At 35.9% G+C, this 72,089-nt stretch overlaps 1 long non-coding RNA gene across 1 annotated transcript; it reads right to left on the bottom strand.

Annotated features, from left to right (window-relative positions):
- Window positions 1–49,974: 49,974 nt before the first annotated feature.
- Window positions 49,975–56,173, bottom strand: LOC114010851 (uncharacterized). Its single transcript, XR_003552525.2, has 4 exons — window positions 56,080–56,173; window positions 54,386–54,453; window positions 52,618–52,760; window positions 49,975–51,011 (listed from the first exon to the last, which is right to left on the bottom strand). It is a non-coding gene; the product is annotated as an uncharacterized LOC114010851 (long non-coding RNA).
- Between the last annotated feature and the right edge of the window lie 15,916 nt (window positions 56,174–72,089).

Raw genomic sequence — 72,089 nt, 5'->3', positions numbered from 1 at the left:
TTTACGGAATCGGAGTTTGCAATGCACAGATTAATTAAAGCACTGCAAAAAACTCAATAGTCTAGATTGACAGTAACCAGGGTGAATGTTAGCTCCTTACTGAATGAAACAGTGCAGTTAGGCTAGCAATTGCACAGATTGTATGACTAGAGTAAAATAAAGAGCATGCTGCAGAAGATATAGCCAGCCTTACTTTAATACAGTAGTAAGCATTCGAGATGTTGAGCAGTGTTGCCCTCAGGGCATATATATGCAGTACTGTGTCTTTTAGTAATAATTGGCAACATTGTGAAGAGCATTACAGACAGCATTCAGGGCTGTTATTCTTGGTTTTGCCTGTGTAAAATGGAATCCTAGTGAAATCTACTTAGTGACGTATATTTTTTAAAAAAATACATATGTTTTATATATATATATAAATATATATAGCAAATTAAGCTGGCCAGACAAACATAAAATTGTAGCAAAGGAGACGTAAAATTGCATCCTGAATATTTCTCTAAGCCAGTAAAGACATTGGTTGAAGAAATAGAAAAGCAGACAAATCCATGGGAGAAAATGTGAATAGATCAAAGACCTTACCAGGGTGTGTTCTATTTCATGACTGTGAGTCAAGTTTTCTAGGAAAGACCATGTGTCCACAATCAGTATGCTATGACACGTGAACACAACTTTTCCTAGCAACTGAGCTGTCATTGCTGTAGATAATGGTTTAAAATTCAGTATGTGTACATATTTTTTGAAGAAAATAAAAAACCCAAATATATTCTCCTCCTCCAACTCTTCAAAAGATAAATACAGAACTACTGTAAAACTTAAGATGCAAAGACACAAAATAAATCAGCTTATTATGTGGTTTTATTTGACATCAGATACTGCTTGCTGCTGGAAATATTCTTTGGCAAAGGACTGATCATAGAAGAAATTAAAGATGTATCTTGAAAGCTAGTGAGATATTTAAAAGTAATCATTCCTTTAATTAGGAAATAGAAGAGTGAAGATTATTTCAGTATCTGTGAAGTAGAGAAGTAAAAATACCTATAGTGTGAATAAAAAATATAGCTGTAACAGTCTCAATATGATCACTAGATGATTAGATTTCTGCTAGATTATTTCTATTAGATTTCTCTGAAGCATTCAGTGCTGGCAAACTCTGATCCTGTTGGTTTCAGGAATATAGTCAGGCCAATACTCTGTTCTTTAGAAATGTATGCCTACAGATTTTATCTATGCAATGTTGACTCATTGTTAGGGAAGCTCATACTTTATCTCAAGATCTCATGATAGTAGGAGAGTTCATGACTCTACCCAGTTTGTAAATACCTCGCAGCAAAATCACTGCTGCCACCAACAAAAAGCCTGCATGTGTGCTACTATGACTTGGTTTTTTTATTGCCATCAAAATCTGAAATAGTTGTCAAGAATGGAAATCAGTTACATAAACTGTATTTTAAGAGTTTTGTTAAAGTTCTGTGTTTAATTTTTGTAAAAAAAATTGAATTTACAGTAATCATTTGAAAATTTCTAAATATTATGGTTATGGTTTCAAAGTACTAGTAATAACATATTACCCTCTTGTATACAGCAAACATCTTAAGTGTCACAGCTTTAGACGGTAATTTTCAAAACCAATTGCTGTTTCCTATTATCATGTCACAACAAATAAGCGTGTGTATACAAAGTATGCCAGTTCATCCTTAAATACTAAAATGTTAATGTTCTGTCATGCTGCAGTATGCTTTCAGAGTTGTAGTAGATACAGTAGTAACAAGCTCTAATCCAGAGGTCCTCAAACTACGGCCCTCGGGCCGGATACGGCCCCCCAGGGTCCTCAATCTGCCCCCCGGTATTTACAGACACCCCCCCACCCCCACCGGGGGTTTGGGGGGGGAAACCAAGCAGCCGCAGATGACTGACTGCCACTTCATCTGCGTGCCGGCCCCCCTGTTTGAAAAGTTTGAGAACCCCTGCTAATCTATGAAAACTGTAGAATAAATATATTTTTACACTTTTAGTTTGACAACCATTTTTAGTCTTCAAGAAGCAGCAACAGGAAAAGCAAAATTTAAATATATATATATATAGTATTCTTAAAATTTAAGTCATAGTACTTGGGCCATTATAAAGAAAAATGGTTGCAGGCATGCATCATGCATCTATTACTAGGAGCAAACTAACAAGTTGAAAACTTGTTGAAACATTAACTTCTAAATTACAGTTCGCTTTGTGCTTCATTTTAAATACTGTTGTTAAACTTGTAGGATTATGTACCATAAGGTCCAAAAAAAAAAAAAAAAAGGGATCTAATAAATGAAGAAAGATAAATTCAAATAATATATCGAAGGATTTAGTTATAAGGTTAGTTAATGAATGGAACTAGCTATCAAGATATCAGTTCTCTTCATTTTTGGTAAGACAGGGTAATTTTCTGTGCATGTATGTCTGTGTCAGCCCAGCAGTGTTAGTGAAAAGGTCATAATGCTCTATGTTGAGGTAATGATATGTTCAGAGTTTCTGTGGGTGACTTCTGTATTACTTCCTGAAGTTGATTTGTGCATTATTGTATATGTACACATCTACAGTGTACTCTCACACTTACACAGATCTGTATTTGACAGCAGAGGCTTTAGAGAGGGAGCATTGCACCTGCTACATTTGTGGAATTGCAGACTGCAAGATTAGTTTTCAAGTTCCTGTGGCTTTTGAATAAGAGATTCCTGACATAGTCTATTAACTGCAGCAACTGAATGTCTTTGAGAATTGTAGGGTAGCTTCTCATATTTGAGCAGTCATGGCAGTCCAGTAAAGTTCCCACTGACTGGAAAATGGGAAACGTAATCCCCATTTTAAAAAAGGAAAAAAAGGAAGATCCAGGGAACTATAGGCCAATCAGTCTCACCTCTGTGCCCAGCAAGGTCATGGAGCAGATCCTCCTCGATACTGCTCAGGGATATGGAAAATAAGGAGGTGATTGGTGACAGCCAACATGGCTTCACTAAGGGCAAATCGTGCCTGCCAAATTTGGTGGCCTTCATCAATGGGGTTACAGCGTTGGTGGGTAAGGGAAGAGCAACTGACGTCACCTACCTGAACCTGGGCAAAGCACCTGACACTGTCAAGCACAACGTCCTTGTCTCTAAATTGGAGAGAGGTGGATTCGATGCATGGACCACTTGGAAGATAAGGAATTGGCTGGACGGTCACACTCAAAGAGCTGTGGTGGATGGCTCGATGCCCAAGTGGAGACCGGTGACGAATGGCATTCCCCAGGGGTTGCTGTTGGGACTGGTGCTGTTTAATGTCTTCGTCAGTGCCATGAATGGTGGGATTGATGCGCCCTCAGCAAGTCTGCTGGTGACAGCAGGGTGTGTGGTGCTGTTGAACATGCTGGAGGGAAGGGTTGCCATCCAGAGGGACCTTGATAGGCTTGACAGAAGGACCCCGTGAACCTCATGAAGTTCAACAACGGCAAGTGCAAGGGCCTGCATGTGGGCTGGGACAATCCCAAGAACAAATCCAGGCAGTGCAGAGAATGGATTGAGAGCGGCCCTGAGGAGAAGGACTTGGGGCTGCTGGTTGACAGGATCCTCAACATGACCTGGCAATGTGAGCTTGCAGCCCAGAAAGCCAGTGGCATTGTTTAATAAGTGTTTGGTTAGGATTAAATTATCATTACATACAAGATCAGCAGAAGAAAAGACTTTTTGAAATTATTCTGAATATTTTCTACCTCTAATGTAGGAAAAGTCACGCATTATTATGAAAAGCCATAGATGAGGCAATATGAGAAAAGCTGTGAGAACAGGAGATAGACTAGGCTAGTTATTATCATCCTGGCTACATCTTATTAATACACTTCATTCCATGCAGGACGTAAAATGAAGTCCTCATTCAGAATATTTGCATTCTATGCTAATAGGAAATGCATGCAAAACACCTGCCTAAATCTGTGCTCTTATATTCATCTTTAGAGACCTGAATAACAACCTTGTTGTTTAAAGTGCTGTGCTTTCAATTACAGCCAGTGATACCTAATGTGATCCAAAGCAAAAGTAATTTGTTGTTTTTTTTTTTTCTAGAAAGATAGCCATAAGCTTTAACTAAAAGAATGAGGGAAAAAAAAAAAAAGAGGCAGCTGTGATATTGCCTTGAAAGAACCTTAAGCACTGATTGGATTTGGAAAATATGAAACAAAAGAAACAGTAAATCTGTAAGTGTCTGAACTTTGGTCACAAGCGACAATGCTTACAGAACCCTTGATCTGACAAAGACACATAGTAAATGTCTGGCATAACATGCAAATGTATCTCCCTGAAGGTGGTAATGCTTCTTATGAAGTTAGTTTTGAAAGCTTTAGATGAGAAACTCAAAATTTCGTTCCTATAATAGGTGTAGAAGAGAACAGATTTGCTTCTTTTGTTCCCAAAATTTCTAGCAATGATGCCAGTCTAGCTAGTACTATCCTCACATGATTTGCATGTTCTTGGGTCGTCTCCATAGTGTCTTAGTTTTGTCCCCCCCCCCCCCGCCTGCCCATAGACAGCTTCAGTGGATGCCATAACGTTTTGATTTGTCAGTGTCAGCCTGATAATCAGGTAAGTCACTCTGGCTACTTGCACAATGTTTTAGGACTTGTAATCACCCTGAATAAAGTGGGAGGTTCTGTCCATCTGCTAATGTGAATAAAAGTGTGTCTTCAGCCGTGCTGTGTTTAAGTAACTAGGATTACCTTGGACGTGGTCTCAGCAACCATGTCTCCCATGAATGATGAGCTAAACTTCACATCACGTGAACATATCCTGCTCAACAAGGGAGAAAGTGCCACTTCACAGAGTATTATCTTCCCCCACAGACTATTCATATCTCTCTCTCTGTCTCTTAGTCCAGACAGAAACTATGTTCCCTAGGGCACCTTGTGAAAAAGTAGATGACATTTTTTAATACATAAGCGTCTATGGCAAAGATGGGCATTTTCTTTGCAGGCAACTTGTATTTCTATGGTGTGGCCAAAGTAGTAAATGAGAGAGGCCCCGGAGAGTTCTGAAGAACTTACAAGGAGATAGATATTGCTGACATCTGGATGTGGCATGAGAGCATCTTTGTATGGATCATAGAATGAGGTATGGTTAAATATCTGTTTCAGACCTGCTTCTATCTAGATGGCAGCAGTCTCCAAGACTTGTTATTCCCATTTCACATACAAATTCCTGAGGGAGCGTTCTGATGCTTGGCTGTGGAAAATGACTTCCAAGCAGGTCTTCCTCATGTGCTTCTGCAGCAAGACAACATGCACAACCCATGAATTTGACTTGTAGGCTATTATTTCAGGTACTCTGTTTAAGATTTTATAGACACAATAGTTAAGTTGAAAAGGCTCTTCAGGGTATAAAAGTAGAAGTTGCAAAGAATCACAGTGCCTTCATCTAGAGCTTGAGCTAAATATCACAGCCCTTTCAGTCAGGCAATTGAAGTACAGGGAAGAACTTTGACTCATCATGCAGGTAGAGAACTTTGAGTTACTTCACAAGAGAAAGATCAACCTGATTCTTCCTGACAGTTTAACAAATGAGTCATGCCATCTGTTTTTAATAGTAGCTCAGATCTCCCCAAACTTTCTGCAGATTAACTTCAGTAGAATTTTCCTAAGAAATTAAAAATTATTATTCCACATGCTTGTGTCTACTAATTCTTTAGTTAGTCTGCACAGAATAAATACTTGTATGCTCATTGTCTGTTCTTTAAACAATTACCTTTGTCATAGTCACTAGCTGGCACAGGACAACAAAGGAATTCCTTCTATAGCACTGATTTTGCAGACAGGGATCTGAAGGTATATTCACAAAGCTACAGCTTTTCTGTTTTGCATAAAGAAATTAAAGGTGTCATAATTAAGCATTTTCTAAGCACTACTGGTAGGAAAAAGGAGATGGCTGGTGCAAATGAAGTATGTTGTGTATAGATATTCTGATTTTCTCTCTAATGTAATAATTCCTGGTTTATTTAGTGACTGACAAAATAACTTGTGCAAGCCTACTGGTATATGCTGATAGCATGCTCTGAATGATTTCTCATTTGCTTTTTTAGATGGTTGCTCAAGAAATGTATGAAATGAACAATTATGGTAAACAGTTTGAATGGAGTGAGGCCACATAGATTAGTGCAGTAAAAGATGTCATGTACTAATCACTAAAATAGACCACTGAGTCGGCAACAAGAAAAAGAATCTGGGAATGCTTTTGAAAATTACTTAGTTTACAGGCAACAGTTGCAAAGGAAAGAGGGAAGAAAACAGAGAATTTTATTTGAATAACTTAGAAAATGCTCATGGATGATAGGGTATACTGGATAAGACTTGGATTCAAGCAAGACTTCTTAAAAGAAAATGCAGTAAACTTGCATATAAAAGCTCTCAAAAATCATTGTTACTAAGATCACTAGCTAAACCAGTTATCTTCTACTTCTCAGATCAGCAAATATGTTCAAAAAAATTAGCAAATAACCTCTGACAAATTTGCAGATATTTCTACTAAAAATGACAACAATAAAGAAGCAGTACAGATGAAAAACAACAACTATGAATATATGAAAACATTTATGATTCTAAGGCAGTTTCTTGAAAGCCAAAAATCTAAACTAAACTTTAACTGTCTTGAGAGCAGAGACCATCGATGGGTTCATGGTCCTGTACAGTGTTTGGTATTTCAAATAAAGGATGGTCACACTGTAGTAATTACCTGTCACACTAAGCATACTACTTTTCCTGTAGGATACATTCCTCTCCTTCATTATAGACAGTGTAGTCAGGAGAAAGCAAGTTTTACAAGAAGCTGTGCTGGGGGGAGACGTGGGAGGGCCTATAGCCACTGCTGCCCATCACATGGATGTCTTGGAGATGGGCAGCAGCTGCACTGTTCTGTCGTGTTCCATAGCCAGGTGCTGCAGTATATACTTTTATATAGTTTTAGAATATATATTATGGAAATACTTTTAGAACCTGATGTTGTTTAACGAAGCATTGGTGTTTATCCAGTTGTCTTTTCTGCCCTCCCTTCTCTAGGGGTGGGAAGATTATGTTTATGGGCAGCAGGGAGATCAGAAACAGAGAGTACTCTGCAGTTTGGGTCAGGTAAGGAGTTCAAGGATTAATGGCAGAAGTTAGTGCACAGGAAGCTAGGGAGTCACTGCACCAGCCACCCTGCCTTACACCTACAGCCACAGGCTTTTGATATAGAGATACAATACCGGAGCTGTGACTGTTCTCAGAAGTGATTCTGCTATTCAAAGGCAAAGAACATGTACCTCCTCAAGTGTAAATGAAAGCTATTCATCCCATCTAAACTGCTCTATAGCCAAGCACCGTAAAGGGTCTGTTACTGGGTGGATGCCCAGAGCTCCACAGCAGCATAAGCAGGTTACCCCGGTCTCCTCAGTCTGGCCTTTCCATACCCAGTGAAATGAAGTGTCTAGTAAATATGCTGCAGGTAGTAATCATTGTGGTAATGGGTATATGGGAAGATATTGCTTCAGCTGTCTCCATTCATTATTCATTTAATAGTGGTCTCATCAGAATGAGAGTTTCAGCTTGGAGACTGAATCTCATTGACTGTCTTTGGCCAGGAAATGCAACTGGACAGTAATTTACAGTGAAACACCATAACCTGCAGCTCCCCAGAAGTGACAGTACTGTGTCACATCTCATCATTATTCAAGTGTGAAACAGCTGCCCCTCTCCCTCTACCTCAGACTTTCAGCCAGAAGAATTTCTGAAATACTTCTTCCTGTAAGTATACAAGACTTTTAAAAACATGCATAAGGTTTGCACATGGAAAGTTGCTCAATGATTTTTGTAGGTGCCTTCACAGCCACTTTCAAGCTGCTCTGATGAGACATATCAAACGGCTTTTAGAAAGCAGCCAAGGCCTTTGCATAGCCTTAAAAAGCAGAGTTCGTTGCACCTCTTTTTTGGCGGTATGCTTGTTTTGTCACAGAACTCTCATGGCTTTTATTACTCTTAGCTGTATTTTGTTCTTAAAATAAGCTTAACAAACAAATACTTTACATTGACCTATATAGAAAAAACAGTTTAGCTGGAAGTTAAATTACTGGTCTAAGTTGTTTGAAAGCAGTGAAAAGGAGACAAAATTAATTTGGTTCAAAATAGATTGTAAAAATTTAATTGAAGTTTCTTAGTGGAGTAATTATTTGATAAAATGAGTTTGTTGGTGCTGAGAATCCAGAGTTCATGCTGTACCCTTTTAGAGGTGAGGTGGGTTGCTTCAGATGAGCTCTGTGCTGGTTTTGTAGACAGAACACCACTAGAAGCTGTTGTGCATCTTCTGGTTTAGTTTTACTTTGCATACTTTAACAGTGCTCTCCTATGGGAACCACATTGGTGACATGGGGACAGTTGAAAGGATTCTCTTCACAGAAAAGAAAAAAGCTTCCAGGTTGTATCTACATTAGTGCTTTAGTTTGATGTGTGTTTCTGGGCCTGAAGGAGGGGCACCAATAATCCAGTGTACTCTAATCATTGGATGAGTGCGAAGATGGTGCTAAGGCAGCTTTTCCATTGGCTGTGCTACTAACACACTTCAGGTTGCTATCTGAGGTCAGACCACCAAGAAAAATGGTGATCTAAATATTACAAATAATTTTCTTCAGGTATACTGGAACACCTGTTGTGGGGTAACTTTCTTAAAATCCCCCAGGTGTAATCCTTCATGTTGGAATTCCAAAGGTTGAGGCGAAATCCTAACTTTGAAAGTGTCTCTACTAGGAAACAGAACATCTTTTGTTTAACTTTGTAGGTACTGTTTTTGTGGTACAGAAATATACCCCTTCAACTGTGTATTTGGTTTTGTTTCCATGTTTGTTGCATCAATAAAATCTGCACCTGTTTGTTTTGGCACCAGGAACAGTTAGCTGTCTAGCCTGTATAAACATTTCCCACCTGCCTTGCTTATCTCTCCTCCAGTCATAAATACCCACCGCACTTGCTGTGGGTAATTAGCAGGCCAGTTAATCCAGGAGAGGCAAATACTTTCTTTTGGACATCTGCAAACGCGCTTTTTTTTTTTTTTTTTTTTTTTTTTCCTACAAGCATTTTTGTATCAGAAACTATGAGAGAGGATTTTTTGGTGTTTTTATATATATATATATACACAGGGAGAAACAGAAAGCATTTCTAGATAATGTGTTGTTATGATGAACAGGCATTAATAATTGACATTCGTGGTGAGAGAGAAGGCAGTACGCACTCTGAGGGATTGTGATAGTATCATGGTAACCATGAGAGCAAAGCCCGAGTGGTCTGTGATGACGGCAGATATGTGCATAGCTTTATACAAGCTGTTCCTCTGTTGGACAGGTTATATTTGATGGAAATCCGTTTATTAAATTCATACGTAAAATATCTACATGTGCTCCTGAAAGTTTGCTGGGGACAAGATTAGGTCAGCTCAGTTGCACAAATGTGGGGAGAACAAACAGCTACTAACTTTAGGCATCACCCCAGTGAAATGAGGCAGAATTTCCATCCTTATTTTACAAGGGGAGTATCTGTACTGTGAGGGAGCGACCTGCGGATGGGGGAGCCTGCTTCCCAGGAGCGATAGGTGAGATTTTCATCCTACGCGCCCAGGGCACAGCCTGGTTTATGAGGGATTCTAGTTAGCTCCTGTGAACTGCTGTAGTCGCAATTTCCTTTGGTAATATCTTCTGTAGCCCAAGCCCTCCAAATATAGTGCAAAAGGTGTGTCTCTGCTGTGATTGCAGGCATGCATCCTGTTGTCTTTGTGTAACTTTAAAACTACATGCTCATACAAACAGCTGCTTGGTTTTTTCACACCCTCACAATCCAGTGTACAGTAACTCCTTAAAAAAAGATAGTTTTCTCAGACCTTTTTTTTTTGCCTTGATAATTAATGCACTTACCAAGATCCAAATAGTTATTATTTCCAGTCTAATCATTTATCGACTTGGTGACAACCATTTCAAAATGCAGCTTTTTGAGTGCCAAAGCGTAATGTGGGAGGATGTGCTCTGGTCCCACTGTTTCAGACTGGCTACTGAGCTACGTCTGGTAGAGGATAGTGGGCCTCCAGCCTGCTTCTAGCTGAGGTCTTACTGCCTCAGTTTTCTGCTGTCTTTCCTTTTCCACGAGGGAAGGCTGCATTTTAGCAACAATACAGACCATGATACAGAGCTGCTGCTTATTTCGACATGCTTAACTAAGGCCTTTCTGTACATTATTAGTTTTTACTTGTGTTCAGCCGTTCTGTTTAGCTGCATGAGCTGGCAAAGCAACTGAGTTCTGACATTAGAGAGTCCCTTTGGTATGAGAATTTCTTTACTGGCAGGCAGCTCTCTGCCTTCACAAAACCGATGGTGACAAAAGACCAGCCATCATTAAGTACTGTTATGCTGTAGTTACTAATTATGTGTTTCTGGGAAAATAAACACGTAGCACGTAGTTGCGGAGCACTTGACATCTAACGTGTTCTTGGTCTCTGCCGTGGTATACAACTCTGCTGCGTAAACCTCTGATTTGGGTAGTACTTGTTTGGCAGTAGTATTGCTTCACACAAAGTATGAGCAGGTATATCTTGGTTGTCTTATCTTTTACATGAAAGCTGACAAAATCCTAAAAACTGTAAAATGTAAGGTTCATAGTCTCGTCCTCAACCTTCCACGATAGGAACTGGACCCTCATAAGCTGCTGTTAATTGAAAGTTTCTGTTTGTTTTCTTATCTCCTATTCTGCCTGAATACACTGGCTAGGGAAGGTTTCTTTTCCTTATCTTTACTTTATTTCTTGCCTTTTTCTTTACTGATGGCATAGTTTTATGGAAATACACTCATATAACCTCACATTGTATACAGTGATTGTAAGAAGTATTTGCTCTAAACTCAAATAAGCATGTGATAACACTGAGACAAAGAAATGATGGTTGGATAAAAAGAAAAAGTCTTCAGTGTTGGATTTTTAGTTACCATTGCAATGTAAGATACCTAGTAATGGCACAGCGGGGTAGTACCTTGTATTGATACATGATCAGTTTAGTATAGCTGGGGGCATCACTTTCCTTCAAATTGATTTTCAAGAATGTCTGTGAAATGCTGCCTTAAGAGAAGAACGGGTTCTTTGGAATTTAATTGTACCTTTATTGTCATGATTTCAGGTGGGAAGAGCAGAGCAAAATGAAGTGCCCCAGTCACAACTGAAGGATAAGGTAAATATTAAGCCTTTAAAAAATGTCCTAGGAATGTTTTTCCCTTTCTTACTTCTTATGTAGTATCATTCTTAAAAACATGGATTCTTAACAAATGTATTTCAAATTTAAGAAAATCTGAGACAGAATGAAAGCTGGATTAATAAATGTGCCCTTTATCAGTTCTCACTGTCCAGAGGTACGGGTAAGTTGAGTTCCTCTCTCTTCCCCATACAATTTCTATAACCTAGTTATCTGAATTCTCTCTTATACTTTTCCTATTTTCACCTATATTAGTATTATTTCCACATAACTTAAAATATATTAGAAGGAATTCTTTAGGAATGGATAAGGAAAAGAAATACAATGAAAATGTATCTTATTTGTTTTTCTCTACTTTCTCCTGATAACTAGAAAACAAGAGGAATACTCAAACATTCTGTGTAAAGCCGAAATACTTGAGCGTCCTGGGAGGAGAGGGAAGGAAGGTTCAGTGACAGTTAATTTTGCGCTCCACCTTGGTGAATTACAAACCTGTTTGAGGTAAGCACAAACTTTTCTGGTGTTTGTCTGGAGGACCTATGTTACTTATTGATTGTCTTTTTTCACTTGCGCCTACCCTTCAGACTGTCACTGCCACAAGGTAGGTTAGTTTCCACAGGTTCTGAGGATCAGCCATCAAGGATGAATAATTTTCATTGTATTTTCACCACGTTTTTTTCCCTCAGCACTGAAGAACTAATGAGTGTGTGGGTTAGTAATGAAAATGAACCTGTTTGTTGCCGTTAATATTCTGATTTAGCTCAGGAGAAAGTACTCATCCCTTTCAAATATCCGCTTTGTGTCAGGTCAGTTTATTACAGACCTGGAAGGGCAATGCAAAGGTTTCTCCATTGAAAAAAGTAGGAATCGTACAGTACTGGCACAAAACCAGTATTTCCTCTTTTAGAACAAGAAATGTAAGTATACACCGTGTTCATAGGCTGATAAATGAGATCTCTTCCAAGGAAGCTAAACTAAATGGCTTTTTTGTTTGCTTTGCATGGGAACTGTTCATTGAGGACTGAGCACTTATATTTGAGTAGCACATTAAACAATTATTTGCACATTTTGGCCACATTTTTTCATCTGTTTTAGTGAATGTGCCAAGTCAGTGTTCTTGCCACATTGTCAGCAGTTCAGTCCTGTGTAGTTACTTTCTGCAGGCTTGGTTTTAGGCTGGATGGGTTCCCTGATGCAGTTTACATGACTTCATAAGCAGTTGCACGAGAGCAACATGTGGGGAAACAAAGAGAGGAGAAAAGAAGGGTACATGGGTAAAGGTGGTACTGAACTAAGGAATATCTGTGGAATCATGACTTCAAAGCTGTCTTTGCCAGGATGATCTTGCTGCCTCCTGTCTGAATCTTACAGTGTGTCTAAGTAAAAAGCTTTACTTTAGAATTCAGTTCAAGTGTTTTGCTACATGTAGGCTTTATGTTCTCTGTTTGACAGTCTGTGTTCAATATTGATTTCTCCTGTCACCTGGTTTCCCAAGAGTTCTTAATATTTCCTTTTTAGCTTTTAGATGGCTGCACTGATTTGTTTTGTTTTATATAAAAAATTTTAGACTGCTCTTAAATCTACTTCTGTGTATTGATTTTGTTGTCTGATGTTTCAGGTGTGACAAGGAAGTTATTTTAGTTTCAAAAAGATTATCACTTGAGTATCTTTCCATTAGTTTCAATACTGCCTTGTGAGCTAATTGCATATTTTCCCAGGTCGTTTGAAATAATAAGTATATACTTTTACATAGAGATACTGTGGGTTTTCAAATAGATTTCACACTCCAAAACCAGATAAAAACACATTTTAAGTCTCTGTTTTACTTTGGAGATTAAGTTATTTTATTAATGTTTTAGAATTATTTATGGGTAGCAGATTTACATATTTAAAATTAATTTTTAAATGAGAATTATTAATTGAGGCTATGAATCTCTCTTTCTACCAAGAAAGTAATAGAACAGAATTCTTAATGGGAGATAGTTTCACAAATTATACAGTATTAGCAGAGGATGGACTAGAAATTTGACTTAGGTTCACTGAAGTTGATGGAAGTCTCTGCATTGGTACGTAGAGAGAATACGCACGGGCTAATTATAGCTTAGGCTGAATCTCCCTAACTTCTCGCTGTAGTCAGTGGATAGAGGTGAGCTTCTCCAAGGGACAGTTTAGAGCAGAAGCCTAGTATAGCTGTTCTGATTCATGCCCTGGAGGATCATGTGGTAGAGTCCTCTTCAGTTTCTAATTATCTATATAACCTGAGGTTTCTATAGCATCCAGTACCAGAGCAGCTAATCCTTTCAAATGTTCATTAGATCAGTATTATGGTATAAAATGACAATATTTATTCTAACTTTACATAGAGTAGAAAGTTGCCGTGTTAGTAGGTTTTATAAAAATGTCTGTTACAAAACTACATAAAGCACATCATTCTTGTCTATAAACATACATAAAGACAATAAAACTAGCAGTGGAATGGTTCAGCTTCCTTTTAGACAGTTTTCTTAAAGATTAATAAGGGCTTAATGAAAGAAAAACGTGTCCCATAATTTAGTGGTAAATAGATATCATTACTTGCTAACCTTGATTAGTAAAACTATGCTTCTTGGTTCAGGCATGCACACCACACTGACATACCATTTCGTGGACAAAAAGTCTGCAAGACTTATTGCATCTTGTCATTGAGCTTTAAAAGGAAAAGATTAAGAAATGTAATAACTCTGGGTCAAGGCATTTCATGTCATAAAACGCACGAGGTTTGATGCAGGTATCACAAGTTCCAGCATAAACAGGGGAAACAGTTCTAATGGTTTCAACCTAAGTCCCTGAAAATGTAAGCTTTTGGTTACGTTAGTCAAATCAGGTCACTGTACTCTTGTTAGGCCAATTTATTTATTTCCCTCCCACAAGGATTATATAGTTCACTTTCTTGGCTCAACTCACCTGTGTAAGAATCTACTTCTTGCATCCTGAGGCATTCTCAGCTTTGCTTTCAGTCCAGTTATCAGTTCCACATGTCATCAAAGGAATATGCAGGGTTTGGGTGACTGTTGAATATTCTGCTTTTAGTTTCTTTTTTTCAGTTTACTGAACAGCCGCACAGAAAAAAAAAACCCAACACAGTTGTGTTTAAACCATGCAGACATTTACATAGTTTGCCTGTTAAAACATTAACATCTAAACGATTAATTTAATTAAGGCCTATAAAGTCCAATGGCAGGTATCATAACATTGTAAAAATTACAAGTTCACTACTGTCCACAACCTGACAACCGTGTTGAAAGATGTACATTGAAGTGATCTGCTAAAAAAAAAAAAGAAGTCAGAGTAAGCTCTGGTGTCACTCTGATATCGACTAATGTTAAACCAACATTCAAGACAACTGAGGCTCTACATATTTTTTCAGCTGCAGTGCTGGTTTAATTAGTCTGCACCTCCAGCAGCTAATTCCTCTCCTTTCCTTTCCCAGTATGCTGGGCAGCTAGTTGTGCAGCTGTGAAGCTCAGCCAACTCAAAACCATTGTTTCCTCTGCTGTGAGATCAGTTCCCCGCTTTGGTTCACAGTAATGAGTAAAGGCTTATGCCAGGACAACAGAAGAGAGAACAAAATGACAGGGATGAGAAACCAGGATGCTTTAACTGCCTAAGGATGGTCAAAAGTTTTAGAGACAGGAAAGAAACCTTTCACACCTTCCAATGTTGGTAGAGTTCAAAGAATCCGTATCTTCCCTTATGTGTACATCAAGAACGCTTTATTTTATACTTCTATTTTAAAAGATTGGGAAGGAGTTGACTAATCAAACCAGACATAGCAAATAACAAATCAACCTTTCTGAAGAGCTGAGTTAATTTTGTCAGTGTAACTTCAGTTCATGCATTGCTTTGTCCATCACACGTATATATCTAGAGTTTTTTTCTTTCCATAGTGCATTGTTTTCTTCTATAAATGTGACTTTGCAGATGTCCATGCAAAGAAAAGGGAAGCGGGAAAAAAATTATCTCTGTTCTCTGAGTGAATGTTCAAGGCAAGTAAATCCTAAGAATCAAAGGTCATTCTTATTCTGTTTATTCACTTCTGTGCATAAAAAAGGGTTTTTAAGAGCCACACTAGGTGTTCATTGGTGACATTATAACAGAAGAAATTTTTTCTTTTTTTTCCATGGTATTTCTGTGACATGCCAGGGATTCTTTTTTTGTTTGTTTGTTTCGGTTGAATGAGTTATGCTGGCATTTTAGGCCCACATATAGATTGTATTACAGTATGAGTATCGTAGTGTTTTTTTCAATATCTTTGATTAATACAGCCTTCCTACCTGTACTCTCAGATATGACTCTTTATTCTTTTAAGCTAGACAGCGAATGGTAGCAGTTTCTGTTCCTAGGGCACTCATCCTGACCCTGTGCTGCAGTTTTGGTTGTGCCAGCACTCCTGCATATGCAGTTACCTGGGTTAGAAAAAAATCTTCCAGGGTTTTCTAGGTTTGTTATTTAATCTGAAACGTTTAATTGAATGAACCTACAGCATATTTTTAGAATCATATTTCCCTAAATGCTTTGGATTGCCACAACGCAAGTGGCAATAAATTTTGTCAAAGGGCAAGAAGCATTGGCAAGGGAGGAGAGATATGAAATGCAGAAGTGGATTTTGTTAGCTAGTTTATGATTAATATGCTATTTTAAATAAAGTTATGTTTCTTCTTAAGGAGACTAAAATTTAAAAGCACGTTGCAAAAGTCAGAAAAATAATGTTTTGTAGTCATTGGTCCTCTTTTTCAGCACTAAATACTTTTAGACATACACTTAATAATTTTATTCCTGTTATTTCTGTTGCATGCAGAAGTGAAGCACCTGCTCAGGTTTGCTTCTTCCCTCTGTCCTGTTTCTTTAGCTTTTGATAATGCTTATTATCTGGAAAAGTTTGTTTCTCTGTTGTCAGTGGCCTCAGTCACAATTTTCAATGCATTGTTTGCTGTTTCTAGAGATCATGAATTTGGTAGCTGGAATAATAATAACAAAACCCCAAAAGGTAAAATATGTACAATAGAGCATTTAAAAGTAGTCCTGTTACCAAAGAATTTGTTTCATATGGATATCACATGCCTGAAATAGCTCTCTTAAATGAAATAATCTAATATTTCAGTTCTCCAAGGCTTCCAGACACGGTACCCCCTGAAGGTTATAAATTCATGCTCAAAAACATTTAGATTAGCATCTATCTTGCATGTACATTAGCATTGTAATCATTCTTCATCTGCAGACCTGTGAAGAGATTTATTGTTTCTGCCTAAAAGGTGGCACACTGCAGTGCAGAAAGGATAACTCTTTAAAAGCATACAAAGAAATCTGTAGAATATCTGGGAATAATATGAGATTTTCCTAATTTGTAAGATAGTGTGAAGCTGCTGGTTCATCCTTCATCCACTAATGAAAATTACCAAAATAAGATAAAACTTGCATTGGCAAAAGATGACGAAATAATCTGTGACAGACAGAGGTAAGGATCACATCACTTAGTGAGAGCTACAGTCATATTTGTGCACAAGACTGAGAAAGACTTTCTGCCGTAGAAAATTCCACATGTGGAATCTGGATTTGGTCCCATGCTCTTGGCCCATTGAAGGCTGTAGGTTTATGAGACGTGGTATGTCTTCTTGTGGATATTCTGCTTATTAAATTGTTTAGAAATGCTCAGCATAGTATAGTATTAAGTAATGATTGCCTGGGCTGTAGAGCTCCATAGCTAAAAGATGTAACATAACTACATTTTCAACTTCCCTGTCTGCAGTGTGAGAGAGAGGAGGGGACCTGCTACAGTGTCTCTCTCCATACAATTTCCCCTTCTCCCCCACCCAAAGGTTTACATTTTTTTATTATTAATCTTGCATTGTTTGAGATTGCCAGTTGTACATCCTTACAGGCAACTGGTCTCTTTACACTTTGAAATCAGGACAAGGGTTTTTTTTAATAATCACAAAATAACTTGCTTTAATGTTTTTAGAAATGCTTCCCCCAAATTTGTTTTCACATAAGTATAGTCTCTTCACACCCTCAATAGCTCCAGTGCCTATTCTCTGATACTTTAACTAGTTATTTCTTTAGCTTCCACTTGGACCTTTTGGAAGTGTAGCATGTTTATATCATTACATTACTTTCTTATTTATTTAGTCTCAGCCATTTTCCTCTAGTTCTTTACAATTTTCAGTTAAATGTCTTATTTAGTTATATGATAGCTTTCCTAATCATCATCAATCATTTTTATTTCAGAGTTTGACATTTTCTCTTTGATGTCTTTTAATTGAACATAGTCTGATCTTTTCCTACACAATGAAATTCAAATAATTGTATGGTTCAGCTATTCATTCCTCTGTTATGAACTGTAGAGACTGTGAGGACATGAACAGGTTATGTGTGATATATACTCTAGAAGCAGCTTCTTGGGTAGATTTAAGATAAACAGGAATTTAAAAATTGATCAGAATATAAATTAAGTAGAAACCTAAATCCATATGCCAAGCAAATAATCTGATTTGTTTTACCATATATAACATAGATTCTTCTTTAAATAGCCAATCACCATGACAATAAATTCTTACGCTGAGTTATTATTCTTAGGTGTCCCAGAGAACTTGCAGAAATGGCTTAAATTTAAGACTATATTATGGTTGCTCCCTGTACAGACACATCATAATAACATCTCACAGGACTCCTTAAGCCATAACTGGCTAATGTTTGGAGAAATCATCACCAACTTTCAGGTCATCAGAAAGATGACTCAGTACTATTATTATTATCATTTGTTGTCACTGAAAGTTGACAAACTTAAATCAGGAACATTTACATGATAGTACTTTAAGCAAATTTTTATTCTGTTTGGAATCTTTTGTTCTGCAAAGCCATTCTACTGCTTGGTAAGGTTTGTGGATTGAATGAACTGGGATGTTGTTATAGGTGCTCTGGCAAACTGCATTGACACTGCACTCCTAGACTTGAGGACCTTACCCAGTACCCAGCGGCACTATCTGTTACTCCCCGGAACTGACTGAAGGATCTCAAAATATTCCCTATTCATCACAACACAACTCTTAGTTTTTTGTTACTAGCTTTCCCCCACTGCTGTCATTTCACATGCCATAGTCTGGGTGTGTATAGTGACTGTTCAGGCTTTTTGATGGCATGAATGTGAAATAAGTGCAATATAAGTGTTTCATATCATGTAGAGTTTTCTATTTCAATAACTGTTTCTTCCCTACTTGATTACATGATATCAGTTGCTGCCTGCTGTGGTTTGTATCTTCATGTAATAAATGAGCAGTCAGACGTTTTGCTTCAAATAGGAGAAATTTTTATGAAAAACAGATCAATTTTTCCAATAGGCTTATTAACTTAGAAACAGATAATTTACAAGATAAGATTTTTAAAGTATGATCTGCTTTATGGCAGTTAAATTATTGTAAATTTGATGCATCTCTTGGGTATGCAGTGTTCTTATGGGAAACCTGACTTTAAATTCTTCCTTATACTGATTTCACAGGAAATGTTCAATATTGCACATTAAATTTTACTGATAAAGGTTAGTCGATGTCAGCTTATTATAACCTTACATTTTCTTTCATTTAAAAACAATCACCCTGTTTCTGCCTCTTTACACAAACAAAAAACAGGTATAAACTGTTTTTGCCCCTGTTTGGTATAAACAGGGCAAAATTAGGCTTCTAGGATTGCCTTTTCCTCTTCTAATTTCAAGAGAAACACAAAGGTTTAAAAATCACTGAAGAAAACATGAAACCCTGTATTATTTACATGAGTAAGGATTCTACAGATGGAGTCTGACATAAGGGTGATTCAGTGATGTGGGCAAAAGAAACTTCTCCAAATCTTTTCACACAACTGGGAATACCTCTCATCTAGCGTTTTTCTGATGTCTGGAAAGAAAAATATCCTTTTCCTTCCCTTGTGTTTTGTGTAATTATGCATTTCAGGTATTTTCTTTTGGTCACCTCACTGACTTCAGTGGGCATTGCATCAGGCTTTACAAGAAAAAAATGCCTGGGCTGGATCTACAGCAAGTATAAATACATGTAGCTTTGTTAACTTGAGTGGAAGTTTGCAGCTGAGGTGGTTTGATTGTGTTTTGATTAGACTGTATATGCATGTACATAAACAGGTTGATATAAATGCTTACAAACTATCTGTAGAGCAAATTCTTGTAACTGTGGTAAACAAGCACTATAGTATTCTGTATTACAAAAGACTGTTTCTCGTGAATTGTGTAAGGTTGCAAAGCTGCTATTGCATGTTCTTTATTTTTAACAAAATCAAACCCCAGGTTTCAGTAGCTAAATGAATGCTGAGATCAGTGAGTGCTTTGCAATTTGATGAGAGCATGAGAGATAAACACTTTTTTTTCATCCAGTTTCAAATGGTGTGATGTATCTTCAGCTTTAATGAGATATGAGGGTACATATACAGCTTCTTGTTGATCTGAAAAAGGTACAAAAGAAATGCAGAAGCCTGACACTTTCATTGAAACCATGGAAAATCAAGGGCCCTCAGCATCTTTGCAAATTGTGTGCTCAGTGCCTCAAGCTGATGACAAAAACTGGAGTTCTCTGAATGGAACTCCAGAGTGCATTTCATATAGTGCAAAATCTCCACTGAAAATACTCTGGTTTATGATATTAAAACCAATAAAAACTAAGAATTAAATGAAACAAACAAAAAATTGTACCAAAATAGATAAACCCCAAACCTTCTGACTCATTACCTCCTTCAACCCAAACTGCGTATATCCTTCAGCTTATACTAAAATACTTGGCATTAATCTATTGTTATGAATGTCACTGTTCTCTACAATTTTCTTAAGATTATATCTTTTTGAGAATTATAATTGGCAATTTGGCAGACCATAAAGTATGAGCTAATGAGTTGAAAGAACAGACTGTACTTGCAAATTCAAAGCATTTACATATGAACTATCTGCAGTATCTTCTGAAAATTTGTATTCTGAGTACCAGGTTCTGACCTCACTTGCAGCTCCATTACCAAAGAGTAACATTTTTCTGATATAGTAGTTTCCCCTGTTGATTATGCTACTCAAACACAGCCTTAAAGCAGCAGATGCTTTACAACTTTCTCAGCACTGATGAAAGTCAGTCAGAAAGTAAAGGCAAACATGCCCCTTGCTTCTTCATCTGATCTTTGTACGTTCAACAGTACTTGAAACACTTTCTAAAGAAAGTTCAAGACCATTATTTTGGCCCCACTGTCCTGTGGAGTTTTGCTGGAGTACACGGTACCTGGCTTGCACTTCATTCATTCATTGGGAAGTCCACTCCTATGCAGTCATTCAGATTCTGTGATCGTAGACAGCAATAAAAAAGCCTAAAAGAGATCAAGTTAAATGAGCAACAAAGCTGGTGAAGGATCTGCAGAACAAGTCTTATGAGGAGCACTGGAGGGAACTGGGAGTGTTCAGCCTGGAGAGGAGAAGGCTGGGGGGAGACCTCGTCGCTTTCTACAGCTGCCTGACAGGAGGCTGTAGCGAGGTGTGTGTTTGCCTCTTCTCCCAGGTAACTACTGATAGGGTGGGAGGAAATGGCCTCAAGTTGTGCCAGGGGAGGTTTAGGTTGGATATTAGGAAAAAAATATTCACCAAAAGGGTTGTCGAGCGCTGGAACAGGCTGCCAGAGAAGTGGTTGAGTGACCATCCCTGAAGTTATTTAAAAGAAATGTAGATGTGGTGCTTAGGGACACGGTTTAGTGGTGGACTTGACAGTGCCAGGTTAACAGCTGGACTTGATCTTAAAGGTCTTTACCAACCTAAATGATTCTATGATTCTATGGATATGCTCCTTATACCAAAAAGAGATCTCTCTCTTCTATCAGCTGTGATCAGGTAAATTTTGTCTGTACCTTGTACTCTACCTTCTAACTTTTTATGATTTTTTAAAATATATTGTCTATATATACTTCAAAATATGGAAGTCAAACCCATAAAAATCATACGTAGATTTTAAACTTGAATTAATTAAATACTCTGAATTGCCCTTGGTTCTGTTTTTAAGTGATGAAGTAGTCCTAGTTTCAAGTTTGTCTCCATAACAGCAAATTTCTGTGAGATCCCGGTGTCCAGTCCCCTAGTGCAGCCAGCCAGCTATGCCATAGTCTGTTATATACCCTGCTCAGGCATCATCATGATCATCATCTGACTTTTTCTGGCCCCAGGACTTTTACTGAAAACTCTTCCAGAAACCCTGTTGATTATAAACCTTTTCCTATTTTCCAGTGCAGTTATCATAACTCTAATAATTGTGGCACTGCTTCACTTTAAAGAAAGAATGGCAGCTATGTTAAAACATTTTTACTTGTATACTCAAAATTCATTAAATAAATGAAAAAATAACCCCTTCAGAGAGGCTTTGTTCATACACTTAAAGGGATGGTTAATATTATTAATAAGAACATTTAATTGGCCTTGGAAAGTGAAATCTATGTTCTATAGTCCTGTTGTATAACCAAGTTTAAAAGGTGCTCTAACTTGCCACATCTTTGTAGGCTGATGGGCTAATTTGGTAGCAAGCTAGTAGACATATTGACTTATCAGCTATATATTTTTGTAAAAATGTTGTAAGCATTTTAAATCCATTTCTGAAGCAAAAATATGAAGTGAACTTTCTTTCATAAAAGCTGAATTTCACATAACTTGAGTTTAAGTGTCTTTGAAAATCAGGGATCAAATTTTAAAGGCCAAAGCCACAACAGTGACAATATATTTTTGAACTGGGAATCAGGTGCTTTGAATATTTTGCCGGGTAATGCCATGACAGGTGACAGCACTGTATGACTGGTGTTATGATGTTTAAAAAGCTCATGCTTTGTCTTTTAATATTCACACACATGCACACACATGCATAGTCCTATCAAAGTTTTCATGACATCAGAACATTTGGTTTTAAACATGGACCGATATTGTTTGTAGATTTTAATCTGGCATGTATATATCCAGGCGCTGCTAAACTCTTTGGGAGAATTTAGTGTATTTGGAATCTCCTTAAAAATGTTATACAGAGGTCTATAAAGCTTTCCTTAGTAATTTATAAAATTCTGTCACCATAAAAAGAAATGTTTCATTTGGTTTAGAATATGTTTCATGGTGTTAATTAACTGTTGTAATAACAGTAAATTAATATATTTCACTGCTAAAAATCGACCTTATAGATACTAAAATAAAATACCAAACTTTTTTGATTAGAAATTTTCATACTATTAAAACAGCAAAGAGTTAAACCAAGGGTTTTTTATGCCTTAGTAATGTCTTTGCAGAAGACAACATGCACTTAATTAATTTTAACCTAAGATTTCTAAATCTTGTAGTTGGATTAATCAGGTATATAGCTGAGCTGGTTATCTTGCTAATTGCATATGATAATTTTAACTATAGAAAAATTCATCACAGGACAATTTTTAGGACACAGTATTTAACCTATTTACTTGCAGAGGCATCCTCAGATACAAGTCAATAATGACACTGAGGTACAAAAAGAGTAGAAATATGGGCATGTTCAGATTATATCAGTAAAAATAAAGTGCAAACATGAAATATTTTACATGCAGAGAAACAGAAAATGTTTGGTATCTTAGATAGACAATTGCTGAGGCATACAACGATATACAAAACAATGAAGGACAGAAAGATTCACTGTTTTTATCAAATCCCTTTTTAAACTCAGGCAGAAGAACTCATCTCATTATATGATTGGAGTTTTAAGGTGATAAAAATATTTGTTTATATGATAACTAGTAAGCCTTTCTAGATGCCTGTATAGAAGTTAAACAGCCTTTATACTGGGATTTAACAGATCAAGAACTTCACAGCAATGGAAAAATGCCAGCTGCTCAATGCATAAGGAGACCACCTGTTTTTTATTTTTGACTGTAGGATAGCCTTTGGGCTGCTCTACAAAGGCAAACTGATTCACAGAAGGCTAAGAACAGAATTTGTTACAAGCCAGCAACAATACACTAACTCCCTGGATAAAGCAAGCCATTGTTTAATCTTGTATCACAGTACCCTCAGTGATATATTAATAAAGCAGCCTGCTTAACCGTTCTGCTGTAGCTTACTCCACATTGATTCCCCTGTGTAAACAAGTCTTGCAATTCATGGGCAGAAAATAATTATAATGAGAATGTAAATCTCTTATAGTGCAGGATTAACATTTATCAGACGTTGGTGATCATGAAAATTATGAAACTGTACTTGGCAAATGATAAATTTGGTACTGTTTGGTGGTCTTTATGTTCCTCAAGCTAGCCTTGTCCTAGAACTGTAAATATTAATAGGCCACTACCCTTTCCCTGACGCTACTGGCATCTATCCAAATGCTCTATTTTCTGCAGTCCTTTTCAAGTTACAGCATTACTCTATATTTCATCCTCATAAATTTTCTAGAATTGTTAACCTGTAACTTAGCTTGGATTCTACCAGTGCTACATTTCACTTTTCCAAGGAACTAATGTGAGTTCCTGTAAAGCAATATGAACCTGTACGCACAATTGTGTTTTCACGGTAATTGTATGATGGGCTAAATTTCTGATCAGGCAAAACTAATGAATGCAGCCAAATTCCTAATATTGCTTACAAGTATAAAGATTAATAATGCCTTTAACAACCTCTGTTCATTAAAGGTTTGAGGATAGTTCCTTTAAATTTATGTTAACATTGCTTTCCAATTTACTAGAAAGAGGAAACTTAGGCTGACATGGAGACAGTGTGATGGGGGTGGAAAATAGAGATGATCCAATCAGTGAAGCCAGAGGTGGGAGGAACAGCTGCTTCTTAAGTAATGACATATAAGTAATATTAGTCCCACTGGTTTAATTACATTGTAACCTTAAACAACAAACATCTGTTTTCCATGTTTTCTTCCCAAAGGCCCTGACATTTCCAACAGAACTAAACCTTCTTATATTTTTCATGATAAAAGATTTTGAAGCAGTCAATAGTAGGAATGTTATTAGTATTTAAAAAATACAACCCCACACCCAAACTCAAATCCAAGATCCACAAAAAAAAAATTTCTTGCCTCCTATATTCTACTGGGTTGTATGCTACAAAATGCAGAGATGATGGATGGGGGAAATAGTAGATTAAGATGTCAGTATTTTTTTCTCCTGTTCTCTTGTCCTTACAAATGTTTGCAAAGAACACGTACCTGTGATCTACGAGACATATTTAACTTTCAGATCAATTCTGTTTCCAATATAAAAATAACTGGTGAATCACTGTGCAGTTCTCAAGCATGTTTTTAAATTCCGTTGTGTTTTCCTTTCTCTCTTTGCTGTATCTACAAAAACAATCCATTTTTAGGTCTTGTGTACTTGGAGTATGATGTACTGCTCTGATAAAGGGTGAGGGAATCTGTATAAGTCCATGTGCCGTACAGCAGGTCTGAGTGAATCACAGCAAAATGGAAAAAATCCTCAGGACAAAGACTTGTTTTATAGCAAAATTCAAGGTCCTGAAAAATTGTGTTTGCAAGTAGATGCTTGTAGATATCAAAGGATGGGTCTCTAGAAATACCTAAAATGAGACAGCTGGGTAGGAAGGTAAGTGGGAAAGGCAAGCAGGCTGGATAGTCTTGCAAATATGGTCATGGTGCTTGTCTTTCAGAGAAACTTACCTAAACTCAGGAACTCAATAATGTTCAGTGAAATTTATCTGTGGTGTAGGAAGCAGTTTTTGATGGAGGATTACAAATGCAGAAATTTAGATGGAAATAACTATTCCAGGATGTTGTAAATTGCATTATATTCATGTATTTCAAGAAAGATACAGTATGTATTAAAGATGGAATTCAGATTTAGAATGCATTTTAATAATTAATGAAAAATCATTAGGCTAACATTGTAAATTGTATAGATCATATGCACGGTACATTCAAGATGAGCTGTGTCTATGACATTTCATAAATATGTAGGGTGTAGAAATTCACAATTAGAGATATGACCCAACCCTCCAAACTCTGATAATGCACTAACCACACACTTAAAAGAGATTTAATTGTCCCATATTAGAATGTACTGATTGTTGAAGATGTATGAAAATAGTTGGGAAATAACTGCTTTTCAAATTGCCAAAAAATATTTGCAAATACATCATATTCCACAAATATTCTGATCTGAAAAATACAAAAATGTTTGAAATACTTTTATATATATTCTAAACATAACAACCTTGTGGTTTGTTTTAAAATGTGCCTGAATTTAATTTAAGAGGGGTAAAAACAAATTGGAATCTGAAAAAAAAATAAATTTTGGAATGAAACCTTTGCATGACATGTTTTCCAAGAAGATTTTGCTGACTTGCATGCAAAAGTGGGTAATTCCCACCTACTTTCAGTCTTCCTAGCAGTTATTGTCACAGAACTACAATAGATTTTGCTTTTAAAATGCTCTTTCTACAGTATCACAACAGAACACCTTTACTTGCTGCTTCCATGACACATGTTAAGGATCACAGCAGAGTAACTGACAAATGTTGCCTCAGATCTTGAACCTATTATCACTGCCAGCTGTTCACCCTGGTCCTTTTTTTTTTTTTGAGGGCTTTGCTGTCAACTATACAGTCAGTTAATGGAATGTGATCCCCATCTTAGCCACTCTAGTCTGAACTGGTATTTTAGCTTGAACAACTCATAAAGGTAGATTTTAACGTAAGATTCTGAATTATGAACTGAGGCTGCAGAGACAATAGCAGACATTGGGTTCTGCAGGCTCCAATGCAGGGAAATAACCTGAAGCAGAACAGTGATGCAACATGAAAATTGTCCGTAAAATTTCCAAGTCCCTTTATCAGTGTCTTGTCTGCCACATTAGCAGTCTTAAGCATAGGAGTAGTTATGAACTAGGTTGTTCTCCAGTCTTTCGTCTTGGTGTAGTGCCTTTAGTCTGTGATAGGAGGCCATATCTTTAAACTATAATGTCATTCGTGTGGTTTCTTTTTGATTTGTAGTTAATTTTGATGGTCGCTTTTCAAATGAAATGCAGTAATCCACTAATATCACAAGAAACTCACTGATCCTGTTCAGTTGTCTTCACATCATGACTGCCAGCACCAAATTAGGTATCTTAGCAGAGCAGCACCTCGGGAGTAATGATAACCCTAGGTGTGTTTATATACACATTTACATCTTGAAAAGACATCTGAGTGCATTCTATGAATAAGGTGCAGTCACTCTTGAAGGCATCCTCTTACATTTGTTGTGTTAAAATGCAAGTTGTTAAACAACCATAAAAGTTTTCTATTTTAAACTGGGCCAAAGAGATAAACATTGAAATGAAGCCATCCAACTCCACTGGAAAAACTGCAGTTACTTAGGTTCGCCATTAATAGAGTGGCTTGCGATCTGTCAGCTTCCTTTGTTTTATATTGATTTTTCCATACATATTCCTCAATGCTAAAATCTAGAAATTTTATGTGAACAACAAACCAATCTGCTCAAAATTTCTACATAATTTGATGACATTCCATAAAACTGGAACTGATGTGCAATGCTCTGTTTTTTGTGTTTCAATCCCCACTTATTTTTTGTCTTGTAGTATCTGTTTTTACACTTTATTTGGTCCTCATTCAAAGCTGTTGCTCTTAATATTGTAATATTTTCTTGGAGCTAGATATTGTTTCACAGTGAATACTAAGGGTATAAATTTGCTGAATTGAAATACGTGTTATTTGTGTGTTAGATCCTGTTACACAGGGTATATCTAAACTGCTAATGATGGCCAGGAAGGAGGCTCAAGTAGTGGATCCCTGATCATCCACTCAGTTCCTTGGTCTACTTTGGATTATTCCAAAGCTGGAATTGGAATGCTCCCAAAAAGCAGGATGAATCAAGTCAGTGCATCAAATTTAGCTTCCTCTACCTACGCAGTCTTTTAAAAAAACATCTCAGAATGTTTAGCACCCTCAAATGCACCCTCATGCCACTCCCTCGGTCCTTTCTGTCACCTCAGTTTTGTGCTATAAAATCAACCTCTCTGGTAGGCTGCAATGAAGCCATTGCATTTGAAATTTTAGGAGTGTTCAATAATGATAACGCATTAGGGCAACAGAGCACCACATGGGGACCAGAAGATGGTGAGATCCAAAGGCTAGGCACCCTGGGTGTGGGCAATCTACCCTGAAAGAGGCTACCCTTAAGTAGTGTGGATACTAATCTATCCACTCAGTGTTGGAGTTTGCTTAGGTATTTGAAATTGGTAGTGTTGAGAATGAGGGGGAAAAACATTCATGGTTGGTTTTCTGCTCTATCTAAATGATTTTGCATGGGAGGAAGTGGTTTAAATTAGAAATTTTGTTTTGGTCTCATTCCTAGTTAAGAATAATTATCTTTTTCAGAAAAGAAAAAAAAATATTGTACTATTGTAAAGCTCTTGGGAAGAAAAAGTTTCTGTAATGAAAGGTGTGGTAGGACCCACTCACATGTCATCTCTGTACCAAGGCAGTCAAATGACAGGTAGTGTTGTATTAAGGTAGTATAAAGGTTTTCCTTTTCAGGACTTAAAAGGTGTATGTGACATGTCATTTCTGGTGACATTAACTTTAAGAAAAACATGTAATTGCAGATTTCAGGGAGAAAGGGTATGTGTTGGCTTCTCTAGATTTTCTTCCTTCACTTCAACACAAGAAGTCAAATGTAAAAAGTTAAATCAGCCCTTCTTGCATTGAATTAGCAATATCTCCTGAGATGTAGTAGGTGATGTTTCCTATTTGTTAAATTTTCACAGGATCTCTGTGCAAATCTTATCTCTGATTGATCTTGGTTTTGAGCTGTTGTAAGGGAATTAAGGACTCGGAAGTAAAGTAACTCCCGAATTGTAGGAAAACCATATCCATGCCAAATTAATGGGAATTTTTATGACTAAAGTGCAGAGGCTTGGCTGTATAATCTAAAACCTCTTGAGACATAGTGGAAGAGTTTTCTTCTGTCATTTTGAGTAACTTGAATGTACGGACAGGAATAATTCTTGTATCTTGTCCATATCACTGATGCTGTATGTTGGATGCATTGGAACCTCTCTTAATTTATTTCTGTACCCAACTTGAACCATCACTTCCATCCATACTAACTCTTGCAAATAGTGAACCTTCCCATCAAACGCAAGCTGTGTGGAAGGGGCTTCATCATCTCGCATAGCTGCTATGGTGTCAGTCTTAAAATGCAAAGGTTGTTAATAGAGGATACGTGTCAGTCAATCTGCAAAGACTAGGAGGAAATAATGAAAAAGATGGAAATAAACAATAAGGTGGCATCAACAGGGATAGATTTGCTGTGTGTGAATAATCTTTGAGAAGGGCTGAGAATAAGCCAAGTTAGAGAAACTCACTGGCGCACCTGTAAAACTGTTTCCTTGGATGTTAGCCTCTCCTAGGTCTTCAGGGTTTAAGAAACTTTCAATTTGTGAGTTCTACAGTAAAAAAAAAAAACAAACAAACAAACAAACAACCCCCCCACCAAAAAACAACCACCACCACACCACCCCCCAAATCAATCCAAAATAAGCTTTCCAGTATATCACATAGGACGTTTTAGTCTGGCAAATAATGCAATGCAACCTATATTTTTCTGGTTTATACTCAAATAAAACTTATTTCCTTTCAAAATTAATGCACACACAGTGCTGGAATCCTTACTCTAAATCAAAAAATCGTAGCAAAATTGTAGCAGAGGAGGTGGTGAGAGGTCATGTGCCTCACCCCTTTGTGCTGAGGTGTGATGCATCCTATCGGTCCTCAACCTCTTTGTACAGTTGATATTTAAATGTACTTAAAATCTGCTATTTTTCTCACTGAGAATTTTCTGTCTGGACCACAGAATTTGTCTGTTGTTTTATTCTAGGATAATGTATGCATTCCCAAGCAGAGGACTTAACCATATTCATTATATAATGCCAAATATTCAGACAATAGAAGCTAAGCCTGTTGTCAAATTGCATTTCCAATTGACATTCTGTGAGACATTAGAAGTTGCTACATATATCTTCAGTGCATGTGGGAGTCATGACATTAAAAATGACATAAAACTTATTATGCAGACAGAAAATAAACATTTTCTTCCCTTAAAGAATTTAAGATTGATAGATAATTACTTTGCTTGCCAAGGAGAGACTTCCATAATAAGTATAAATCATAAGGTCATTAAATTGGTAGGGCAATGAGAAATAAATCAATGCCCTGAAGATGACTTGTAATTGCTTGTTGCAGGATACATGGCTGAATGATATTTTGTAAAGACCATACTGTGCATCTATCTAATTGGGTTGGACGTGTTAGAGAGTCTATAACAGAGCTAGCTGAATAAGTCAAAGACCACCCACATATGAATCAAATGACTTCCGTGTCTGTGGGACACTCGGGAAAATCTGTACTTCTTGCTGCATCTCAACTCTATCAGGAAATTCCTAGGCTGCCTTAGAAAAGGATAGAAAAGGCAACAAAAGGTTCATGCAATTCATTTTGTGTAATATGTCTAAACCCAATGATATGGAGACAAAAGTGACATGCCGTCATAGTGACAGCGATGCTATTTTAGAATGTTCTGCATGTACATATTTCATAATTGGATTCAAATGACCAGAGAGTGACACTTTTCCCACAAGCAGCCAGCTATTTATTGTAGCCAAATCTGGTAGATATTTTGAAATCAAAATCTCAAGAAATTAAGACTTTGCAGTTCATGACCTTTTAGTTCTGTGGGTTTATTAATAATATGTTCATCAAATTCAACTTAATGAACATGTGCATCTGCAGAGAGGCAGTAAATAATTATTCTAAAATTGAAGTAAATTGTGGTGCAGGATTACCAGCAGGTTTTGCATTCTAGAGAATTGCCTCAAGTCTGTTTTGCAACCTGGGCAAAATAAATGTGCGCATCTAAACCCCATTTATTCTATTGTTTTCCCTGTGGATTTCAAACTTTGTTCTCAGTTAACGTCTATATCAGTCTGGATTAACTAGTCTAAAAATAATAGAATCATTCCAGATTTACATCAGTGTCATTTTGTTTTCACATGCCTGTTACTAGTGAAGTAAAAAGCAGGGATTTATTAAATGTTGTTGCTCATTCAACATGCTTAGTTTCCAGAAAATGTATTTGTTTAGTATGGATGACAATGATAAAGCAGTTATGACATTAGGGCTTAATCAGTGTCTAATTCCTATTGTGTGGGGAGCTGTACAAATGTAGAAAAGACCTTACTTCCAGATGTCTTAAGATTACAAATGCAAGTAATAGGCTTGGCAAAGTGATGCATCACACAAACAAATGAAAAAAGTACAATTAACATAGTTTTGTTAGCCATGTATTGTAGCTGGAGTTTTAGGTTTTGGCTGTTGTTTTTTACCTGGGAGAAGACATAAGGGGCCCAAGAAAGCTGGTTAGTGTTCAAGGATTGCCTCCTGAAAGCTCAGGGGTGATGCATCCCAACAAAGAGAAAGTTGGGTAAAAAACCCAGGAGGCCTGCATGGATAAACAAGGAGCTCGTGGAAAAACTGAAACACAAAAAGGGAGCTTACTGAGCGTAGAAGCAAGGACAGGTAGCCTGGGAAGCATCCAGAGGAATTGTCCCAGTAGTCAAAGATCAGACTAGGAAAGATAAAGCCCTGATAGAATTAAACCTGGCCAGGCATGTCAAGGGCAGCAAGAAAAGCTTCTACAGGTACATTGGTGATAAAAAGAAGACTGGGGAGAATATGAACCCTCTCCAGAAGGAAATGGGAGACCTGGCTACCCAGGATATGGAGGAGCTGAGGTACTCAATGACTTTTTTGCTTCACTTTTCATGAGCAAGTGCTCCAGCCACACCTCCTAAGCTGCAGAAGGCAAAGGCAGGGACTGTGGGAATAAGGAACAACCCACTTCAGGAGAAGATCAGGTCTGTGAACATCTAAGGAACATGAAGGTGCACAAGTCCATGGAAACCAATGGGATGGATCTACAGGTCCTGAGGGAACTGGAGGATGAAGTGGCTAAGCCACTAATCCATCACATTTGAGAAGCAGTGATAGTCCGGTAAGGTTCCCACTGACTGGAAAATGGGAAATGTAAAAAAAAAAAAAAAAAACAAACTGGAAAGGTAAAGGAAGTGTGGACTACATATTTTCTCAATAACTTACTAAGAAGAGCAAAGCAAGTCTGAAATTATTATTTAATCTGAATCCCTCATTTTTATTATTTGTTAACTGAGAATGAACAGACAAGTATTAGAGACTCTTCTAGACAGCGCAGTCTAATAAAAAGCAGTTTACTATCTGCAGATTGCCGTGGCTACTATCCAAGCATGTAATTCAAAGATCAGTGGAGATAATTCAAAATTCAAAACATTATTTTAAATTAAAAATTGTATATAGCCCCAAACTTGATAAAAAGCCAAAGTAAAAACTGCATCAAAACTCTAAAACATACAGGCTGTTCGAAATTGAGATTCATCCTTCTGAATGAAGCTGGTCAATATTTTTCTAAAAACAAAATAGATGAGTAAACAAACAAAAAAAATTTCTCACATTTTTCTAGTGGTTGAGTCCAGTTTTAAATTTCATTTCTGTTTATATTTAATGTTAAAGTTTGATGGCAAATGAGTGGGAAAACAGCAAAATAGTTTCCAGTCTATCAAATTAGAGATAAAGCTATTTAGCTGGTATAGAATGAAGTATTCAACTATTTTGAAGATTTCATGGCTATCTGTACCTGCCTGAATTATGCTGTTAGCCTTCCGAAGAAAATCCAAATGTTTTCAATTACATAATAAGTTGAGCAATTAGAAAATACACTGCAGTGTCAACTGTGATCAGTTTTAACATGGATACTTCACTCTAGTAGTCACAGTCTTCTAGTAAAATTAGTTTGCTGAACATAATAGAATTATGATATTGCTTTTGTTGCTTGATTATATTCTACTTCACTTTCATCCTGTCTCAAACCTTTTCTTAATCATGATGTTTTCTTTTTTTCTGGTGAGATTTAAATAATTATCCTTTTCTGTTACCCATGAGTAACGATGAGAGAAAGAGTTCATACTTTTTGGAAAAGATGAAGTTGTGTTTCTGCAGTGGTTTCTTAGAGAATGTGTTAGGCCAGATTTTCAGGTGCAACAGTTCGGTGCTGTTCTATGAAATCTGGTTCTTTCCATATAAACAAAATATGCAGTCAGAAAAAGAGTACATAGGAGAGGTGAACAGAATAAGCCTCTGAGCCATATGAAGTTTTAACTTTGATGAATGCCTAAAATTAAATTTATGAAAAAAGAGATGTAAATATTTGAAGGCTTCAGCTGGGTAAGCTAGAGCCATAGTATCTGCTGCTGCTTGTGGCTCTGTTGCTGTATCTCTGTATACAGAAAGGATAGAGAGGTCTTTTCCAAATAATGATCTTGAGTAGCTTTCTTGGACTTGAACCCTGTCAAAGAAGTTTATATCCTATCAGAATTGGTAGGATATAAAATTAATGTTCTTTTTTAAGAACCATCAGTGGACATTTTCATTTCCACCAGCACTGCCTGAATACAGACAAGGAAGACCATAGGGCACTGAACTGCCACAGATTGGCAGTTGTATAGTCTTCGTGATTGTCTGGTCTATGCTTCAGATGTTAGATAAAGAGGAGCTGGTCCTCCTGTTAAACATCTGAACCTGGATGCTTACGTGTAAAGGGTACAGAAGATTAGGTACCATTTTTTGAGCCTCCATGACTAAATGCTTTTGTTTGAGAACAAATCATGTGGACGTTTAGGTGAGCAAGCAGACTAAAAGATCTTTTCTACCTGTGTTCTCTACAGCTCTGTGATAGCCCCATGCCATTCCTTTTTACTTTCTCTACACTTCCACAATGACCTGGTAAGAGGATTGCAAACATGGCAGATGCAATTTCACTATTACCTGGAGAAGCAGATGGAAAGAGGGAAGCCAAAACCATTTCTATTTTATTTTGGGAATTAAAGTTGAGGATAAGAGGTGTTTTCCCTTGGGCAGGGAGGCGGAGGGAAAGGAGGGATGATGCCAGCTGCTCTGTTACTCACGAAAGCAAGATCTCACTAATTCAGTGTTCTTCTCCACCTACATAGAGAGAATAATCATCTCCTAAAAATATTTATACATCCATACTGATTTCAAATAGAACACATGCTTCCAAAAATGTAATAAAAAGATGTATGTTCCAATAATGAAGGTTATAAAATATTTAAATACTTCCTCCGCTTTTTTCAAGAGGAAATGCCAAATAGCAAAGAGGAAGGAGATTCCAGCTTCTCTTGTTTTTAGTGTGAGGTTCTTATTCCCCTTTGCTTTATCACTCTCTTCTCCCAGAATAAAAACCTATTACTATTTTGTGATGCATATCCTGATCCAAACTTCATACATATGCATTGCCATATGTTTCACACATCATATGCTTTCCTTAGTTTCATTTCAGGTTCAACATCAACACTCTTTACCCATCACTCTTATATACACATAATTTGTTCATTTCACACATCTTCCTATGTTTGCAGAGATGAATAGAGAAGTCGAATTGATGATATATCTTATGGGAAAGAAGAGACTCCAGCCCATATTTAGGCCCTTCTATGTCACCCTTACTCACTGCTTGCTTGAAGAGAATAACACAAGATATTCACTGACTGTGTGAATCTAATCTAAACTCCCTTGCTTGTGTAGAGGTAGAACTTCAGTGAAATTAAGAAAAACAATTATTTTATGTAAAGCACCAAGAGGAGAAATTGCAAGCACATTTGGGTATCCCTAGGCAGCATTACAGCATTGAGTCACCCAGTGGAATCCCTTGCTTAGTTTAATGCCCAGGTTATCCTGGGAACAGGTAGGGATCCTCAAGAGGCCAACCTCCTGGCACGACCTGGAGTGAAGATGTAGCTTGCTGACTTGAGCGAGAGACCTGCTGCAGCTTGGGATGCTCAAGACAAGAGACCTAAACATACATTTTGGACTCCAAAGAGGCATCATGGTTTTCCAGGAAGGAATTGTAAGATAAGATGATATGGCAGCCCTTTTCCTAAATTCTGCTTTCTTTTAAGACCATAATTATATTGTTACAGTATGCTAATGTACTTCAAACAGGTATAAAATAGCATTTCTTGTTATGTTCAAAATCTACATTATATGCTTACAGTGTATAAGAGAATCTGCACTTGGAATCGTGAATCTCAACATTTCCAGATTTAGAATAGTTAGGCATTCCACCAAGATATTTTGGATTTTACATGGAATACCGTATGTGTTTCTAGACAATGATACTTTTGATTTGTTTTCTACTTAGCATTTTCATTATGGCTATGGATAAGAAGTATTTATGTTGTGGATGCTTACAAACGGGCACCAAAATTAAGCGTTCTTTTATGTTTTAGAGAAAGAATTTGCTTGGTTAATTGACCTGTAAGGTAGCCTTTTGGTTCCTAAGCTGAGAGATCTAGTGCTGTTTGGTGTTATTCATGGACAAACTGACTTTTGGACCTATTTAGCTAGCAAAGAACAACTTTTTTTTTTTTTTTTAGCTCCTTATAGTTATTAATGTAATAATTTTAGATTACTCATAATGAAGCCAATGTTCTTACAGATGGGATGGCTAAGCAAAAATTTACTTGGGTAGTATTTTTTTTCTGCTGATACCTGAGAAAAAGCAGATAGGTATCACAAAGCACAAAAGTTACTTTTTTTTGTCTGAGGGGCATACACAACCTGGATGTTTTCATTTCTCTCTCTGCTGTCCCTATTCAAATATACTTCATTTTTAACTGTGTTTTGCAGTTCAATTTCAGCGACTGTGAAAATGAGACGTTCTATAAAATAACTAATAATTTAGTGATTTGAGTGATCACCTGGAAAGTGGAATACCTGAGTTCATCTCCCTTCTCCAAATCATGTCATGTACAAGCAGCATTTGGGGAAGGACAGAGGAATGAAGTGCTGTGTTGCTGAATGTACAGCTGCCTTAGAAACGGCAAACCCCAGCGTACAGGTGTGAGCCATTGCTTTAGAATTCTGCAATATTCCGTTTCATCACAGACATTAACCTTTGTTGGGGGAGGCACCTCACTTGACCTCTACCCTTTCAGAACCCTAAATATCAGAGGAAACAACCATTCATTTGATATTTATACAGATAAGAATACAGCTTTATTCTCATTTGACATTTATATACAGTTACATTATGGTTTTTCAGATAAATGTCAAATGAAAGGTTTTCAAATCTGACATTTTTAAATAGTATGCCTAAAAATGTTGCGGTCAAATGAAGGCCTGTGATTCATGTGGTACTTAGAATGGTCTACCTGTCCTCTGCACACAACCTGAAACGTGATTCCAGCTAAACAGAGATCAGTATGGTAGCACCTAACCAAAAAGGAGAACAGGGGAGTTCTCTGTGGAAATAATTAAGGTGAAGCAAAACCCTCATTTCCAGGTAATAGACACTCTTGAGTCTTACTGTCAAAGAGGTGAATAACTATTTTAATTCTGTCAACTCTAATATTCTCTAAATAGGTTCTTCTCGATATTTCACACAAGGAGTGTTTCATGTTTGATACCAGTTTTACTTATTTGTAGAGACTTGATATTATACAGGAACTCAACTTAGTAGAGTGATACTGCAAGGTACTGAAATCACAGAACATGTCAAAATCACACTTCACAGAATACAGGAATTGCACTATGTGAGTGTGATTCTCATTACTGGTCTTTGTAATATGCTCACTGTTAAGACACTGGGCATCCTCAGTTGCCAGGAAGATATACATGGTTTGAAACTAGCTCAAGCCTATTGCTCTCTTCTAAGTTCATTTTGTCGGTTTCTCAGCTTTATACTCAGTGTTGTATTGAGCCACATATATGCTCCCTCCAACGTGTGAGTCACAGTCTTGATTAACTCGGGCAGAAACATTTACACAACCAGTTCCTCCTTAGATCCAGTTGATCTAAGGCCACCCTTTGGTTCCCTTTGTGTAGAGCTAAGTTAAATTTCCTTTGTAACAGCTATGGTCAGTCATTCCCTCTGTTCTTACCTAAGCTTCATGAGCATATCTTCACCCATATCCATCTAAGTCTTCCCCCATTGTAGAGGTTTATTATCAATCGCAAACTCAGACTTAGTCCAGTTCTTTCCAAGAGTTTATAGGATGGGCATTACATCAGAAAATAAAAAAAAAAGGATAATGGCAAATCAAAACCAGAGTCACTCAACATAAGCAAGTCAACCACCATCCTTCAGGGATTTTTAACTAATATCTACCTAATAGATTAAATTAAATTTTCTATTCCAAAAATATGCAAAGTTCATTTGTGATCAGAGAGAGGGTTGTTCTTAAGTTGGCCCGGCAAAGGAAGATGCTATTCCATTGAGATTACTTCAGAAGAGTTTGTCAAAGGCACATAGGACCTCTGGTGTTTCTTCAATGCTGTTGAACTCTACTGTTGATCCCATATTCTGTGTATAAGACCTTGAAAGGATGTGAGTAAATACTGACAAGTTTGCAGATTTGCCAATAAGTAACTTTGCAATCTTTTTTACAGTGGTATAAGCCCTTAAAAAAAAACAACTTTCAGTGAGAATTTATTGCCTTATAGGATTTTCTTTTTCTTTTTCACAGGAGAAAGGGACTTAGACCTACCTCAGTTCATAGATGTACATTTGTTTGGTACATGTAGAATTTACTGTCTAATGGTTAATAGAATGGTCTGTTTTATAGACAAAGTTACTTCTGCTGTCACTAGAAGTTACTGACCAAAAAGATGTTACCACTGACTTTCTGATTTGTATCAATCTCTGTATAAGTGACCATATATTAAACTTTTATATTTCATGTATACTCTGCAGTGAATTATGGTCAAGAAAAACCCAAGGGCTTCAGGATATTTCACTCTTATACAAAAGTGTTTAAGAGGCATTCTTACACTCTCATGCAAACTTCCAAGACTTGAGGCACAGGCCCGTACCAGTAATTGCCAGCTTTCCAGAAAGACAGTGGTCTGGGAGAGAACAGCCTCTTGTTCTCCTGCTTCTGTTCTGTTCTGCTGGCAGTCTTAGGGAGAGGCTGGAATAACTTGTTCCTAGTGTAGGGACTATCAGCAAATGTCATTAATGGCAACGTTCCCTTGGAGCAAAGAGTTGTGAAAGAGAACAAGGGAGCAAGCCATCAGGGATGCTCCTGGTAGGGACTATAAATGCATAGTCTATATGAACTTTAAATAAATAGCATGTGCATTTGTGTGTGTGAGTGAGAGAGGGAAAAAAAGACTGAGAGATATATTTTTAGTTTTCAAGTATGTTTAGGTGTACCAAAGGTGGTATCTGCAGTCAGTCCTTAGAGCTGCATCAAAATCTTAATAGATGATTAAGAGTGTTGTTTCTTCTTTAGCTTAGACACCTCTGTGAAGCTATACAGAATATCCTCAAGTAAAATTTGTCATGGACAGTAGTTTAACATGGACAATAATAGCAGGCAGGAAAAAAGACTCTCCACTTCATCTGCATCTTTGTTCCATCTCTTTTCTTATAAGTAGCCACGTTGTTTGTAATAATACTACAAAATTTTGGTATTTTGAGACAAGGAAGCTTCTTTTCTGCAATTTTATTTTATTTATAAACTTTAGTCCACAGATATGACTGATATTGTGAGCTCTAGACCTATCTTTTCTACAGCAATGTGTATTTCCTTGTGAGGTATTGTTCTGAATCTCAGCTTTTTTTCCTTATTTCTGTGAATTCAGGTATATAGAGTTATTTCAGTTGTTCAAGGGCCTTTTATCCAATTATACGTACCACCCTTATCCTGGCAGCATGGCCAGAAGTATCTCACTGCGGTTGAGACAGTGATCATTAAATGTCATTAAGTACCTCCATGGAGCAAGACAGTGAAGAAGTCTAGAGTAGCTAGTTTGGGTTTTCACCTAGTTCTACATGCCTTTGTGTCCTGGAATTCTCCATGAAAAAAAAAAAAAAAAAGGGCTGTTCACCACTGCCCCCTCTATCTCTCCACTGTTATTATTAAGCACACTCATGAAATGGCTATAAGCCAAAAGTTCAATCCATTAAGATCCGTAGACAGGTAACTGTACACAGGTGAAGCTGGCATGGCTCTAGTTTTTATTTGAAACGTGTACTCATCTTTAGGTTATGTGTCTACCCATACTTCCCCACCCCCGAGGAGGGAACTGAAATCAGAATTAGACTTACTTTTTGCAATAAGAATATACTCTGAAAATAAATTCTTATGACTTATAAAACAGTACTTCTTTTTCTTTAAATCATAAGTTTGATGTCACATAACATCTTGAGACAGGCAAAACTCTTATTACTGACATTTGTATTTTGTTCATGAAAAGGAGTTTCACCCATCAGGAATTTTTAATTATATTGCCTGATCATTACAGAATTGCAGATGTGAGCAAACAATGATGTTTAAAGGAAGAAATAAGATCTGTGTAGTGAGGGCTCTTTTCAGCATTTTGATGTATGTGCAGATGAATAATGTCAAGGTAGAAGGGAGAGAACAAGAAAAACGCTGGAAGGTAGAATTATGAAACCGAGTAACTCCATATTTACCAGCTGATCTCTTGGGTATTTTTTCTTGGAGTTAGGAACAGTGAGGGAGGCAAACAAACCTTAAAACTGATCTTTCATGTTATTTACCCCATAATACATGAAAATGTGTCTTACCATCATAGACTAATCACCATGAGAGAAATCTGTCATAATTCCAATACAAAACATTCCCAGCATGGCCCCTGGTCAGTATGGCACTGCAAAGAACAAAATAAAACTAGCTATGTCAAAATACCATTTTTATCATTTTTAGATGGAGAGTTCTGAACTAGATATAAGGGTTTCCCTGAGGTTTGTCAGACATGGGAAGTCTATGGAAAAGACACAAACTGAACCTGGATCCAGATCAGAATTAACCATTGGACTTTTGTTGTTTTAATTCCCAGAGCATTCACAGGACACCCCTAAGGACGCGGTTATAAAATTGAAACCTCACTAAAAGTATTAGGCTTGACTTTCTTAACAAACATGACTTTAACTGTATTAATGAAACATATGTGTTATTGAACAGGGAATTTAATTCTTTGTCCTTAAATGCATGGGCCTTTTTATACCTATTTAGTTATTACTTGTTTCATTCTGTTGTTATAGGAAAAAATCACCCAAATTTCCTTCCAGGTTTGGATTTTCAGTATCATTTTACCACTGTTGGCTAAAAGAGCTATCATACGGAAATAGACATATTCAAATGTTATGAAAACCATTTTAATTTTAGTAAGAATGATAAATATAATAATTCTTTTTGTTATATGATTAAATAAACACCAGAATTGGAAACTTTTATTTATTGCTAATCAATATGGTATCTGGTTTGGTTTTTTTTCCTTTAAGATAGCAAATATTCTTTGTGGAAGATGCTGCACATTGATCCCTTTATGTCGCATTAATCAGGTGTTCACCTGGATAGACCTGGTCGACTCTTTAGGAATCGTTTGAGGTGTTTGATTTCTGGATACCTTAAAGGTAATTCAGCTTTTTTTCCCCACACACAGACTAATTGTAATGAAAATTTACTACACCAAAATGTCTAAGTTAGATGCCAGGTATGAAATCAACAACTTTCATACATGATTCAGATTGCACATATCCTTGCATGACTGAGTGGTTTAACATTAGTGCAATTAAGAGCACTAATGAGCTACATCACTGTCTTTATTGTATCTTTTTATCCTTAAGTTCTTTAAAAAAATGTATTTCTAAACTGACATTGCAGAATAACATATAAAATAACCTGGAAAAAAAAGTTTTGCTTATTTTATCATCAGAAAAAAAGGGAAGAAACAGAGAAAAAAAACCACATAAGAGATGTTAAAGAATGAGTTCTACTTAACTGTGCTATTCAAAGGTTCTCCACAGACTTTGAAAACACCGTTTTCTATCATATGCTGTCATTTAAAGTATTTTTTTGATTTTTATTCATTACCTATCCCCATCCAAAGAAACTTCTTAACGTAGATTGGAACAAATTAGTCTGTGCTTCTTCAAAAACATGTATTTTGAATGAATTTAAAAGGGAATGTAAAAAAAACAACCCAAAACAACCCTTTTAAACATCAGATGGACCATTTAGAAAAAAAATTACTAGTGCCACACTTAGAATTTTGTTATTCTGTGCCTGGGCTAGGTTTGCCTTCTCACCATGAAAACAAACCTCACATCTGCTTAAGATTTTTTAGTAATTTATAGTCCCAACCACTGAAATTAGAAACAGGTGCCAGTTAAATGAAAAGGCAATGTAAAAAAAATCTACACAATGTGTTTTCCATAAGATGGGGGAAGTGTAAGAAAGAGGAGAAAAAGTTTGTTTCAGGTTATACAGTCTGAGAATCAAGGAACCCAGATTAAAAAAAAAAATGTCATTGGGTAGGAGACAATCTACATTTTAGTAGAAAATCTACATTTTAAGGCTATGCTGGAAAAATAAAACCTGATTTTATTCTTGCTAGGAAAGAGCCAGGTTTATAGCCAGTTTGTTAGGGAAATGATACTGTCAAAGCAAAAGAAAACAACTAATTGAGCATTTGATAGCTGTTTTGCTTTCCAGTGGATCCTTTACATTCATGGTGCTTGAAAGTCACAGTCTGTCAAATGGCTTCAAAACTACAGAAATAATTTTGTGAAACCCCAGAGTACGAACTAAATGTTTCATCTTTCCTTTCTCTCAAGGTCTTGTATTCAGATGATAGAACACAAGACTTTAAATTTAGGGATACAGGAGAAGTCATAACATAAAACTAAATAAAGGAAGACAGATTTTAAAACATCTGAAAAGTATAAGGTTATGAAATACTATTACTTTTTAATTACAATTATGTAAAGCTTAAGGAAAAGTGAGAATTAAAGTCATAGTTCTCTTTGACCTCATAGAAATCAGAATCAAGTAATTTGTTGAGGCTCCAAAGCTCTTAAAGTTGCCTTATTATACATGAAAAAAATTATGCTTTTATCACATGGAAATTGCATCTGATGGAAATTGAGATTGTCTCCTAACTGCTCCTGTTGCAAGCGAACACCAGAAACTAAGACAAAACTTTATTTGCATACTGTAATCGAAATACTGGACTTCAATATTACTTTTATTACCATTTGTTTAAAACAAGAAAACAAAAAAAGATGGAAGAAGATTATTTATTTTTGTATACTATTTTAAAATGGTATTACACTATGAATAAAAGTGAGCATTTCTGATTTGTATCCAAGAATGTTAAAAACCATGCTGTTCGAAATAAATGCTGAAACAGTTAAAACTATATTATTGAAGAAACTCTCAGTTCCATTAAATTAATCTAAACTTGGAAGAATATTCTATTCTCCTTTATGTATGAGTTTTGAGTATTCAGGATCTTTGTTAGTGAAACAAAGCTTTAATACAATACTAGTATGTTGGAAATTAAACAGTATTGACTTTATTTTTTAGGAAAACAAGGAAGAGTCTGGTTTTATCAGGCAAATTGAAGGGACAAGGGACATAGAATCATAGAGTTGTTTAGGTTGAAAAAGACCTTTGAGATCATTGAGTCCAAGTATTAACCTAGCACTGTCATGTCCACCACTAAACCATGCCTCCAAGTAAGTGCCGCATCTACACATTTTAGACACCTTCAGGGATGGTGACTCCACCACCTCCCTGGGCAGCCTGTGCCAGGGCTTGGTAGCCCTTTTGGTGTGGAATTTTTTCCTAATATCCAAGATAAATGTCCCCTGGCCAAACGTGAGGCCATTTCTTCTTTTCCTATCACTTCTTACCTGGGAGAAGCAGCTGACACCTTGCTATAATCTTGTTTTGCTTCAGAAATTTTCTGGGTTTTTTTTCTATTTCTAGTCAAAACACAGAATTGTCAAATATTCTTGTAGAAAATTGTCAGAATGTGTAATTTTGGAACAAACCAAATTACAATTATTTCTTGACCTTATTTTTTTTTTTTTTCCAGTAGTCTTTTATTAGCATTTTGACTTAATCATAGCATGGTCCAAAACATAATAACAGCTGGTGGTCAGGACATTCTCCCGACGGTGGGAATCTTGGATTTTTATCCTTGATTTAATATTTTCTCCAATGACTCTATAACACAAAATGTATATACAAACTTGGGAATACACAGTAAAGTCAAAGTTTATTTCCTTTCAGATTTGCTGTGAGGCACAACATGATGGACATCCGTGATCTTTGATCTTTATGAGTTGAAGCACTTCCAGGACCTGATGTCAGCACTGTAGCAGTGGTTTTTAGACTTGGAGATCCAAACTCTCATTTATGTCCTAGACAGGTAAGCCCATTCTCCAGTTTTGCTCTGAATACCTAGATCATGTGCGTAAAGGATGAATTTAACAGGGCTGGGAGACAGAAAAGAGTAAAACGAATAGAAATTGATTCCAGTGGTAGGGTCGGGAAGCACCAGGGCAGGGCAGACTGTACCAAGCTCTTTTCTGATGAAATAAGAAACTATTGTATTCAAGCCAAAACATATGGTAGGAGGAAGAAGAGGAGCTCCTTGCCAAGCCAAATACAAAGAGGCATGGCTCCTGAATTTAAGGAGCAGCAGTAGATGGGAGAAGAGCTAAAATTAGTTTTTCTCTGATGACTTAAGAAATATTTATGAGTGACAGATCTTTCTCAGAGAAAAGACAATCATTAGAATATCACACTATTGCTCAGTGGTTCTTGTGCATAATTTCTTTTTTTCCTGTTCTACCCACAGGCTTGATACTATGGCAGCATAAAAGGCATAGCTCAGGTTTCAAGTAAGTAATTTTTTTGTTAATTTTCATGAATCTTTTGACAAGTAGCAGTGGTCTTCAAACTGCCCAAACCGGAGTTTTTTGAGATTCTTAAATATCTACAGTAAGTTCTAAAAACAATACCATCACATATGACTGAATTTGAAGATAAGAGATCATAATTTTATTTTAAGGAATTTGGCCATACAGCAGTGATACTATACTCTGAAATCTGCTTTCTATTACTTTTTATTGTGCTTGGCTTTTTAGCATCTGGATTTTGGTGAGATCTTTATGAATGCATAATTATTGTATTTTTAGACATATGGTGCGGTAACTTGATAATTAGATATTCTGAAATTAAGTTGCTCTCAAAGATTTTCATGAAATCTAATATACAGTATTTTTGTGGAAAGTATAGAAACAGAACATCCTTTATCTGAAATACCTTAATGATCCACACATTGTATTAAAAGTGTTATCATTCATGAATGATAACTTAACAGTAGCTCTTCATTTTCAGATCTAAATTAACATGTTAAAAAAGATGACCCATGGGAAATTTTGACTTATTCTTACTCTGCATACCATTGTCTGTTGTGATAACAATTGTGAAAGAATGTCAACTTTTGAGAAGATATCTGCAACCCATTAATCTCTTAAAGTTGACCTACCATTTTACTTGCTGATGCAGCACCATGGACCATAAAAATTATGTCCCTTTCAGTAAAGAACCAAATGCATTTTTAACTCATGGGGGAGAAGGTTGCTTTTCAGTTTACTATCATTCACTGGATAAACAGGATTGATTTTTTTGTTAAACTTTTGCATAAATTCTGAGCATCAATTTCAATCCCTCTCCCCCGTGCTCTGCTCTGTTACTCTCTATTTCTTTGGCTTTTCTTCCAAAAGAACTTTGGCAGTAAAATAAGTGTTTTCAGTACCTGAAATATAGAATACCATTTTCTGAGTTCAGTCCCTCTTTGGTTACCTCTGAGGAAGATCTGCCTGTTGGGGTTATGACAGGAGTCAGCAGACTTCTCCATGAGCAAGGAGGGAGCAGAAAGTTCAGCTCCTTGGGAAGACTGTTGCCTGCAGTGTCCCTTCAGTGCTTACACTCTTTTTTAATTTCCAGACCTAATGAACGTGGCCATGATGGGGGTGTTCAGAGAGAGATGGCCCTCCAGTGATGCAGGCGCAACATAGGAAGGGCAAATAGCTCTGAGAAGGAAGGGGGGTAAAGCTATTGTGTAATTAATGTGGAGCACAAGGCAAGACAAAAAAAAAAAAGTGTAAAAATGAAAAATTTAATGAAGTGTATGTATGTGGAGGAATTCCCGACTCCAAGACTGGCATATTAGAACAAGGCTATATGCACAATGAGGAATAAAAGCCACAAGACAGTGATTTTTAAATCTTAATATTTAGTGTATTATGTGCTTTTTTAATTTGCCTGAAGTTTTGGTTTTGGATTTACTGCATTGAACATATGACTGAAATACGTGTGTACTATCTAATATGCTGCTTCTCTCAAAACAGTAATTTAAGATGAATCTCATTAGAAACCTCTTTCTGAACAGATAAACAAAGCGGTAATGTATTTTTAATGAGGTAAGGTGATTTCTTACTGTGCAAATGTGCCTAGACCTGTAAAAACACCATTTTCATTCTACCCAGTGAGGATAACGATGAGTGTTTATCGATGTATCATTGTCCTATTTGCTGGTGAGTGTGACCCAGTGAGCTACATATAAGAACTAGGGATTCCTCTTCCAATGAAAAGGTCAGTATTGCTGTTCTGAAATAGCATTGTTTCATTGTTTGAATTATTGTAATATCATTGTCATAAACTTCCACAATCTTGTTTGAATTGCAGCTTTCAGTTGAATTTGCCATGACTTTATTTTTTTAGCTTAGCCTTGCCTGTTGCTGCTGCTGATCACATTGAGAATGGCACCCATCAGAATTGTGGGGGATTTTCTCAGGTTTCAGTGTGCTCTAAATAGTTTCTCATAGGTGGAACAAAATCAGACTCTTCCTTTCAAAAAAAAAAAAAAATTACTCTCATGATAAAGAAGTTTCTTAAAAAATATAAAATCATTCACTTAACAGGCTTTATTCCTCTTTAAAAAAAATAAAATAAAATATTTGTTTTTGAAGGAAGTATGGAAAGGATTGAAAAAGAGCAGGAAAGGTGTCCTCAAAGCACAACATGCCAGTATTTTTAGAAAACAAGCTCAGAAAGAAGGCTGAAATGCAGCTTCTGGGATACGGAAATTTCTCCACCACCGATTCACAAAAAAATGACAGAACATAAATTCCCCCAAAATGGAAGTAAATTGTATTCTTTACCAAAACCCATCTGAACCTTTTTGGTTCCACTTAACATAAAGCACTCTGGATACCTTGGGAAATTTCATTTATCTATATATAAAACACTTCACATCATATTTGAATAAGACAATGACCAAAAATGCATGATTTTGTGTATTTCTACATTATGCTGAGGTATTTTAATCTTTTTTCCCTTAGCGTTGTCTAAATTGGTTGCTGACATTTACATATTATTACTACAATGATTATTACTGGTTTGGGTTTGGCTTTTGTTTTCTTTTTATGGTTTAGTCATGGTAGCACACAGAAGTTCTAATCCAAATAAGAACTACCAAAAACTTATTTCATAATTTTTCTGTGGGGGCTTTATTGTATTTTACAATAAATACATTATATTAGTTTCTTAATGTCTTCCTAATTTTTAATTTATACTAGTCATGGGGATTATTACTTATACCTAAATCTAGCAAAGCCCTAAAATACAGTTATCTAATTTGATATAACACATTGGAAAAGTTCAAATTTATGTTGAATTTGTATTTTACATGTACAGGCATAATGTAAGCAGAAACTCTCAAGGAAGAGGCATTCTTTGATCAATAGACATTTAAATTAATATCTAAATGGTTAATGTATATTGCATGCAAAAAGACAGATCTGAGAGAATCTTGGAAACTATTTTACTTATAATTTAATTTGAAAACCTGCTTCCATAAAATAATGATTAAATCTAAATTGGACTCCAAGAGGTTTTTAACACTGCTAAATTTGCAGGAGTATTTTGTGAATTACTGGCACTTAGTATTCTTCCGTTGAGACTTCCTGTGGAAACATACATATTTCTTTAAATATCTACGGCCAACTTGTTAGCTAATCAGTAAAAACAAATACTGATCTCAATGTGCAGATTCTAGACAAAGACAAGGGAACTCTTAGGAGCATTTGATTTCAATGAATGGACATTAGAGTTTTGAAGAAAATGAGCACTGCCATCTTTTGTTGGAGGAGACTAACTGCAACTTTCAATTGTCAATATTTGGATCAGTTCTGGTTTGTACACACTACCTTCTATCAATCAGGCTTGTTTAACACTAATAAAACAGACAGTCTTTTTTAAGAAAGAAAAAAGTACTTACATGTAAGTACTGCTGCTGAATCACAATTTATTTCTGAGAAGAGCTCAAGTCTAGAGTGGTCAGAAGCTCTTCGCTTTCTGTTGTGTAGCTCAGGGAGGAGAAGGTGAAATGAAGAATGGCAGGTAATGTACCTGAAAGTGTAGAAACTTTTACATTTTACATCTCTGGTTGTACTCACTGTGTATTATGGCAGCTTAACAACGACTGGTGCTTCATGATCAAAGGAGTCTGTAAGAAATAGCTTAGTGAAATTTCATAGTGCCTTTCAAACTGGGAGCTCTGTGGTTTTAAAATGGTTATTAATTTGTCATTTTCCTAAGTAGAAAGACATGCTGAATCCACACCTATCATTTTTGTATGCATAATTTGCTCATTTATATCTATTACTTCTTTTTTGAGATCTTTCTGACACTTCTGTGACCAGGCAAATCAGGACTCTTAAATCTGCATTTGGCTGTTAGTCCCGTGCTGAAGATGTATAGCAGATTACCTATGGGCAACCATAGTTCGATGCCAGTGCCTCAGTAGGAGTTAAAAAAAGGAAAAGAATAAAAGAGTTGTATGTTTACATAATGCAATAAATGGGCTTACAATACATTCACTGAACTCCTCCTGTTCTTCCTTCCCACAATACAGTAGATTCCCACCCGGAGGTTCAAGATGGTGGAAAGTGTTTATGGCAAAGGGAAAAGAGCGGAATGCCAGATGATGGAAGAACCTTCATTAATGTGACTGCTGGGCTTAAACCACCCTTTCTCCTGAATATTCCTACTTAGAAAAATTTGTCTAGAGCATGTAGGACTGCCACCAGCCATCACAGACTGCAGTAGGGAGCATGAAACCTGAATTCTCCTACACCATTCTGGCTGTAAAAAGTTCTTGATATTCCCCATTCAGATGCCACCCGAGTTTGAACGCTGGGCATATCTGAAAGGGCAACCACTGTATTCTTGCTGTGTCCAAGCCCCAGATGATCTAAGCTCAACAGGCAGCTCTTCTTTTTCCCCTGGGAATATCCAAGTACTATAAATATGTCACTTTGCAACCAAAATTATTTTCTAAACCATTATTGCTACTTTTATAAAAATGTCTTTTCCTTTGGTGTCTTTAAATTTAGTTTACAGTGCTTGATCAGACATTGGGGAATTTGATTTATCTAGTTATTCAGTTTTCAAATGGTCCATTTACTTTAAAAAGGAATTAATCAAAACATTGTTTTACTTTATTTGTATTTTACATGTGCAGGAAATTAACTGACTTGTATAAGACAAGTAACAAACACTATTAGATCTTAGTCTTTTTATCTGTCAAGAGCCCAAATTTAGTAATATTCCAGTAGCTTGTATGAAGGAGCTTTGCAAAGTGCATGAATTGCCACACAGCTTATCTTGTAAAAAAATCAAACGGGAAAAAAGTCCACTCACAATTAAGAAAAGACATAACCCTGTCCTTCCAGTTATCAGGACCTTTGTATTTTAGTGTCATCCATAGCTTTTGTGCCTTCCACAACTCCGAAGCTAAACAGATCACTACCATTGATGGCTTCAGCAAATCTCTACGTAGACTAATTATGACCTCATGCATATATTTAGATATATAGGGCATGACTAGCGTGAGTCTGAAATTAGGAACCTCCTGTTATTCATCTACAGAATGACCTACAGACCTCTGCCTTGTCCCGAAGACTATCCTAAAATCTGACATATAATATTTAGACAAAATAGATTCTCATAACCCTTAGAATTACATCATTCTCACTTCTTTCAAAATCCAAAATCCAATTTGTAAAATACTCTCTCGTCTATAATCCATTTTGATAAGAAATAATTAGACTCTAAATGTATTAATATATATTTTAAATATTAATATGTTCAATCAATTGGCGTATTATGCAATTTTTAGTCTTAGTTTTCCCAATAGGCTCTGGTAATGACGGTTTCAGTCTCAAAAAATGAACTGCAAAACTTGCTCATTTGGCTCTATGAGTAAAAACTATTTGCTCAAAGAGCAAAATGTTAATGAGCACACCCCTATTTATCTCTGTGTCTTTGTTGACACAACTTGTTAACAAGGTTTCACATGAAAATTATTGAACATTTTTATTCTATGTCCTTAGCTTACTTGGATGTGTTAGCACTGAATTTTGAAAGACATAAATGCCACTTAAGTCTTTATGCAACCTTAGCGGTTTGGTCATGCTAATACTTTTATGAATATTAGCATAATCACACATTAACAGAATGCCAAAAGACCCTAATTATTTGTTTACTACAGGTATAATACATTTACTGGAGCTATAGTTTAATACACTCATTCTGTCCAAGGAATTTTTGCATAAAATAGGGTGGTGGTGGTGGTGATGTGGTGATGGTTTTTAACCTAAGAATATAAACACATTTGAGTGATTGCTATAGCAAAGAAGTGTTTCTGCCCCTGTCAAAGCTACAGTCACTTGTAAACTGACTAAAAAAAAAAAGCAAGATTGTGCACAGAAATGACTCCTAGCTGCCTTTACAGATCAGGAAGAGTCACTTTTCTCTTTTGTAAAAGAAAAGTTAAAGGAAAAAAAAGTATGCATGGTAAAAGCAAGGGCTCCTCAAAGGTAATGCACTCAGCTGGGGTAAAATGAGAACCTTGATGCTCTTTCTAGATAAGAAGAGATCTCTGACTTCTGCCAAATGAAGGACAACAGGCACTGCCCTATTTGCATTGCTGGCTCTCAGGTCAGTCCTTAATGCAACAAAATTTACATTACAATTTCCACCTTTAGTGTATTAAAGTTTGCATAGTAAATTCCTAAACTAAGGCTGTGATTTGGGGGATAATTTTTCCCCCTCTTTTTTAAATAATAAGCAAGCATGATTTTTAAAAACAGATTATGATGATCTGCTTATGGGCAATGCAAAGAATTCATCATAATAACAAGAAATACATAAGCAATACAAATTGCACATTCAACAATCATACATATTTTTCTTTCCAAAATTGGGATTTTCAAACTATTCCCCCATATATGGCAGTAAGGCAGCCACCCGCTGCTGGAAGTGAAATTACTAGATTTGAGAAGTCAAGCATATCCTAGAGTGCTTCCAGTTCATTCATGATCTTGTACTTACTGAGTTTTGCTTCCCAAGTAATTAGGTGGTATCTACTTACATGCAGTAGACTAACCTCTGTCTCATGCATTCATGCCTCATTTCCTCATTTAATGCTCTTTTCAGTCTTGTTATTTATTTTCTTTAATATTACACTTCCAGCTCTATAGTCAGATGAGTCACACTCATTGCCATCCACAACAGCACTCTCCAAGGCCTGTGAAACAATCAAGTAATTTATAAAAGCTTTTCTACTGAAGTTATATACAGTCAGAGAAGTTAACCTTTATTTTAGTGGCACTTGAATTAGGATGAAGTTCCATTCAGAAAAGATTATTCATAACAAAACACAGAAGAACATAATGCATTTTATATTATTTAAAAAACAAACAAAGAAAACCCCAAACAAAACAACAACACCACAACATCCCAGCATAGTGGTGTGGGACAGTGGCTTACAGTCACAGATTTTTTTTTTTTTATTATTCAGAAATATAAAAAATAAAAGTAGACTGAAAAATTCAGAGCACTTTCCTTCTACGCCATAGAACAGGGGAGATCAAGTTCTGAGAAATTCTTACATTAAATACAGACTGATTTCCTCACAACAGAAAACTAGTTTCTCATTTCAAAATCTTATTTCCTCCAAGTTGTATACTTTTCCCTGTTTAGCTGTCATAATCTGCCTACGATCATTGCATTTTACAATTAGAATTTGTGACAAATAAGTAATTGTTACTTTCCTGAAGATGACATTGACAGACAGACAATAAATACCTATGAAATAAAAGAGAGGTAATCCCTTCTAACATATAGAAAAAAAATCTTTCTAGCCAAGAACAAACATAACCAGAACCCAGACACAGAAGAAGCTGCTTACCTGTAACAGAGGGGAACTCATACTTTTTCCATGAAAGAAACTACCATTGTTTCAATTACATCTAGAAACTTGACTCAATTTCAATTACTAGAAACTTGACCTGCGAAAGTATGGTACATGTCTTTCTGTCATTTTAACCACAAGTTTCAGTTGATCAAGAACATACCGAATGAGGAGACGGAAGAACTGTTATCATTACTCTCTGACCTTTTCTTAATGTAGCTCGCCCCATTGACCGCCACTGGAATTCATGTTGGTACATCCATACACGTATACTGCTTATCTGTATTTATGTTGCCCAAACTGTTCTGTAAAATTTAAGCAAGCTTCAAGATGCTGGTCTCCTGTGACAGTTTATAAAAATCACCTGCTGAAGACATTTAGTCAAATCTTCAGCGAAATACAAGTCAGGACAGAGCATGGCCAATTTCAGTGTGACGGTGCCATTTCTTCAGGCCTCATGGCCAGCCGATTTTATTTCTCCAAGTCTGTAAAGCATAAAAGAGTTGTCCTGTTTACATTCATTGATGTGAGTAGGGCACAAATACTTAACAGCATTCCCAGATTAAGAAAGAAATATCTTAGCTAGTTAGGAAAAGAAAAAATATTTAAATATACGTGCATACAGAATACAGTCTAATGTTGTGTAGCTCATGAATTCTATTAACTTGGGTTCAAGATGACAAATACAACCTTGAACAGACAAATATTGCTAAAATGGAGAGAATATTAGATTTGTGTGGTTTTGGTTTTTTTTCTAATTAATTTACTTTTATATGGTAGAGGAGCTGAAATTAAGTCTCGAGCCTCCTACACTTCTAATCTGAAGTTTAGAACATACATACTTTTTACCAGAGCTAAAAGATGACTAGCCAGCCAAAACAAAACCACCAACAGAATTACAAACCAGCGTTTGTCACTTTGAAGAGTATTCCATTCCCATTTAAGAAGTATTTATTTCCCTCTAAAATTAAACAAGTTGACTTGATACACTCAAATACCATGTTTTTACTAGTTAAAAAAACCCCACCAACAAACACATCAAAACATTGAAAGTATAATTTTAATAGCATTGTAATGCTATTAAAAATCAGAGCACAAAATGTCATACTTGCAGAAGATGCTGAAGAGGAAGACATACTTTATACCACCTTAAAAATCTGCTTTTTTCTTCTTATAAATTGTGCCGCGACATTTCTATAATAAAGTTAATTAAAATAATTTTTCATACCTGCATACTTCTGGAAACCATGGCATGTAACAGGTCTATGTAAATGTCACATACAATTTTCAACCTTGCTGTATAGAAAATGTCATATTTCTGTAATATTCTATAAAAAACATAATCAGCTTTGGCTGTACACTGACACTGTTAGCAGAGTCCTTTACAACAATAAAGTACACTCTGTAATTTTCCCTACAGCTGAAAACTCTTTCAAATGAACATGAGTCAGGCGGTACTTTTGGGAATACTGTTGCAAAGTTGTAAATGCAGCTTACCATTCCCATGAATACTGCCTTTTGGAAGAAGTACATCAAGTGTCAGACATGATGTGAACTCTTTTGTTGGAGTACCTGTTAGCAAGACATACAGCAATGTCTCTGAAAATTCCACTACGCTAACTTTGAAGAGGAACAACTGTTTAGGTTGACAAACAAAACAAGGGCTGCAGAAAACAAGTACATGGGATTGATTATGTCTTGCTGAATGACTTAAATATGTGTTTAGATTCAAAGCTCTTTAGCTCTTTTTGATTCAGAATAATTTTATATTGAATATCGGTTATTCAAAATCTAACACCAGACTGTTTATTGGAACAAGTGGTAACAATAAATAACTTGATTTTCAGCACTCTGATGATGGTTCTGAGACCTCTTTTTAGATTAAAGACACGTGCTCAGCTCTCACCTTCTAGGATCCTGCCCTACTATAGTTGTGTCCTCCGTTCTATATGTCAGCCTATATGTCTATATGATTACCTTAGTAATTAAACTCTTATCAGAAGCAGGAGAGAGCACACAGTGGCACAAATAGAATTAAATAAGCCTGAATTCAACATGAATCATTTACTCTTTTCTGCAAATATTACTAACCTTTCAGGAGAAGCTTTCATCTTATTGCTGATATCATTACTGTTTATCTCAGTTCGGGCTTCATAAAGGTGTGTCTTCTTAGAGTAGATGCTGTCTCAGATTTCTGATGATTTTGCTAATTTTTGTCAATATTTAATTTATTCCTTAAAAAAAGAAAATAGTAGTCCAATAGTTTTTTAAAAATTGTCGTGTTTCAAATACAAATTCAGAGTATTTCACTGTGACAAGATTAATATTTCATAGAAATAAACATTGTGAAGATACATGCAATTATCAAAGGATGGGTGAATATATAGTGTTGATTTAGTGTAACAAGTATTCCAAGTAATTGTTTTTTAAGGACTTGATACAAAGCTGGGATTTCCAAAGTCGTCTATGTTAAAATTTTCAAAATCTCTTGTCCTGTATGTCCTTATGCCCCACATAATACTAGTCTGTGTTTAATGAACGATACATGAAGGGCTGTTAGGAAGTTGTGCTGTAGGGAAAGGCTTTATTCTGGGTCACGAACAGTCCTGAATTGTAGGCTCATTAATTTGATTAAAAGCATGGCTTGTTATAGCCCCACTGGTTATGCGGTTTTTAAATAATATATAGTTTGTTTGAGATCTCATTAATTGAAGTTATTATGTATTTTATTTATTTCTATGACTTTTTGATCTAAACTGTTGTATTATTATGCTGTTTACATCATCAGATTTGCCAGTGCCATCCATGTACAACACCTGCATGTTTACAACATAATCTTTCTAATTTTACTGTGTATTTAGTAGAGTTTTCAGCTTTTTGGTATGGTTTGGAATTACTAATTGCTTGAAAGATTAATACGTTATATAGCTTCAGCCTGTCTCTGCACCCATTTTGAAAGATAATTATATAACCCAAAGGTACTAATAATGAAGCTTATGACAGAATTTAAACAATGCTTTGAAAGAAACTTTCTCTTTTTTTTTTTTTTTCTAATGAAGTAAATTCCAATAGGATATAGTTAAAAAAACAACATACTGAAAAATCAGTTCTAGAACTCCTCTCAGGCACATACTTCTTTCCCTGGTGGACACAGTTATCAAAGTCACAGTGATAAGATCATTCTTTCTATGAATTGCTCAGTATTACATACCACAAGGTAGTCAGCAATAAATCAAATATTATATTGAATCATCTGAATAGATGCCAAGTCAGTAGGTAGCAAATAGACAATAACAGTTAAAAAATAATAAAAAAAAAATAAAAAAGCAACAACCAACTGAAAAACAACACTGAAAGAAATTCTACAGCAAAAAGAAAAACATAACACTGCAAAGCTGACTCCGTTAAAAGCTTTGGTTCATATTATCCTCAGATGAACTATCAATGCCATTTTTAGTATGAATACGTGATGATTCAAGTCATATACAATCTAGTGTCTCTAGTGAGTGCACAAAGTTGATCTGTATCAGAAAAGATGCAGGAAACATCCTGGAATCTGACTTTATGTGGAGAGAACAGTAATGAAAAATTTCCTTCAAGACCTAACGTTTTTTATTTGTGGGAGCCCTTGCTGACAGGCTTATGTTTGACATGACACATCTGGAAAACTTATAATTGTCTGGCTCTCGTGTAATGTGCTCTGATTCTGCACAGAACTGATTCATAGCTCAATTGTAGTTCACTAGGAATATAACATTTACTAATGAGGAGGTGTGAATGATGCACAAATTCTTAGAACTGGGGTGGGCTCTAGTCCTTTTTATCAGAATTGCACATACTCTTTCATAGACAGACACACCTTTTTTCAGAGATGGCAAAGGCTGTTTCAAAGCTTGCCCCTTTTTCCAGGCACGGTGAAGATATATCCTGAAGGTCAAACAGAAAAAAACAAATTATTGAGTTTTTCACTATGAAACTTTCAAACAAATTCTGAAAAATTACACAGACAAAACTTGTAGTAGTATTGAATAACAATATATCAAAATTACTTCAGTGGATTCATCTAAAATATGCCAGATGGGACTTAACCAAAGGAAATCTAGTTTTCTGGAAAATTACTTTTATGCCAGCTAAGAAGCTATCAGAAGTGTTTTCACCAGGGTTTCTTGAGAAACATGATAAACATCTTTTTTTAAAACCTTGGCCATACATCCCCTATCTAGGTACTGAGGTCCTAAGAAATAACACCACATAGAAGAGGGAGTTAATGCATCTTTCTGTGATTGTGGCATTTCAGGCTTCAGTAAACATGCACATTCTTCTACCTATTCAGCACTCAACTTTCTTCGTGTAAGTGCTATCAAAAAATGTATAAGAAATCTGGCACATGCCCTATTAAGGCAAAAATCTTACTGAGGTGCACCTGAAAAAGTAAATACAGTCATAGAGTGATAGAACCATCTAAATCATAGAGCTGAATATCATTTGGAATGTAAGATGGCATACACATCAACTAGTATAATTCAACACGGTGCTATTACTCCTCTATCTTGTCTCACAACATGCTGTTCAGCCTTCATCCGAATTAACTTGTGCCTTTCTTTGACACTGTCATGGTGCTTTCATCTAGTTTCTGTGTATTTTAACAAGATACAATCTTGTCTTTAAATGAGGATAAGCTAAGTAGAAAAGTTTGAAAGATTCATACTCATGGATCTCAGCTGAGAAGCATGCAAAGTCATGCACAAGATTGACTAAGTCATTAGTATTTGAAAATGTTAGTGGTTTAGAAGTGGTTAATTAAGTATTTCAATATAAACTATAAAATAATTTTACTTTCAGGATTTCTTTTAAAAGAAAACAACACCAAAAATTAAAAAAAAAAACCACTCATGAAAGAAAAATGTTTATCTTTTTTTCCCCATTTAATACACATTATAATCTTTCTCTAATACACATGCTAATTAAGTGGATAATCTTTCCATTATTTAGTGCTTTTATTTTAAACAGGTCTTGTCTATGAAATTATGAATTACAATTCCATGGACTGTGGAATGGTTCCAGTGGTAGGTCCATCACTTGTATAGTCATTGTGATTTTACATCTGTAAAGCATTACGAGTTATGTAAATACACTCTTTATTATTAACTGATCAGAGTTTACAAATAGTTCTAGATTTGTTCCAGAGGGCTCTGCTGGTATATGCACCCAGTTGTTTCATATCAGGTGTTTTGGTTTTGAATCTGTTTTTCCACTAGGTAGAATTTAATGATTTTTTTTCCTCCTCTGACTGTTACTACACTCATAGGGAATCATATGGTCAACTTCTTTATCCATACAAATCTAGAGATTTATCTGCTCACCCCTACTTGCGGTTGGACTAGATGATAGCTGAAGGTCCCTTTCAACTGGAACTATTCTATTTAAATAACTTAGGGACTTGTAGGAAATAACTGACAAGTCCTTATCTAGAAAGTTGGCTGTTTCAGCCAGTTTCACTGACACTACAACTGCACTGTTGAAAAAAGAAGTTTTCCTTACGTCAAGTCTTACCTTATAGTAATACGTGAAGTTCCCAGCTCTAAGTACAACATCCTCTTTGCATTCGTCAATCACCGAAGACTTCACAAGCAGAAAAACGTAAATCACCAGAGTGAACATACTGGATTTTCTGGAAGAACAAACCCAAAGTGAATGAAGAGTCTAAGTTTGCTTTACAGGATATCTGATAGAATAATATTCCTTTAAAATCCTAGTCCAGTTATTGTAATTGTGCATTTCACCCATCACTCAAATAGACACAGGATTTACCCCAGAAAAGAAAAAAAAACAAATTTCACAGTTCTATAGGAAGTAACAGGAAAATGAACAGCTTATTGAAGAATTAGTAATTTCAAAACAAATATCTAGAATACAGCAATTCTGTAGCCAAAAGCTAGTGTAGTGAGTTAGTGAACCATAAATAATCACATTTCACTGTCTCTGTGGCTGTCCTATTTCTTAACAGAGGCTTGGATGCCTTTTTTTTTTTCTTTTTTTTTTTTTCCTGAAAACAATGAAAATGTAAAGATAAAAATAAATGTTCTGTTTCTAAACAGAACATAGAAGTCTTAATTTTTGTAAAACTTTTTTTTTTTTAAAGCAAAACTTCAAGGTATCTGTTTGGGGAAAAAAAAAAAAAACCCAAACTTTAAGTCAACTTATTTTTTAGCAAAGTTAGCACATGAGGAGAAAAACCTTTCCTCACTTGCTGCACAAAAAATGGACCATCCAAGCAAAAAACATCCCATGAGAAAAATCTCACAAATGAAAAGAACTCTGGAAGACACTTAGCTATTTTTGAGATGAAATATTTTGTTGAGTTGGAGATGACAACTTACTCAGGTGGAAAGACTTAAAAAAGGAAAACTGGCTGGGACCAAAGAACCACAACTCAGTATTATTGGTTTATTTTTTTAGAATGAGCTTATTTGCGGCAGGCTGTTTGTGCTTAGCCAGTTTCATCCTTCTGAGCAAATCGCTATACAAAATACATCTTACAACAGACATAGATTTTTTTTGGAAGAAGGTAAATGACACATAGCAGGCACAAGGATCTGTCGTCACTGAGTGTCTTATCTTCCCAGATGATGGCAGAATTTGCCTCATGGTCTCTAAGCATAAATCTACAAATAATGATGAACTTTTACAGAAGATGTTTATTCGTGAATGTTCAGAACTACAAGAAATAATTACGTTTTATTAAGAAATGACAAAGTAGCTAATGTTCATGTGTTAATAGATGGGCATACAAACTTTTGGGAGCAGTATATGCTTTGGACAGCTTATTTATATAAAGCATAAGATAAATTATAAGATCACTGAAAGATATAAATAATACAGCTATTTGTTATGCGTACAGCATTTTTCCTGCCCGAGTACCTCTGATCTTGTGAATATTACTAGATGACTTTTGGGTGAAAGAAGAACCTTGTAACCAAAGACACCAGAGAACTCTTACTTTCTGGGTACATGCAGAGCCTCTATTTAAAGTCTCATACAAAAGGTTTCTATAGAAACCTGAGGGACTCAGCCAACCAGTGCTAAAAATCTGAACCCTGAGGCCTCTGCAAAACCCACAAAAAATGTCTCTTCTAATGGCTCCTAAAGTCACTGATCTCGTGCTTCAGCACACCTTCTTAATATATGATGCTATACCTTATATTAGCATACTCCATCTTTGAAAATAAAACATTCTGATAACTGGTAAAAACACGGCTTTAACCCAGGTCCTTAGCTGATCCCAAAGCTAGTGAATTGAAAATTAACTCTGATCTGCTTTCTGGCATATACTATCTCCTAGGACATGTAACATGAGTTTTACATTTTTTTAAGGAGCTGTTTGTCCTATATATAGTTATGTTTCAAATTGTTACTCACTAAAAGAGCAAGTATTTTTGGTTCCTTCTGAAAGTCATATTTCCATAGTGATGCCGAGCTGACAAAAATATGTGATACATCATGATAACTGAAAATTAACTCACTATCACAGATACTGCTCCCAGATACCGTTTTAAACTCAGTCTAGAATATTATATTGGTGCAAAACTCAGCTTTTTCTGAACCTTATTTTAATATATATTCAGCATAAAGCATTTACTCTTCTTTATTTTCAGCTAGTTCTCTGTTTCTGTTTTGGTTTGTGTCAGTTATCTGAGGCTAAAATAGAGGTAATGACTTGTTTCAGGGTCCACTCCTAAACAGCAGCTTGGACGAGGCTGCACTAGATTTAGCTGCTTCTTTCCTCTGCAGGGAAACGCTCTCCTAACACTGCCGCAGCACTGCGCAGTCCTCACAGAAGGCTTCCATCTCTAATCTCCACAGCATCTCTTTCCATCATGCTCATTTCCATACTACAGAACCACCAGGGTCATCGTTCCTGAGACAATATTTCCCTGTTTGTTTCCAGGAATGTTCACATTCTAGAGGAAGGCAACTCAAGTCTACCACTTTGGGCAGTGCTTTCGATGTGCCAGAAAGGAAAGACCACATGTTTCTCATATCTGTTCAGTGGGAAGTTTTTCTTGTACAGAATCTTTTTGTTTCTTGACAATAGCCTTAGAAATGCAGATTTCTTAATTTTACTGCTTCTGATATTTCTTTATCTCTCAATTTCTCTTAAAATAACATTTCAAATAGAATTTCAGTCCACAAATACAGTAGTATTTCCTTTCCGCTACACCAAGAAGCGACTGCAAGAATGACAGAACTCCAAAGACCAACAGCATGCCAACGCTTAACAGAGAAATGGCTCTCCAAGAGAAATGAAGCATTCATTTCTCTCTGAGTTTGCAGAGCTATGATAATAGGACATAGCACAGACACCAGTTGCAAAGATAATTATTCATACCATCTATGAACAACTCTCACAAATGTTATGGAGTTTGGGGCAAGTTTATAAAGAATTCATGACATACGTCCTTTCAATCATCTCACACCCACCCACACTGACATTTCACAAACCAAACTTATCCATAATACCTCTCAGCACAAGGCATTTTCTACACATTTGTTCAGGTCAGCACGCAAATGTTCTCACTTTCCAGCCTTAAAAAAAAACCAAACAAAAAAAAACCAGATAAACCCACATCCTTGTACAAAATACTACTCAAGGTCAAGATCAAGAAAAAAGGTCTTTGTCCTCCTCTTTTGTTCTCCCCTTAGTTTGTGCAATACCTTCTTTCACACAGAATGTAATAAATTTCCAGTCAGAACTTTGCAATTCTTGCAAGTTCTTTCTCCCAGGGATAACGAGATCAGACAGAAATAAAAAACCCCAAATATTAAACAGCTTTGTCTACTTGCCATTGCAAAAAAGTCACAAAAATTAAGTCTGAAAAATTAGGTTATGGAAAACAAAACACAGTCTTCTATTTCTCAGTAAAATTCTCACTGTACCTTATTTATGCCAAGAACTATATCATGATTTCTTCTTCTATGTTTATTGGAAGTATCTGTTAAGGTACTTTACAGTGGGTTTTCTTTCTATATCTTAACCATCTCCTAAGCTGTCTAGACCAGGTTGTGTTATTTTCAAAGATGTAAAAACTGCTGAATAGACCTCTCTAATTCTGGGGCAACAGTGGTGCTTTTCTCTTGGATAGACCTCAATGACATACTTCACTTACAAAAAAATGAGAAGAAAACCAACCAGAGTTCTTTCTATGGCAAGGAAATACGTGTCTTAGCTGAAGACAAACTTCTATGTATGATAGTTATTATATTTGAAGAACTGCATTAAAAGTTGGAAAACTACTCATAGAAAGTAGCGTGGTATTTATGCAAAGGAATGGTGCAAAATCCTTAAACATACAAAAAATGTATTTATACTCCATATGACTTAACATGATGTAAAGGCAGAAAATGCTAACTCACATTTACTGTTTCACCAAGACAATTATTATATGAAGTTCTGTAAGTACTAAACATTATGATTCTCTGATTTACAGATTTTTGTTGTGGAAGTCACTTGCTCACAGCTTGCTAGTGTGTAATGGCACCATCTGTATTAAAACGATGTCTTTCTGACCCCAAATAGCATGGATGAACTGTTAAGCCTTAATGAAGTAAGGATCGGTTACTGTCATTTCAGAGAAAAGTACTCATCTGCTGCTTTTTTACTGAATATCATACTGAATATTATACATACTGGATATTACTGTAGCACTTCAGTGTCATGCAGACTCATTCATGAAAATTGCTTTCAAAAACCCATGTCAAAGGATGCCGAACAGAGTTTTCAGAGGCTTTTAATTACTTTTTAATCTTTGTTCCTAAGTATGGAGCTGATGCCAATAAAATGGCCAGAAGAACTTCATTTTATTTTAAGAAAAAATAGTCAGTTTTATACCAGTATTGCTCTCGGGTATAGCTGAAATATTTCATCTTAAAGTCCCCAAAAATGTCAGCTTCAGGCAATGCATCTCAAGTTGAAAATATCAGCTCTAGGACTGAGCTACAATAAAGCAAACGAAAAGGACCTGGTAAATGGAAATGTCGGTAAAGCTCAACTATAGATGACACTGTTGGTTCCATGGGCAGTACGAAGTATTATAATGCATGTATAGTAAATGGTGGGGTTTGTGATCTGCACGTACTTCTTCATGATTTCCACCACTTTGTAAATGTCAGACGTGATACGAAATTCTATTCACATTACCACTTTAGTGTATAATCCTGAATAATCACTATAATCTGTTCTTAACAACTGCCGTCATGATAGGGGATGTACACCTACTTCCTTAACTTTCTCATCAGAAATCACTGCCAGCTCTCACAGTAGACTTCAGAAGACAGGAAAACAAGGCTGGAACAAAAGATAAACCTTATTCAAGGTCTACAATGCCAGTATGATTTGTGACCTACGCTCACAAAGCCCTTGAACACATGTAAAATGAACTTAATTAATTCCAATGAAGGAAATAAAGCTGCTTTATATGCATCACAGTTTTGAAGGAGTACAGTATTGTTCTTACAGCAGTAAGATTGCATTGAATGCTGTTGAAAATGATGAAATATAAATTTTTAATTACATGGAATAAGAACCACTACCACCACCCCCCCCCAAAAAAAAAAAAAAAAGAAAAAAAAAAGAAAAAAAGAAAAAACCACACCACAAACAAAAAATGAAACAGCCAAACAGATACGAATAAAAGGTATTCTTTTACATTAAATTAAAATATATTTACATGTAAATAAATGGACCACATTTAGATCTCAGTCAGAGAAACTGGTTAGATTAAGTTAGAGAACCTAGCCAGATTTTTTTAAATTACCAGGATATACTTTGAAGAAAGGCACCTCTATGCATTCAGAGGATATCTTGCCCACATTTCTTTACTAAATATCAGCACAAGTACTACAGAATGCAGAATGACTGCTGCTGCTGAAAAAAGACCTCAAAAAGGGGTCATAAAGGGAACAGGCACCAGATTTGATTTAAGGACAAAATGTTGCAAAAATAACATGCCTGCATACAGTATAGCTGTGACACAGAAGAAGCGGACTAGTGTAATCAATGTAAATTGAGGTCTCCGAAATGGAATACTAGTAAGCACAAATTAGACATGCTAGAAAAAAGAAAGAAAAATAAACTCTAAAAGTAACACATACCACCAATATTTCAGACTTTTTCTGAATATTCTACTATGGATAGTAGCATTTAATACTTTGCCTTATGAAGGAATCAATTAATTAGTAACATTATTTTATTAATTAATACTTTTAACATGTATTAATCTTAGAATTAATTTAGTTGCTGAGCACAGGTTAGACTGAAGTTAAAACCCTCTTAATGGCTCACAACAATAAAACTAACTGAATTAAATTGGAACTGGAACAAATTATTTAATATAAATCTTGATATGTTGTGGCCAAAACATTCTATCATAAAAACTAATACGGTCTTTAGAGTTTCATAGGATTGAATACTCTGACAACATTCTGATCTCTCTTACATCCAACAGAAGGCTTCTACTGAAGACTCAACTGGACTAGAACCAGCATTTCCATCTCGATTACCTTGGTAAAGGAGGTTAGCAGAACAGGCTTTTCAAGAAGGAATAACAAATTCCAGCAAAGCCGGGTTTCTACGAAGTTTTGCTGGGAAAAAAAGTTATTATTCCTGACAGAGGAGCAGCAGATAGAAGGCTCTGACCAAGGGTAATAAATTTTAGATGTCAAAAATTATTCTTAAAATTTTCTAATAGTCTTCTAGCAAGAGATCAAATAACATTTGAAAGCATCACTAATAAATTAGACTATCTTAAGAGAGATTTTAAGGAGATAGCAATATAGGTGAGAATTTATGAAGATATAAACTACAGAAGAAAATTAAATAAAATCCCTCAGTACATCTCACCTTTGACACAAGAACATAGGTGAAATTAAAAAATACTCATTTACATATTAATTTATTCTAATAAGCAAAAACAAATCATAAAAGGAATGAGGAAGATGAGCTTTTTTCTTCTAAGTTGACAAAGAAAACATCACACAAACACTTAAAGGAAGGCAGGCCCTGGTATTTGTTTTAATTTCTACAACTCAACAGGGTCTAAAAGTCAAGAATCTTGTCTTATCTTAGGCTATGCCCCCCCCCAAACCCCTCTCTTGAAGACAGGTACAGCTTCAGCAGTAATAAAATTACTTTTTTCAGGTGGTCGGATCCAGCCCAATAAGCCGTTCTGTGTCTTGCTACAATGTTCAACAACTAAATCCCATTTTATGGGTAACAGACAGGACAGTGAGAAGACATCAGAAGTCTGATGTCTGAACATCACTGACAGAAACATTTCTTAAACTTTTTGCTGAGCCTTCACTTCAGTAGAAGTCAAATGATAATTTACCCAGTATACATCTTGCAAAGCATCAACATTTTCACAGTTAATTCTTGCAAAATGAATGTCTTCAAAACAATGTAATATCATGCATGTACCAGAATAACCATTCCCAAACAGAATATTAACATTCTAGATGTGGACTTCTGGATATTAGAGAAAGATTAGTATTCAAATAAAGGAAAAAAGTGAGGTCTGGTATATTTTGTTCTTCTGTTCCCTAAGAAAGGAACCTCATGCTTTTCTGTCATAGAGCTTTTGCTTCTCTGTTTAAAGAACCAAAGTGTCAGACTGTGCTCCTTTGGGCTAATAGGACTTTTTCACTGGCCAGCTAATTTACTCCTTTTAAAAAAAAATTTTGTTGGTTACTAGTTTAGACATGAAATATTAATCTTACAATTTGTTAAATATCCTCTAACAAGAGATCTAAAAGAGATCAGTTGAAAAGAGTGCTAATAAGGCTGCCTCAGGACACAGATTTCAAGAGGGTAGGACCAAACCTTTTCCTGCTGAGTGCAATGCACACTACGAACAGCAGCGTGCTTGCCCGTAGAAAGTTGTAACAACAAAACCTTTAGCTCCAGACTCAGAAGGACATATCCTTAGAGTATCTTCCCTCTGATCTCCTTTCTGACCAACAGTTGCTTAATTTCTTTCACAATGTTTCAGGCACACTGCTATATACCTGAACGATGAATCCTTTTGTAGCAAGGATGCTAAGTCAGTTTGACCAGTAAATTTACTTCCCATTATGATAGAATGAAGTAACTGTGTTACACCTATTCTTCGGGTGCTGATATCTCTCTTGTAAGTCTAATATACATCTATTGAACAAGAACAAATTATTCTAATATAGTTCTAAAATTTTATAAGGAACTAGTCCTAATACCAACCAGGAAAAGTAAAAAACAGAAACAGACCACACAGTCAGGAAATACAGTGCAGCTTTCCAGTTTTCTCATGCTACTTCAGCTCATTACATAGACATCACGTAGAGTGTTTTGCCTAATAGATAAAATTCATATTATAATTTTAAAAAAATTACTTTTAGCATGGGACGGCATGGAAGGCACTATGATAAGAAGTTTGAAGATGAACAGGGTGGTACATTAAGCCACTAAAACAGAATGGAAAATGACATGTCCCCAGCTACTCCTTTCAAGCATTGATGGCAACATCTAAAAAGCAATTGAGTATTACAAATTAATTAGAAGAAAATTATTTAATGTATTAAACCTACACTGCAATAAAAGACTAGTTTGTCAGTAATTATAACTAGATAGATATGAAAATTACTTCTTTGGCATAAGACATAAGACAAAAAACCTATATTTGTGGAAAGCGAGTTACTAAACTAAGCTGTGTTTGACTTTGTCGTAAGGTTGTAAGGTTGTAAGGAAGCCATTGGAAGAACTGTTGATCCTAAAAAAAAATCAAAGGCTTAACAATGCCCTAAGTCAGTCACGCTGTTCAGGGAAATGATAAATAAGGCATTAAGAGGCCTTAAATTTCATTCCAGATAAAAACATTTTCCCATAGCTAGTAAGACTCAGTAGATGACAGGTGCATGAACTTCAGTCGGACCTTTTTTCTGGTTTTGATGAGCATCAGCTATAATGCAACTACTGCCCTTGGTTCATGGAGGTATTTAAGTATTACCGATTGTTTGCATTACAACACTAGCAGTCAAAAATATCTCAGGGAAAAGGAAACATACTCAGCATGTCTAGACAGAGCAGGTAAAATTCACAAATAAAATATTTTTCCAATGTAGTTTTGTACGAGATACTGTGTACTGCCATTTCCAAATGGCAAATTAGGTAAAGAGACAGCATTTGAGTTTCCAAGGACTTGAGTTATTTGACTGTTAAATCATTTCCTCAGTCTCAACAGCAACATTAGTTTCCAAACTGTTTTGCATCAGATTTGCCTCAGGAAAGGTAAAAGGCTAGCTTAAATCCTGATGTGTGACTGGCATTGTTCCCTTCACATTTTTTTTAACTTTACATTTGATAAAGCTATTCTCTGTTAGTCCAACACCTCCTTTTTACCATTCCACTTTACGGTCTGTTTTGGTGTTCTCCTGGCATTGGTATTTAGAAAGGAGGAAGAGTAATATTTAGAGCCAGGAATCAAAACCTTTTTATACAGGTTGTGATGCCCACTCTCAAACCATCAAATTTTGCCCTTTTATATGTCATATATAGTCATATATAGGAGCAAACTCCTAAGCTTTTTGTAGATCAGATTCACCATCCTCTTTCATGCCATTCTGCTTTAACAATTACACAGGATTATGGTTACAGAGTTTTATTTATATACAGATATTATACTGAAAAACTCCATCATCCATCTTCCTAGTATAAGATTCTGTTTTCCTTTATAAAACCCTTCTTGAGATGCATGCTAACCAACAGACAATATCTTTGAGAAAAGCAAAACAATAAACAATAGAGACATGGCCTATGAAGGTATTTTGAAGCTAGATTACATCCATAAAATAATTAGTGGAAAACCAAAAATTGCTATTCAAATCAACACTTACATGCCATTCAAATTCTGGTATCAGCTGATACAAGTGGACTGACTCTTCTCTTGAACTACTTCAAAACAGAATTGGAAGCATTTTATGCATGGTTTTAAACGTGGTTTGTAGGGAGAATCAGGTCCATAATTTTGGACTAGAAAGCATTAATAAGTGTTTATATACACAGCCTGCTGAAGATGACCAAGTACCGGGATCAAGACATTCACCCCCAAGCAAAGACTTAAAAATATGCTTTGTTTTAGGGAGTGGAAATCATTTTGACTGACAGCAAAGGATATCATTATGTATGCCAACTTAAGTGTCAGTATTTACAAAAGCAGACCTTTTATTTGCTGAATATCTACTAACATTTTGTTTAGTCTCTCTGAAAATAAGAAGGAATCAATTCCATATCATATTGGCACAGGCTGAATTTTAAGCATGAGATTCTCAAAAGATAAAGTCTCACCTAGAATACTCCCTGCAATTCTCCATCATTAATAAGAACTTTACTGGAGCAAAGAAACATAATTGATAAAATAATTAGAGAAAGATGAGACCAAAATGATCTTGACTTAGTTTTCTCAAAAGAATGAAAACATTGGGAAGAGGGAGAATCAAAGGGAGGAGATATTTTTTTTTTTCCCTAGAAGCTCACCACAGAATAGAAAGCAGTCAGGAAAAGGCTGTGTGAAAGGTCAATGTGTCCACAGAACAAGTAAGTATGAGCTGTCCATAAATAAGTTCGAAAGAAGCCTCCTATGCGTCAAAGGAGTGAGGATCTGGAAAAGGTCCACAGTGGGAGCAAAAATACTGATTTTAAGATGGGGCTCCATTAACTTAATGGAACGAGCTGTTGTAAGCATCTACAATAATAAGGATTTGGATTTGATGGCCCAGATCTTTCATCATACTGTGTTTCAGTTCTGGCCTTGGCTTCACACTTCCTTCCCTTCGTGCATCTTATGCAGGTTACCTTTGTTTAGGTGAGAAGGTGGTGTACAACACACATATGGCATCAAAGCTTAGATTTAAATAAAAGTCAAGCTGTGACAGGTGTGATACAGGAAAGAATTAACTTATCCAGTTCCAGACTGACAATAGGTTGTAGGTTTTCATTATTTCCACTCATTTAGGAGATGGAAGTGTGAAGGATGAATAGACAGCGAAACTTCCTTTTAGCTATAGTCTCCTCCCATCAGGAAAGGACAGAACAGTGAAGATCAATGGTTCCTTGAGTTATGGAATCCAAGTTCTATTTTTGGGATCCTCTGTGTCCAAGGATAGGATGAAGATTACTTCTACCTCTGAAAATATCAAATATGAGATCACAATGCCAAAAATTTCTTACACAAGGTATATAATACTGCTATCTGCACAGCATGAATTCAAGCAATTTATTCTCTACAATTTCATCTAAGTTTATTTTGAAAACATTAAAATGATAAGGAACTAAGCAAAGCATGTGAAGCACATCCAAACGTATCAAAACCAAATGTTGCCAGAGACAGCTAAAAACGAATCTTTTGACAAATGATAGAAATAGAAGGCTAAGAAATAAACCTTTATGATGCTCTATACATGAAAAAAAGTAATTGTTTTGTCTGCACTTTCCCAATATTTCCTCTGCAGTTCCATTCAGCTTACTGCCTGGTCAACAAGTACAAGTCTTCTGGCCATAAATAAATCTATTAGGGGAAAACACTGAAGCTGAGATAGGATCAACACACTTCATGTACAGTTCTTTCGGCTTACCCAATTCACCAGAAGTGCTCATCACAGAAATGCATCCCTGCTTTCCCAACAGCAGTCATCCTTTGATCATAAAAGCTCATGAATCAGATGGTGAAAAGAATAACTGCCTTGTTCATACAGGGAGATGAGAAACAGTCTCAAAGCAAAGAGTGATAAGTACTGTCAAGTATTGAAAGGGTAAGAGGAAAAGTGGCATTGTACAACTCTGATGATGTGAACTCAATTTTTTTTTTTTTTTTTTGTGATACTGGGAGAGGGATAAAGGAGAACTGTCTCCCATCTGTAAAGTCCAGTTTATGCCCTTACAGTGGAATTACTGGGATGAAGCTACTAAAATTTGTGCAAACCTAACCAAATACTAACTCATAAACATAACAGGGCTTAAAAGATAGATGTAACTGAAAAGCTGTGGGGGAGGGGGGGAAGAGAGAAAGTTTCTTTTAGCATTGATAAAATATCCAAATAAACAGTTCAATATATTTGAAGGGAACATTTAAGCCCCAACCCGTTCCTCACCCCCCAGGTAAATATTTTTCTCCACCTCAGTTTGGTAAATTGCTATGGACTTAAAATGGAAGGAGGCCTTTCTGCATTATTTCTAGGCCTTACTTTAGGTTCAGATACTTTTAGTAACTTGGCTAAATTTTATTTTTCTTAATATAAGACAACAATTGTCCCATCTATCACCAAATGGAAAGGATATTTCCCAGAGGATGTAGAGCCCCAAAAGAAAAGACTCAAATCTGCATTTCCATAACAAATACCTGCATAATTAAATTTTCTTAATTTTTAAAAGTGCGTAGTGCAATAGAAACATGTACAAGCACAGGTGGCATACTTTTGTTTTGGGATACAGATTTGAACTTTGCAATATGGAGGAGGGAAAAAAAAAAAAAAAAAAAAAAAAAAAGAAGAGTTCAATTTCATCTTTATTATGAGTGCTTCTATACATGACCAGAACAGGTGCTTAACCATTTAATATTTTTCATACATTTATGTTTAAAATGCATTGGTTTATGCTTTTAAATTTTCTTTTCTCACAATGAAAGTGATTTAAAATTAAGGGTGTGGGAGGCATAAAAAAAAAAAATCTACCCTACCCAATGTCAAAAAGAGTATGAAATTATTGATCTGTAGACAAGAGGAAATTAAATATGGGAAACCCTTGTCATTTAAAAGAAAATAATTGCAAGAACTCTGCAAAAGTTCACAGAAGAAATAGGTTAAAAATGTAGGCATATATAAAATCAACTACTGCCTTGAATGTATCTTTTGCAGTTCTATTTACAGAACACCACAAATATAAGGTTGTATCAGAAAAGCACAGACTTTCTTTGCTGACCTTAAGTTTTGTACCTACACAGCCACAGAGACGTTTCATAGTTGTGACAGCCAAAATTATTACTTTATCTCTGAAAACAGAATTGTTTTCAGCGACGTATCATCTTAATATATTTTGCTTCTGGAAGTTTTTTCTTCTTGGATTTCTTGAAAAACATACCTTTAACAGAAGTCACTCTAATATACAGACAAAAATCAATAATTTTTTCATGGAGAGTTACAAAATCATTTTTGCAACTCAGGCCTGAGTTGCATTAATCTGTCACGTTTTATCTCCATTAAATATTCACGAAGGGTCAATCCAGACTTGTCACTTAACTGCAAACTATTTATATGTGTGCAATTGTATCTTTACCTGCATTTAGTGTCATTCCACTTAGAGCTCGGTCTGTAAAGAAAACAAAGAATGATATAAACGACAAGTGCCCAAGAGGAAGGTGTCAAAGTATCAAGAAATTCAGACTTTGAGACTTGAGACATAATCGTAAAGACTAGCTTGAGCTTAACATATCTAGCTTCAGTAGTCTCCATCTACTGGTCTCTGCCACAAGGCAGAGCTCATTCTTTTGACCATAGATGGAACCAGTGATGACCATCCTTTAGCCAAAGTCTTCCTTTCTAAATATTTACTGTCCCTGTATGATGTAGGCAAGTGGCAACAGTGCCATGACCACTGATCATCATGCTCCCAGAACGTAGGTTCAGGTACTCAGTTCATTGCTGAAACACATTACAGCCTGTGTTCTAAGACCTATATAAAATTCTGCTTTCTTCGGTGGCAGACATTTCCATTCAGTTTTCAATTCTTGTGCATACACACTGTAAGTGGTGTGTTTCTTGATAATTTGAGAGGGAAAAAAAAAAAAAGTCTTAAAAGTATTGTGGATATTCAGACAACAAAAGCTTGAAGACAGGATCTTAAAGACATGCAATAACCCTGCTTGGAAAGGATGTTGACAGCTCATCTAGTCCAAACTTCTGCTCAGAACAGGGTCAGCAATATAATTAGACACAGCTGTGCCACACTTAAACCAGTCAAGTTTTGAAAAATCTCTAAAGACAGAGAATATACAATTCCTCCAGACAACCTGTTTTGCTATTCCAGTGCCCTCAGGTGAAAAAGGCTTTCCTTCCATCAGAGTTGGTACCTCTCATGTTTCAATTTATATCTGTTGTCTCTTGCCCTCCTAGGGCATACATGGCCTTCTTCACGTTCGACTACATAAAAACATGAGTAGGATACTGTTTTCCAGCACTGACACGATACATGTACTGAAGTGAAATACTTCAAGTATTTCAATATCAGAAAATATGGTTTTAAGTTGCAGATTCTTACAAATAGTTTCAATAACAGTTCATTTAATGAAAATCATAGAAAAATTAAACAACCGATCATTCTGTTTACTGTTTCTATTCACACCTCTCACATATGCTTTTCCAGCCTTACAACCCTCTCCCCTAAAAAATAGGAAGAGAAAAAATTAGAAATAAAATTAAATCAAAATACCTCAAAAGTTTTGAATTTCCATTTGAAAAATTGAAATACAACTTCTGAACATATTTTGTATTTTCAGTATTTTTCAATTCCAATATAGCTCAAAGTTTTCATTGCTACTAAATTTATTGAGAAGAAAAAGTTGTAAGTTCCACTCTAACATATTCACAAAGCTTTTGTCTTATCCAAGAAATTTCTTGCATCTGCAAAAGTGCTTGGAACTCTTAGAACTCTTGTTCACTCATTTGCTCAGAAGTACTGGGGGAAAAAAAGCTCTTGTACAGATCCCCTACCCACACTGATTACTGGCAAAGAAAATCAAACCACAAAAGAAATTCACAAAATATAAGAAACAATTTGAATATAAGACACGCATCAATGTTGGTTCTGTTAACTATGACAGATATTTGGACAGAGTATTTTGTTAGTTGAACAGATTTATCACAGAATAATTTCTAGGCAAAGGCTAAGATTTTCAAATGTCAGTACCCAAAAATCAATCTCCAGGCACATTAATTAAACAAGGCATAATTTTCAACTGTACATCTGTGCAATTTTATCTTTCCACTGAAAATCTCATAAGTCCTGAACAAGATTATGTATCTGTAGTGCCAAAGGTTGAGAGGCTTCAGGTTTTGAAAGGAAGGATTCCAAGAGAACCTTCCTTCTCCAGATAAATTCCCCGCTTGACCATAAATATCAAATAACTCTGAACTAACTTCATACCAGTTTAAATGCTTCTGTGCTTTACAAGGGAGGAGACAATAAATGGTTGAGAGCTGCTGAGAAATAAAAATATTAAAGAAATTATCAGAAACTCAGGTTTTACAGGTAGTGGCTAACATATTAAAGGGAAGTAGGCTTAGCATTTTATATATATAAAAATTCATTTGCTTTGAACCATCTTTTCTTATACAAAGTGCTAAGAGTATAAGAAAGCTTGTTCTTCCTTACTTCTACAGAAATTAGGCACTTTTGGTTTTCTATTTTGTTTCTATAAATGTGGATGAAGGTAGTATTAGAAATATCACCCGACAGTTGGAAGCAATTGTCTTGATTTTTATATTAAACTATTTTACTTATATATAATGATGTTTTGGACAACAACATAGATTGCAGCAGACACGCACAAGTCCCCGCTTCTACAAAAGGGAAAGAGAGATATAAAATGCACGTCACAAGTTTAAAAGTAAGTAGCTGGCTGACAAATCTTTCCTCTGCTGATTCTCATCTTGTTAGCTTTCTTGTAAGTCTCCCAAGAGTTTCTTTACCTGCACCATGTGATATTTCACTACTGCTATTTTCTACTTTTGCAGCAAACCCTAGTATTTCATTGTAAACAAATAGTGTTAACGCTTGTGATGCTTAATGTTTTGTCAGTTTGCTCAGCAAGTGTGAAGAAAACGCAAACACTTCCAAGCCTTTTTTCATGTTGTCAGGCTTCACTAAGTCAAGGAGATCTCCCAAATGGATGGTCTTGTATGCTGCATTTAGATCATTTGCTGAAAAATTAAGGAGTTGAAACTCATGCTATTCTTAAAACAAGCAATATCTGGTTAGTAAAACCTTATTTTTCCACCAGGAAAAAGTAAACATTTTTCTTCACAAGAAGCTTATATGCTATGAACATATTTCTTGGTTACAACAGGCTTGCCTCTCAGAATGGCTTGCCTGCCTTGCATTTCTGTGAATGGCTTCCTAGATATTCCTATGCATTTTTCCTATACACATGCTTTATTTTGTTTTGATATAAAAATCTGCATTCTATTTACACAAATAGATACGCATTTCAAAACCTAATTTTTTCATCAATATTTATATCTTTCACCACTTCATATAATTAGTCTCTTTTTTTCTTTTTCTTTTTTTTTTTTTTTGGGGGGGGGGGGAATGAAAAACTATCAGAATGAAATCTTCTGCAAAATATGGATTTTTTTCCTTTCTTGTATTGATTCTATTCATACATCACTTAAAACAAGAAGGAGCTAACTGTGTCAGATACATCATTAATAACAGATACATTATCCAATTGCAACAACTTAAGCTTAGGAAAATTTGACATGCACAA

The sequence above is a fragment of the Falco peregrinus genome, chromosome 9, assembly GCF_023634155.1.
Source record: "Falco peregrinus isolate bFalPer1 chromosome 9, bFalPer1.pri, whole genome shotgun sequence".
NCBI classification, from domain to species: domain Eukaryota; kingdom Metazoa; phylum Chordata; class Aves; order Falconiformes; family Falconidae; genus Falco; species Falco peregrinus.
The sequence above is the reverse complement of the archived record's forward strand: the minus strand, read 5'-3'. Positions and strand labels throughout refer to the sequence as shown.